The sequence below is a fragment of the Bufo gargarizans genome, chromosome 4, assembly GCF_014858855.1.
Source record: "Bufo gargarizans isolate SCDJY-AF-19 chromosome 4, ASM1485885v1, whole genome shotgun sequence".
Classification (NCBI taxonomy): Eukaryota; Metazoa; Chordata; class Amphibia; order Anura; family Bufonidae; genus Bufo; species Bufo gargarizans.
This window is the reverse complement of record NC_058083.1, coordinates 372,306,360-372,378,448: the sequence shown is the minus strand read 5'-3', so window position 1 is coordinate 372,378,448 and position 72,089 is coordinate 372,306,360.

Below are 72,089 nucleotides of genomic sequence, written 5' to 3'. Positions count from 1 at the left end.
ATGTGACAGGAATTTTCAGGTTGACCCCATGACTAAGTGACCCAAGTTTGGTGAGTTTCACTCCGAAGCTGTATGAGTGACAAACATTTGCATTTTTCCAATAAAACTCTATGGGAGAAAAAAAGAGGTTTTCGGGGGCCCGCCCCAGGGGCCCGGAGGGTGGGATCGGTTAACAAAGCACAAGCAAGATCCTCGGGTATGTGCCGACCAAGAGTGCAAAGTTCGGTATTGATACTCCTAAATCTGTGGGAGGAGTAGCAATTTGAACGTCTCATTGTAGTCAATGGGGAGAATTTGATTGGTTCTGTGTGGCCCTGCCCACTTTTTCGGGTCTCCGAAATGTTCTAACAAATTGCGCGTTGACCCCATGACTAAGTGACCCAAGTTTGGTGACTTTAGTTTCAAATCTGTGTGACTGGGAGAGATTTGAAAATTTTCCCTGTCAAAGTCAATGGGAAAAACATGGATTTTGGGGGCCCTGTCCCAGGGGCCCGGAGGGTGGGATCGGGTAACAAAGCACAAGCAAGGTACTCGGGTGGGTGCCGACCAAGTCTGCAAAGTTTGGAATTTGTACTCCTAAAAATGTGGGAGGAGTAGCAATTTGAAAGTCTCATTATAGTCAATGGGGAAATTTTGATTGGTTCTGTGTGGCCCCGCCCACTTTTTGGGGTCCCCGAAATGTGCCCAAAATTTTCGGGTTGACTCCATGACTAAGTGACCCAAGTTTGGTGACTTTAGCGTCAAAGCCTGGCGAGTGGGAGCGATTTGAAAATTTACCCTGTCAAAGTCTATGGGAAAAAAGGGGGCTTCCGGGGCCCGCCACGGGGGCCCCGGGGGTGGGATCGCTCCACAAAGTAATAGCAATCCGATCGGGAACAATCTGCACGTTTTGGTAATTTTTTGTCTATGTAGTGTAAAAACTGTGGGAGGAGTTAGGGTGGCAAATTTGGCTATAATAATAAGAATATATATGTGAGATAATAGTATGTGGTCTTGCTATGCAAGAACACATAAGAATATATATGTGAGATAACATTATGTGGTCTTGCTATGCAAGAACACATAATTAATCGAATTGCGATTTCAACTTAGCACTGCTATATTCCATATTAGACTAGAATTAACGAATATGGAATATAGCAGTAAGTTGAAATCACAATTCGATTATTATAACTTGAATGAATCGAATTGCGATTTCAACTTATACAGTCTACCATGTTTGGTTTGTTATCGCGATAATACGTCATTTAAATAATCGTGTTTGTGCGTCCATTCGCGCGTGCGTGCCTGTTTTTGTCTTTGGATCGCAAGGGGAGTGGAGAGAGACTGATTAGAGACAGAGATTTTGAAAAGTTTATTCGAAAATGGCAAAGAGCAATTTCAATCAAGAAGAGCTCTGGAAGCTTTGATCACTGTAAGTAATTCTACCGAAAAAAGTATGTCACTGTTAAAGGGGCGGCCACAGTTCAAGTCACTGTTAAAGGGGCGGTCACTATTCAAGTCACTGTTAAAGGGGCGGCCACAGTTCAAGTCGCTGTTAAAGGGGCGGTCACTATTCAAGTCACTGTTAAAGGGGCGGCCACAGTTCTAGTCACTGTTAAAGGGGAGGCCACTGGAATTTATTTCTTATATTTGCCTTGAATATAAATGTTTTTTTTTTTTTTTACTTTCATATAGTTTCATAGGGAACTATATAAATATCTACTCTTTTACCGTTTTGATATTACATTATATTTTTGATGGTTGACATGACTATAATTACTAATAATTGTATTTTACAACTTTGGGATTACATCCTTTCATTGTTATCTTGCAGACTATGTTGGAGAAGGGGCACAACGACCTAAAATGCCGTTTAGAGAAGCTGGCCATAGTACGTAGAGAGGCACGCCGGCTGTGGCATTTGCATAGAAAAATTCACTCAAAAAATGCAATGTTAAAAAAATGGTCCTACCTAAAGCGCCGCAGGATGGATCTCCTCAAAGAGGTCAGAGACAAAAATTGTCCAGGTACGATGCTAACATTAATTTTCTATCACCCATCTATTGTTATTTATGTGTTCAGGTATGCAAATAAGTATTTATATCCCTTTACAACTGATAACTTAGTTCAGTGGTGTCGAACCGATGGGACGGGTGCTAGAGGCGGCACTCAGATCCCTTTCTGTGGGCCGTATACCCTTGAAAAGGTCTAAGGCGTACTAATCGTCTTTAGACATTTCCTACCATGCAGCTTCGCAGGCACACTATTAACAGCACAGTCAGCATATTGAATGTAGGCAGGCTGTTACAACAAAATGATAATTGTGTGGAAGACAGACTATACTGGTATTCTGGTACAATGGCAACGTTGGAAATTTGCAATAAATAATTTAGTTGGGTTTCTCTTCTGCCTAAAAGTTCTCCAGCACGAATTTGCTAAATGCTGGGACACGTAGCTGATTATCCCTTTACAATATATACATACACTCACAGCGAGATACAGATATATAATGTAAACCCTTATCCAATGTCAAAACAGTTGACTTGGTCCACCTCATTTCAATAACCCTGCAACGGTACCTTGCGAACCAATACCCCCGCTACCTCATCCTAGCTATTAAAATACTCAACTGTAAACCATCTGAAAGACTTCATTCATAGTTACATCTAACATCAAATCATGTGAAATCAAACATAGGGGTAATCATTATCCCATCCAGGTCCCACAATAGATTAATTTGTGTACCGTTAGCTTTTTTTTTTTGCTTTGCTTGTTTATCTTGTTATTTTATAAAAATTTGTTCATTACAGGGGTGCCTCTTCCAAAAGTGCGCGCTAAGCGCTCTAACAAGAAGGTGGTGGTGGAAGAGAAGGCGATGACGGAGGATTAGGAGGATGAGGAGCAGGAAGAGGAGCAGGCAGGACCATCAGGGCATCAGGCCCATAGCCCACCTGAGGCAGTTGAGGTCCAGGAGGATGAGGAGGAGGAAGAAGACGAGGTGGTGACCACCTCCCCGCCAGGAGGGTAAATATATTCTGTTGATGTTTTAATTTAAAAATGTCCCCACACACATACAGGTGTCAGTTTAGTCTTCACCACAGGCAGATTTTATTCAAGAAAACAATTATAAACAAGTTCAAGTTCAACATCTAATTGTTATTCAGACTTCAGATATTACATAACCTAAAGTCCCCTACTTTGTGTTCGCTCCAAGCAGTGTAACAAAAATATTAGTATATCACCAGTCTTTAGGGTCTGTCAGAGACCATACTCATTTCTCTGCAGGTTCAGTTTTCACATCTCCTGTCCACACTTGAAAAGAACAGCTCAGCTGCAAACTTTATTAAAAAGGCTTGATGGAGTACAGGAGTGACCTGTGCCACTATATCTGATTGGGCACTCAGTCCAAAAACCAGGACCCTAATTAATTCCAAGTAAAGTTTTTTTTTTTTTTTTACAGCTAGCTGATGTTACTGGTGTACTGATTTCCGTAAAGTATCTGAATGAGGCATACTGTTTAATATTGGATGTAACGAGCATCCAAAATATAAAATTTTTCTTAGACTAAAAAATAAAGTGCACAAAACAATATTAATATAATATAGTAATAGTAATATAAAACATGAACACTATAAAGTAATTAATCTACATTAAAAGCATCAACTTAACTACTAAGTCCATAACCCTAAAGTCTAAAGAACTATTATTAATCCTAACTAAACCAATATATAATGGATTAACATAGTAACATAGTACATAAGGCCGAAAAAAGACATCTGTCCATCCAGTTCGGCCTGTTATCCTGCAAGTTGATCCAGAGTAAGGCAAAAAAAAAAAAACTGTGAGGGAGAAGCCAATTTTCACCACTTTAGGGGAATAAAAAATGATTTCCCAACTCCAATCAGGCAATCAAAATAACTCCCTGGTTCAACGACCCCTCTCTAGTAGCTATATCCTGTAATATTATTACACTCCAGAAATACATCCAGGCCCTTCTTGAATTCCTTTATTGTACTCACCATCACCACCTCCTCAGGCAGAGAGTTCCATAGTCTCACTGCTCTTACCGTAAAGAATCCTCTTCTATGTTTGTCTACAAACCTTCTTTCCGCCAGATGCAGAGGATGTCCCCTCGTCACAGTCACAGTCCTGGGAATAAACAGATGATGGGATAGATTTCTGTACTGACCCCTGATCTATTTATACATAGTAATTAGATCTCCCCTCAGTCGTGTTTTTTCTAAAGTGAATTACCCTAATTTTGATAATCTTTCAGGGTACTGTAGTTGCCCGATTCCAGTTATTACTTTAGTTGCCCTCCTTTGGACCCTCTCCAGCTCTGCCATGTCTGCCTTATTTACAGGAGCCAAGAACTGTACACAGTACTCCATGTGTGGTCTGACTAGCGATTTGTAAAGTGGTAGGACTATGTTCTTATCACGGGCATCTATGCCCCTTTTGATGCAACCCATTATCTTATTGGCCTTGGCAGCAGCTGCCGGACACTGTTTTTTGCAGCTTAGTTTGGTGTTTATTAAAATTCCTAGATCCTTTTCCATATCGGTGTTACCAAGTGTTTTACCATTTAGTACTGTATGTACAGATGACTTGCATTATTCCTTCCCATGTGCATAACTTTACATTTGTCAGTGTTAAACCTCATCTGCCACTTATCTGCCCAAGCCTGCAATCTATCCAGATCCCTCTGTAGTAGTATACTGTCCTCTGCAGTGTAAATTACTTCACACAGTTTAGTGTCATCTGCAAAATTTATATTTTACTATGCAAGCCTTCTACAAGATCATTAATAAATATATTGAAGAGAATAGGGCCCAATACTGACCCCTGAGGTACTCCACTAGTGACAGTGACCCAATCTGAGTATGCACCGTTAATAACTAAATTATATGACAATGGACTGTTGCAATGTTGGGTGACGTGAAGCATGATTCTCTGCTATGACATGAAGACTGATTCTCTGCTGACATGAAGCCTGAATCTCAGTTATGGGACCTCTCTCCTCTGCCTGGGTGTCGGGGCCTAAATGTATGACAATGGACTGTTCCAGTGTTGGGTGACGTGAAGCATGATTCTCTGCTATGACATAAAGACTGATTCTCTGCTATGACATGAAGACTGATTCTCTGCTGACATGAAGCCTGCATCTCTGTTATGGGACCTCTCTCCTCTGCCTGGGTGCCAAGGCCTAAATGTATGACAATGGACTGTTCCAGTGGTGGGTGACGTGAAGCCTGATTCTCTGCTATGACATGAAGACTGATTCTCTGCTGACATGAAGCCTGAATCTCTGTTATGGGACCTATCTCCTCTGCCTGGGTGCCAGGGCCTAAATAACTGACAATGGAATGTTCCAGTGTTGGGTGATGTGAAGCATGATTCTCTGCTATGACATGAAGACTGATTCTCTGCTATGACATGAAGACTGATTCTCTACTGACATGAAGCCTGAATCTCTGTTATAGGACCTCTCTCCTCTGCCTGGGTGCCGGGGCCTAAATATCTGACAATGGACTGTTCCAGTGTTGGGTGACGTAAAGCCTTATTCTCTGCTATGACATGAAGACTGATTCTCTGCTGACATGAAGCCTGAATCTCTGTTATGGGACCTCTCTCCTCTGCCTGGGGGTCGGGGCCTAAATTATATGACAATAGACTGTTCCAATGTTGGGTGACGTGGAGCATGATTCTCTGCTATGATATGAAGACTGATTCTCTGCTGAGTCGCTGACATAAAGCCTGAATCTCTGTTATGGGACCTCTCTCCTCTGTCTGGGTGCCAGGGCCTAAATATCTGACAATGGCCTATTCCAGTGGTGGGTGACGTGAAGCCTGATTCTCTGCTATGACATGAAGACTGATTCTCTGCTGACATGAAGCCTGAATCTCTGTTATGGGACCTCTCTCCTCTGCCTGGGTGTCGGGGCCTAAATATCTGACAATGGACTGTTCCAGTGTTGGGTGACGTGAAGCCTTATTCTCTGCTATGACATGAAGACTGATTCTCTGCTGACATGAAGCCTGAATCTCTGTTATGGGACCTCTCTCCTCTGCCTGGGTGCCGGGGCCTAAATTATATGCCAATGGACTATTCCAATGTTGAGTGACGTGAAACATGATTCTCTGCTATGAAATGAAGACTGATTCTCTGCTGAGTCGCTGACATGAAGCCTGAATCTCTGTTTTGGGACCTCTGCCTGTGTGCCGGGGCCTAAATATCTGACAATGGACTGTTCCAATGTTGGTTGACGTGAAGCATGTTTCTCTGCTATGACATGGAGACTGATTCTCTGCTGACATGAAGCCAGATTGTCTGTTACGGGACCTCTCTCCTCTGCCTGTGTGCTGGGCCTAAATATCTGACAATGGACTGTTGCAGTGGTGGCTGACGTGAAGCCTGATTCTCTGCTATGACATAAAGACTGATTCTCTGCTGACATGAAGCCTGAATCTCTGTTATGGGACCTCTCTCCTCTGCCTGGGTGCCGGGGCCTAAATTTTATGACAATGGACTGTTCCAATGTTGGGTGACGTGAAGCATGATTCTCTGCTATGACACGAAGACTGATTCTCTGCTGACATGAAGCCTTAATCTCTGTTATGGGACCTCTCTCCTCTGCCTGGGTGCCGGGGCCTAAATTTTATGACAATGGACTGTTCCAATGTTGGGTGACGTGAAGCATGATTCTCTGCTATGACATGAAGACTGATTCTCTGCTGACATGAAGCCTGAATCTCTGTTATGGGACCTCTCTCCTCTGCCTGGGTGTCGGGCCCTAAATATATGACAATGGATTGTTCCAGTGTTTGGTGACGTGAAGCCTGATTCTCTTCTATGACATGAAGACCGATTCTCTGCTGACATGAAGCCAGATTCTATGCTATGGGACCTCTCTCCAATATATATTGGTTAATTTTAATTTATTTTATTTTTATTTTTATTCATTTCCCTATCCACATTTGTTTGCAGGGGATTTAACTACATTCTGCTGCCTTTTGCAGCCCTCCAGCCCTTTCCTGGTTTTTTTTACATCCTTTTTAGTGCCAAAAAGTTTGGGTCCCCATTGACTTCAATGGGGTTCGTGACGAAGTTCAGATCGGGTTCGGATCCCGAACCCGAACATTTCCGGGAAGTTCGGCCGAACATCTCGAACCCGAACATCCAGGTATTCGTTCAACTCTAGTGGTTAATAATAATAGCAAATATTATCACATTGTGATTAAAAATTAGCACTGCTAGATTCAATATCAGTTAAGTTTGTTAATTCTAGACCCATTCCGTTAGAGACCCAGCAGCAGCCGCAAGTTGAAATCGCAATGCGATTAATATAACTCGCAGTAATCGCATGGCGATTTTAACTTAGTACTGCTATATTCCATATTAGTTAATTCTAGCCTAATATGGAATATTGAAGTGCTAAGTCGAAATCGCAATTAGATTAATTCAAATTATAATAATCGAATTGTGATTTCAACTTGGACCTGGTTTACTATGGTTGGCTTGGTAGAATTAGCGAATATCACGAATGTATTCGTCATATTCCACAAAACGAAGATAACGAAGTATTCTCCATCTTCGTTTTAGCTATCTATTCATCAACTTTGCTAATTCTAGCAATCATTTAGGAAAGTTTACTATAGAGACAGCTAAGTTTAATTCGCTATGCGATTATATTACTTTGCTTTTTTTTAAAAATAAATGGAATAATTATAATACCTGATAATTATTATAATTATTCTATTTATAATACAAAAAGCAAAGTAATATAATCGCATATCGAATTAAACTTAGCTGTCTCTATAGTAAACTTTCCAATATGATTGCTAGAATTAGCGAAGTTGATGAATAGGTAGCCAAAACGAAGATGGAGAATACTTAGTTATCTTCGTTTTGTGGAATATGACGAATGCATTCGTCATCTTTGCTAATTCTACCAAACCATCCATAGTAAACCAGGTCCAAGTTGAAATCGCAATTTGATTATTATAACTTGAATTAATCTAATTGCGATTTCAACATAATTCTCAAATCCGACAGTACATTCTAGTATATGGAGACTACAGAAGCGGAAGTGTCACGGACGGTGTACAGGAAACAAGACAAAGCAACATGCATATATGACTCACTGGATCCAAAGCTAAGGAACCAAAAGGGAGACCCCTGCACAAGGCCTAGCACTTTCCCTGGCTGCTCAGCCTATGCAAAGATCCCAAAGGTGGATGGTTGCATATCCACGTACCTCGACTATATAACCCCTGAACACCCTACAATAGTGAGGGGACACGACCACCGGCTCCCTACACCAGACACGGAGGGAATCAGGGTCACCTGGGATCCAGCAAACAGAAAATAACAGATAAATGTACAGCACTTAACTTTGTAGCAGACTGGGAAACAGGATCAGCATGCACACACACTCCAGGAAGAAGTATAAGCCGCCCAGTAAAGCATTATGGGGAGGAATTTAAAGGGAAGCAATCAGTCCAACTACATGACTGCTGAGAGAGGCTAACGAGATGAGGAACTGAATACCACAACAAAGAAAACTCAAGGAGGAGGTTCTGAAAGGCCTTTGTCAGAGCTTCTCAGCTGTCTGGTTGTGACAGGAAGTCGGCAGAAGCGGCAATGGGCACTGACTGGAGCAGCCAGGAAGCCAGGAATCCTAAGGACAGGTAAGAACAACTTTAGGGAAGAAGGAAAAAAATATAACAATAAGAAAAAACACGAATATTTGATTTCGCAAATATATAGAACTATATTCGCAATTCGAATATTCGCGCTCAACATTAGTAGTTACAATGGTTTGCGCTGACAACAGCATCAAAAGTAGATAGGCCAGACATCCGAATGGATCATCGCCGTCACAGGAACGTGCGATCGGCCCCAGGTTAACTAGAGTCACCAAAGCGGCCACAGGCCCTCGCCCATAAAGTTTTAGATGGTCAGATCAGCAGGCCCTTGATCCATATGTTTTTGAGGGTGAACAGCAGGCCATCAATCATAATTTTTCAAGGGTGTTTGTGATGCCCTCCTTTATGTGTAATAAAGGGTGTATTGGAGTGCCGCTTCCTTGTAATTTTTGGCAGCCCTTTCACTTAGTGCATAGACTTTATGAGAGTAGGAGCCCCACTACATAAACAATTGTACTACAATGTGAATGAGGCCCTTCTTTATGTGATATACAGGTTGTAATTTTTGGCAGCACTTGCACTTTATATACAAGTAAATATACAGGAAAGAATGTTTCCTAACAGTTTTTCCTCTAAAATTGATTTTTTATTCCATTTTGTGCGTATTATTGTCAGTCTGTAAAAGTGGCGTACTATTCGGATAACACTGTTCCCAGCAGCGACCTGCGAGTCCAAGATACATCCAGACATCCTCCCCATGCTGTTACAGAACCATTTAGATGGTGTTTCCATGAATTTCTGGCATTTTCCTATGAACCAGGCACTCTTCCCTCTTCAGAGCAGGGGGTAACTGGTTTAATGCTCGTGTTCTCCCATTGACTTCCACTATCCTCGGTTACTCGGCCTAGTAACCGAACATCCCGATGTGTTTGGCTCGAGCCCCTGAGCACCCGAGCACTATGGTGCTCGATCAACACTAATTACCAAATAAAATAACACGTCAGATGTGCAAAAACATTGGCTTTGCAGGAAGGTGAAAACTGGCCTGGAATAAAGGGGGTTGCAGCACTAATTTAATGTTTTAGTTGCAGCAGTGATTTGGACATATACTGCAAAGGCTGCAGCTAATCATTGACCTCATCACACTCATGCTGTACATCACTTAGACCAGTGATTGGTTACGACTAGAGATGAGCAAATCCAATCCATCAGCAGCAACTAAAGTCTAGATGAGACTGATGATGCATCGGGGGAGATCGCGCCACTGGGGGGCGTGGCCGGGGGCGTGGCCAAGAGTGGCGTCCCGGCTGGAGCCAACATGGAGCACTTGCTCACAAGAACTGTCAAGGACATGAAAAAAAAGTGCTGATAAGACTAAGTTAAGTGAAAAAAAGCTGGCTAAGCTAGCAAAACACCAGAGGTACAAGGTTTTCAGGGCTGTGGACGCCGCTGCATCCTCTCTGTCCTCCTCTGAAGAGGGGGGGAGAGGGGTGATAGTGGCGGAGGCCATGGTCCACCACAATATAAATGATGCCAATGAAGCCAAGGAAGTGGCGACAAGGGCCACTGAGGCTGAGGCAAAGAATAAGAATGTGAATGCTAATGTTAATATTAATAAGAATGTTATGGTCCCTGCTGGCCCAGCGGAGTGCTTGGGGGTGGGAGAGGAGATGGAGGTGACCACTGAAAAAGTGGTTACCCAAAAAAGTGGTTACAGTGGGAGTGTTAGGTTAGGGGTCGCTCCGGATCCTGATGGGGGGGTGGATGCGGGGGGTTGTCCTGCTGCTGGGAGGGTGGCGGGGTCCCCCCGTGTGGCCCCCTCTGAGGGGTCCGGCGTGTCAGTTGTGACAGGTAGGGGGGGGAGCCGGTTCTGCTGCCCCTCCTACGTCCGTGGCGCCTGGCAGAAGTTATGCCAGTGTGGCTGCGGCTGTGGGGGGGGGGAGGGGCTGACTTCTTTGGCTTCCTCGCTCTCAGGGTCTGGTAATGGTGACTTGCAGCGGCGACTGCTGGAGGCCCTCAAAAAGGGGGAGAGCTCCTTTTCCGTAGAGGGAGAGAAGGTGGAATGTTCATTCTGGTTCAACAGACATGGCGTTCGGACCTTCCGAGAACAGAACGGGGGCGAGACCGCCTGGTCTTCACCCACAACCGGCCCTGGAGCCAGACGGAATGTGGTCTGTCTCAAGTGGAGTAGCGATGAAGCTTGCCCTACTAGAAAGAGGGTAGTGAAGCTCCTGCTTGGGATGGGTTTCAAGGCAACCGACCTCTTTGCCTTGATCCATCCTTTTGGCTCCAAGGAGTTTGACATCAGCTTTGTCCGGCCGGAGGGGCTTGAGCTCTTCTGGTCCGGATATGAGCTGGTGAAGAACATGCCGGACTGGCGTGGTTTCGTTGCAAAAGCGATAACCCGCCAGAGTGAGGTTAAGAGAGTGACCGTGCTGACCCGTAACGAGTTGCTCTCTTGTATTGAAGGCTGGGAAGGTACGGAGAGGTCCAGGGAATACCAGCTAAAAACCTGGACGAGTTTGGCATTTGGTCGGGTGCCTGGACGTTTAATATCAAGCTTAAGTGTCTGGGTAGTACAGTTTCCCACATTCCATCATCTGCCTTTATCGGCCGAGACAGGATCTTGGTTTTCTACAGGGGGCAGCCTAAGCTCTGTCACAAGTGCGGCAGCCCCACACACTTCAGCGCCAGCTGCCAAGTGCAGAAGTGCGCGTTGTGTGGGGGGACAGGTCATCTTGCTGCATCTTGTGAGGAGATTAGATGCAACCTGTGTGGGGAGCTTGTGCACCCCTTCAGTCGCTGTCCTCTCTCTGAGGCCAATGCGGCCCGAGCTCATGCAGGAGCGGGCCGGGAGGTCCCTTAGGCTGAGGCGGGTACTGCCAAAGGCAGTGGAGTTAAGGGGTCAGTGAGCAACCGGAACAACCCGTCCCGGCAGAGGCGGAGAGAGAGGCATCAGGCGGAGAGGGAGGGGGAGGAACCCCGTCCTGGGGTGATGCCCGCTCCTTCCCAAACGACTGCCCCTCCTGAATCCGAGACCCTAGGGGGCAGCGAGCTGGAGGAGGAGATTGAGAGACTGGATTGGGCCGAAGAGACTCTGTCCTCGCACTACGAAAGTTCTGCAGAGGGTAGTGGGGCAGAGTCCCAAAGTAGACGGAAACGGCGTACTAAAAAAAGATCTAGCCCGACCAAAGTTGCCAGGGAAGGTGTAACCGGCTCCCCTCTGGACCTCTCCAACCGATACCTCATCTTGGATGAGACCTCTGCCTCCTCTGCTGAGGAGGAGGTTGAAGGTGAGGGGCCGGGGGCGAAGGAGGGAGGGCCTTCAGGGGGCCCCGCGCCCCCCTCTGGTGGGGATGCAAGGACCTCAGGAGGGGTGGCAAAACCGGGCCCTGAGACTGAGAAAGCCAGGAGTGGTGCGCAGAGGGAGGTGGTGGTGGCAGAGATGGATACCACTATCTCCCTCAAGAGAGGGCGTGCTGCTCTAGAAGGCAGCCCCGGGAGTGGGGAGAAGGATGGGAAGAAGGCCGTCTAATTTAACTACTCTTTATGGCGGTACCCGCTCTGCTGACTCTGGCGACCATTAATGTCGCCAGCATTAAGTCGGATGCGGCTCGTTTCACAGCCTTCGATTTTCTCAGCCGTGTTGAAGCTGACATTTTGTTTTTGCAAGAGACCAGGCTGCCAGATTTGGCAGCGATTTATAAAGCCAAGAGGGAGTGGAGACCAGGGCCCTCCTACTGGTCTCTTGCGGCTGAGCCGTATAGCGGAGTGGCGGTCCTTTTTACCGCACCGGTAGAATGCCGACGAGTAATTGAATTAGAAATGGGGAGGTGTTTGATCTTGGATGTCCTCATGAAGGGACAGGAACTGCGCCTGATAAATATCTACGGGCCCCAGTCCAGGTGGGACAGGAAATGTCTCTTTATGAGGATTAAGCCTTTCCTTTTTACAAGCCGGCAGGTGGTTTTTGGTGGGGACTTTAATACTGTCACAAGGCCCCAAGACAGGGGAGGCACCAGAAACCGGCTGACTTATGATAGTATTTTTCTGAATAGAGTAGCTAGTGAGGCTCGTCTGGAGGATGTCCACATTAGGCATACCCCAGGCCACGGGGGTTTCACTTTCTATAGAGGTAGTCAGGTAAGGTCTAGAATAGATAGGTTTTATTTGAAGGAGGAGGCTACCTTTTCGCCCTTAAGGGTTGTGGAGGTGGAATTCTCCGATCACTGTTTGATTATGTTTTCTCTGAATATTTCAGAATCCCCCCAAATGGGAAGAGGTTATTGGAAGCTGAATTCGGGTGTCTTGGAGGAAGCAGAGGTGAGACAATCCTTTGAGGACTTCCTTCAGAGTCAGGTACCTTTACTGGATCTCTGTGATACTAAGTCAGAGTGGTGGGAGATATTCAAAGATCGGGCTGCAAAGTTCTTCCGCCGGCTCTCGAGCCTCAGGTCCCTGGACAGGTACCGCCTGTATCAGGGTCTGAGGGGGAAACTCAAGCATCTGGTCTCGACTGGTGGTAGCCGCGAGGATCTCTCCAGGGTGAAATCTTTGCTCAAGAGGTTCCAGTATGATAGGCACACATCTTTAGTTTTTGAGAGGGACTTTGGGAGATACCGCTCGCCCGACCCCTACAGAAATTGTAAGATGTCAGTGAAGAGTAAGTTAATAACAGGACTGGTCGATAGTACGGGATCTCTGAGCAGGTCCAGATCAGGGATCCTGGAAGTCGTTAGATCCTTTTACTCGTGCCTCTTGGGGAGGAGGGATCTGGATCGGGACAGGATGTCGGCTTTCCTGGCTGGGGTCACCCCTGAGTCAGGAGCTCACCTCTCTTTTGACGGTTTGGTAGAAGAGATCAGGAAGGAGGAAGTTATCCTGGCGGTGGAAGGGTTAGCTCTGAAGAAGTCGCCAGGCCCGGATGGCTTAACATCTGAGTTTTATAAGACCTTTAAGGACTCTTTATGTCCCCTCTTGACTGAGGTAATTAATGAGTGTTTATCCTCGGGCACGCTGCCTCGGTCAATGAGGAGGTCAGCTCTGATCCTTCTATCAAAGGGTAAAGATCTGAGCCGTATTGAGAACTGGCGTCCCATAGCACTTCTTAATATGGACAGAAAGATTCTGGCCAAGATACTTTTTAATAGGCTGGTCAAATTTTCACCCCAACTCCTTTCGGTGGCCCAGCATTGCTCGGTTCCAGGCCGCAGCACTTTTAGCGCTGTACTCGGTGTCCGAGAGGCAGTGGAGCAGAGTAGAGCAGGCTACTGGAGGGGGTACATGCTGTCCTTAGATCAAGCAAAGGCGTTTGATCGGGTGAACCATGAGTACCTCTGGTCGGTCCTTCTGAAGTATGGCCTGCCGGGGGGGTTTGTCGATTGGTTAAAGATCTTGTATGCAGGGGCAGAGAGTTTCCCGCTTGTGAACGGTTGGTCTGGCTGCTCTTTTGAGGTTGGGTCTGGCGTCCGCCAGGGTTGTCCTTTGAGCCCGCTTTTATACGTGTTCGCGATTGATCCCTTTCTTAAGCGGATCGATCGTGGACCGTTGGCGGGAGTCGGGATGGATCGGAAGGCGCCGGAAGCCACTCTGAGGGTAGTAGCGTATGCTGACGATGTCACCATTTTCGTATCCTCGAGAGGGGAGGCGGAGTACGTGATGTCTGAAGTGGATCGCTACTCGGAGGCATCCGGGTCCATGATCAATCGGGATAAGTGTGAGATTCTCTGGCTGGGAGGGGGTGATCCAGTTTTTGATCTCCCAGACACCCTCCCAGGGCCAAAGTCATCAGCCAAAGTCCTAGGCATCCATTTTGGCCATGGGGACTATCCCACTCAAAATTGGGATGACAGGCTTAGGATCGCCGCTCAGAAGGTCGACCAGTGGAAGGGTTGGTCTTTGACCCTCAGGGAAAGGGTAAACCTGATCAAGGCGTACTTACTCCCTTTGCTTATCTATTTGGGTAGCGTGTGTATCCTGCCAGAGCCTCTCTGGACTCGGGTTTATAGTCTGTTCTTCCAGCTCTTATGGGGGAATAGACTGAACCTGATCAAGAGAGAAGTGACTTACCGCACGAGGAGACTAGGGGGGTTATCTATGGTCAACCCCGTGGTGTTTCTTGTAAACACCTTTGTTAAAGTGAATCTGGCGAACCTCTGGATGGAGAGGGCTTCTCCGTGGGTAGTCTCCTGCCGGGGGTGGTTTCGGCCTTTCTTCCAGGAATGGGAGACAGGAGGGCAAGTGAAGGACTTGAGTACGCCTCACGGATATCTTTCGACTTACCTCACCCCGATTCTGAAGGTGATCCGCCTGTGGGGTTTGGAGGTGAGGGAGATCAGGACTCTGTCAAGGAGGTCCCTTGACGAGAGGGTCTTGTTGTCCCACTTCCAGAAGCCCCTGGCCCTCAGGGATTGCCCAAGCCGAGATCTAGACAAGGGGTTACAGTTGCTAAATTCTGCAAGGATCCCCTTGAAGTTTTGGGACTTGGCTTGGCGCTGCTTACACGGGATGCTGTATGTGAGGGACAACTTGAAATACAGGAACTCTGATGAAAGGGGTTGTCCCCGGGAGGCATTCCTGCTTCAGTGTCCCTTTAATACAGAGGTTTACCAACGGGTGGGAGCTTCCATTGGCTGGCCTAGGCTAGCCAGCCTCTCCTACGCGGAGTGGGCTTATGGAGTGCTCAGAGACATTGGTAGAAGGGACCTGTGCACATGTTTTTTAGTCAGTATAGTGGTTAGGTTCTACACGTGGAATGCACGGTGCTTAGTTTCAACGCCGGAGAAATTCCTCCCAGTGGACGTGGTATGTAGGAACATTCTGAGTGACCTGGTGAAGGTGCGTTCTTTGGAGTATGAGAGACTGGGTACCAGTAGGGCCTCTCTCCTCTGGAGAGGCTTTGCTTTTAGCGTACCCTAGCCTAGTCATACGTTTCCTGGTGGTGGGCTGATGCTTTCACCGTAGATTTTTGTTTTGTGGGATGTTGAGCTTTGAAGAAAGGCTTACAGAGACCGAGCTTGGGCCTTCGGGTAGTTCTGTATATTAAAATATTTTGCAGTGTGTGTTAAATAGTTATGTTGTTTATGTTGTTTATTAGGATAGAATGAGTTGGGGCTAGTTAGGTTGGGTGGGTGAGGGAAGGGGTCTTTTATTTGTGCTTTTAAGTGTTTTATGTGTGTATTGAAGTGGGAGGCCTGCATCTAGCCCTGGACTATGCGGACATGGGTGGACATGGGGCGAGGGGCTAGATGTGGGTGGTGGAGGTAGGGCTGGCCTCGGACTATGTGGACACGAGGAGGAGGTGAGGCGGAGGTCAGCCTTGGGTGAAGGGTGATGGAGTAGGTAGTGGGGGTTAGGGCTAGATTAGCGAGGTGAGGTTTGTTTTGCTTTATGTGTTATAATAATAAAAAGGTAATATAAAAAAAAATATATAAAAAAATTTGTTTGTTTTGTACTATTATCATTATTATTATTGTTATTATTGTTTTATTTGTCTTATTTGCGTTTTTGTTTTATTGACGAGTAGTCAAGTTTTTCTTTTTTTGGGTTTTACAGCTGAACCGGCTAAGTAAGTTTCATTTCTTTTTTAGCATTTGTATATAGTTTGTATATAGTTTTTATAGGGTATTGGTATGAATGTGAGTATGAGTGAGGCTGGGCCAGCTGAGACGCTGTTCTGCTTTGTTTTTTCTTGTCTGTTAAGTTTTGTATTTTTCTAATAAAAAAGAGTTCCCATAACAGAGATTCAGGCTTCATGTCAGCAGAGAATCAGTCTTCATGTCATAGCAGAGAATCAGGCTTCACGTCACCCAACACTGTAACAGTCCATTGTCAGATATTTAGGCCCTGGCACCCAGGCAGAGGGAGAGGTCCCATAATAGAGATTCAGGCTTCATGTCAGCAGAGAATCAGTCTTCATGTCATAGCAGAGAATCATGATTCACGTTACCCACCACTGTAACAGTCCATTGTCAGATATTTAGGCCCCGGAACCCAGGCAGAGGAGAGAGGTCCCATAACAGAGATTCAGGCTTCATAACATAGCAGAGAATCATGCCTCACGTCACCCACCACTGTAACAGTCCATTGTCAGATATTTAGGCCCTGGCACCCAGGCAGAGGAGAGAGGTCCCATAACAGAGAATCTGGCTTCTTGTCAGCAGAGAATCAGTCTTCATGTCATAGCAGAGAATCAGGCTTCACGTCACCCAACATTGGAACAGGCCACTGTCAGATATTGTTAGGCCCCGGCACCCAGACAGAGGAGAGGTTCATTCAACTTTGGGTTGCCCCGCAATATAATGGTAAAATGAAAATAAAAATAGGATTGAATGAGGAAGTGCCCTGGAGTACAATAATATATGGTTAAGGGGACGTAGTTAATGTCTAATCTGCACAAGGGATGGACAGGTCCTGTGGGATCCATGCCTGGTTCATTTTTATGAACGTCAGCTTGTCCACATTGGCTGTAGACAGGTGGCTTCATCTGTCTGTAATGACGCCCCCTGCCATGCTGAATACACGTTCAGACAAAACGCTGGCCGCCGAGCAGGCCAGCATCTCCAAGGCATAAAAGGCTAGCTCTGGCCACGTGGGCAATTTAGAGACCCAGAAGTTGAATGGGGCCGAACCATCAGTCATAACAGCAACGGAGTGGGGCGCAGCCATAGGGCAGGGCGAACTGACTTAGGGGGAAGACTGCAGGCTAGGAGAGGGTTAAGGTTGCCTGGTGTGGTATGTTAAGGGGTTGTTATGAGCTGGGTGGGAGGAGTTGGGGTTTTCGGCGGGAGGATATAAGATTGGGAGGAGGAGCTTAGGCTCAGTTGCAGCCTTCACCAGCGTGATTTTCCCACCCTCCCACCCCTTTGATTTTTTTTTTGTTGTTTTATTGGTTGGAGATTGGTGGTAGTAGGAAGACTGCTGGAAATAGGATCCTGGGGAGCAATTTAATGGTTAAGATGTGCAGGACATGTTGGAGCCTGCATCTCAGATGGTTTGTTAATGCCGAGGATGGGGCCCCTGTTTGGGCCACAAGGCCTACAGGGGGGGATACTAGTATACTTCAAGGAGTTGGTGCCTTTGGGTCGGTGAGTGCGGCCAAGGGTAAGTTTTGAAGTGCAAGGTGAGGCGGTGAAGGAGGATATGGCTCGTTTGGGTTGCCCTCCAGGATCCTTGTTACTGTGCAGTAGTTGATAAGGTTGATCGATGTGTAAAATGCCTGCTGTTATTATTGTTATTGTTATTATTATTATTGATGTTATATGGTGTACGATGTGGTTTTGTTATGCGTGGAATAATAAAGTTTGGCCATCATGGTCATTTCACCAAGCAAGTAAGTGTTGGTGTGGTTATTTAAAGGTGGTAACAGGGTGGGTTTTGTAGCCGGAGGAGATTCTTCCATCCTATTAAGTCAGTACGTGGAGGAGCGTGCACACGTACTGTTCCACCATGTTAGTGAAATGTTGCCTACTGCTAACACGTTCCATATCAGGTGGTGGTGCAGTTAGCTGTGGCGTGTTGACAAAACTTTTCCACATCTCTGCAATGCTAACCCGGCCCTCAGAGGAGCTGGCCGTGACACAGCTGCGTTGGCGACCTCTTGCTCCTCCTCTGCCTTCGCCTTGGGCTTCCACTTGTTCCCCTGTGACATTTGGGAATGCTCTCAGTAGCGCGTCTACCAACGTGCACTTGTACTCGCGCATCTTCCTATCACGCTCCAGTGCAGGAAGTAAGGTGGGCACATTGTCTATGTACCGTGGATCCAGCAGGGTGGCAACCCAGTAGTCCGCACACGTTAAAATGTGGGCAACTCTGCTGTCGTTGCGCAGGCACTGCAGCATGTAGTTGCTCATGTGTACCAGGCTGCCCAGAGGTAAGGACAAGCTGTACTCTGTGGGAGGAGTATCGTCATCGTCACCCCGCTGTGACCATGCTTCATCCTCATCCTCCTCCACCTCCTCCTCATCCTCGTCCACCTCGTCCTCCAGTAGTGGGCCCTGGCTGGCCACATTTGTACCTGGCCTCTGCTGTTGCAAAAAACCTCCCTCTGAGTCACTTTAAAGAGACTGGACTGAAAGGGCTAAAAATTACCCCTCTTCCTCCTCCTCCTCCTCCTCCTCCTCCTTCTCCTCCTCCTCCTCCTCCTGGGCCACCTCCTTTTCCATCATCGCCCTAAGTGTTTTCTCAAGGAGACATAGAAGTGGTATTGTAACGCTGATAACGGCGTCATCGCCACTGGCCATGTTGGTGAAGTACTCGAAACAGCGCAACAGGGCACACAGGTCTCGCATGGAGGCCAAGTCATTGGTGGTGAAGTGGTGCTGTTCCGCAGTGCGACTGACCCGTGCGTGCTGCAGCTTAAACTCCACTATGGCCTGCTGCTGCTCGCACAGTCTGTCCAGCATGTGCAAGGTGGAGTTCCACCTGGTGGGCACGTCGCATATGAGGCGGTGAGCGGGAAGGCCGAAGTTACGCTGTAGCGCAGACAGGTGAGAAGCGGCAGGATGTGAACGCCGGAAGCGTGAACAGACGGCCCGCACCTTATGCAGCAGCTCTGACATGTTGGGGTAGTTGTGAATGAACTTCTGCACCACCAAATTAAGCACATGCGCCAGGCAAGGGATGTGCGTCAAACCGGCTAGTCCCAGAGCTGCAACAAGATTTCACCCATTATCGCACACCACCAGGCCGGGCTTGAGGCTCATCGTCAGTCTGTTGTTCTATATCCCGCCACAACTTCTGTGCGGTGTGGGGCCTGTCCCCCAAACATATGAGTTTCAGAATGGCCTGCTGACGTTTTCCACAGGCTGTGCTGAAGTTGGTGGTGAAGGTGTGTGGCTGACTGGATGAGCAGGTGGAAGAAGAGGAGGAGGATGCCAAGTAGGAGGATGAGGCAACAGGAGGCAAAGAATGTTGCCCTGCGATCCTTGGCGGCAGAAGGACATGCGCCAAACAGCTCTCCGCCTGGGGCCCAGCCGCCACTACATTTACCCAGTGTGCAGTTAGGGAGATATAGCGTCCCTGGCCGTGCTTACTGGTCCACGTATCTGTGGTTAGGTGGACCTTGCCACAGATGGCGTTGCGCAGTGCACACTTGATTTTATTGGATACTTGGTTGTGCAGGAAAGGCACGGCTCTCTTGGAGAAGTAGTGCCGGCTGGGAACAACATACTGTGGGACAGCAAGCGACATAAGCGGTTTGAAGCTGTCTGTGTCCTCCAGCCTAAATGACAGCATTTCATAGGCCAGTAGTTTAGAAATGCTGGCATTCAGGGCCAGAAATCGAGGGTGGCTAGGTGGGAATTTATGCTTTCTCTCAAATGTTTGTGAGATGGAGAGCTGACCGCTGCCGTGTGACATGGTTGAGATGCTTGGTGACGGAGGTGGTGGTGTTGGTGGTACATCCTCTGTTTGCTGGGTGGCAGGTGCCAACGTTCCTTCAGAGGCGGAGGAAGAGGCCGAGGCGGCAGCAGCAGAAGCGGCCGAGGCGGCAGCAGCAGAAGAGGTAGCAGGGGGAGCCTGAGTGACTTCCTTGTTTTTAAGGTGTTTACTCCACTGCAGTTTATGCTTTGCATGCAGGTGCCTGGTCCTGCAGGTTGTGCTAAGGTTCAGAACGTTAATGCCTCGCTTCAGGCTCTGATGGCACAGCGTGCAAACCACTCGGGTCTTGATGTAAGCACATTGTTTGAAAAAGTGCCATGCCAGGGAACTCCTTGAAGCTGCCTTTGGGGTGCTTGGTCCCAGATGGCGGCGGTCAGTAGCAGGCGGAGTCTCTTGGAGGCGGGTGTTCTGCTTTTGCCCACTGCTCCCTCTTTTGCTACGCTGTTGGCTCGGTCTCACCACTGCCTCTTCCTCCGAACTGTGAAAGTCAGTGGCACGACCTTCAGTCCATGTGGGGTCTAGAACGTCATCATCCCCTGCATCGTCTACCACCCAGTCTTGATCCCTGACCTCCTGTTCAGTCTGCACACTGCAGAAAGACGCAGCAGTTGGCACCTGTGTTTCGTCATCATCAGAGACATGCTGAGGTGGTATTCCCATGTCCTCATCATCAGGAAACATAAGTGGTTGTGCGTCAGTGCATTCTATGTCTTCCACCGCTGGGGAAGGGCTAGGTGGATGCCCTTGGGAAACCCTGCCAGCGGAGTCTTCAAACAGCATAAGAGACTGCTGCATAACTTGAGGCTCAGACAGTTTCCCTGGTATGCATGGGGGTGATGTGACAGACTGATGGGGTTGGTTTTCAGGCGCCATCTGTGCACTTTCTGCAGAAGACTGGGTGGGAGATAATGTGAACGTGCTGGATCCACTGTCGGCCACCCAATTGACTAATACCTGTACCTGCTCAGGCCTTACCATCCTTAGAACGGCATTGGGCCCCACCAAATATCGCTGTAAATTCTGGCAGCTACTGGGACCTGAGGTAGTTGGTACACTAGGACGTGTGGCTGTGGCAGAACAGCCACGTCCTCTCCCAGCACCAGAGGGTCCACAAACACCACCACGACCATGTCCGCATCCCTTACTAGATGTTTTCCTCATTGTTACCGTTCACCACAATAAGAAAAATATTATTTGGCCCAATGTATTGAATTCAAATTCAGGCCATTTTTTACAGACACCTAACACTATCTGGCTATCTATTTAGGTACCGTATTACACTAATAAAGGCACAGCAGTAACGACAAATTTAGCTGAATATAAATTTGAGGCCTATTATTTAGGCGCTGGGTGACAGGTATACGTTTGCAGACAGAATTAGACTTGGAATTGCACAGTAGCGTGTGAAGTTATTGAGAATAACCCTATCAGCACCTTGAATCTAATATACCCTTTTAGGGATAGATTTAAAGTAGGCCTGATACAGCAGAAACCACTAATTTAGAGAGTTGCTAAGTTGGGAATTGTATTTCAACCCAGAACAAAAACTGTGCTTTGACGGACCCAAAATAACTTGACCAGCCTCAGTAATAACCACAGATTTAGATGAATATAAATTTGAGGCCTATTATTTAGGCGCTGGGTGACAGGTATACGTTTACAGACAGAATTAAACTTGGAATTGCACAGTAGCGTGTGTGTGAAGTTATTGAGAATGACCCTATCAGCACCTTGAATCTAATATACCCTTTTAGGGATAGATTTAAAGTACGCCTGATACAGCAGAAACCACTAATTTAGAGAATTGCTAAGTTGGGAATTGTATTTCAACCCAGAACAAAAACTGTGCTTTGACGGACCCAAAATAACTTGACCAGCCTCAGCAATAACCACAGATTTAGATGAATATAAATTTGAGGCCCCTTATTTAGGCGCTGGGTGACAGGTATACGTTTACAGACAGAATTAGACTTGGAATTGCACAGTAGCGTGTGTGTGAAGTTATTGATTATGACCCTATCAGCACCTTGAATCTAATATACCCTTTTAATGAATAGATTTAAAGTAGCCCTGATACAGCAGAAACCACTAATTTAGGAAATTGCTAAGTTGGGAATTGTATTTCAACCCTGAACAAAAATATATTCTTTGCCAGACAGCAGACAGTATTACAATTGGCTGGCCACAGCTGAAACACCAGATTTAGGGTACTGCTATGTTGGCAATTGTATTTCACCCCTCAATAAAATAGCAAGCACAGCCAAGCCGCTAATGTAGGATATAGCCAAAAAATAACCACACTATTGATGGTTAAATGCACTTGGTGACAGCTTGCCCCTGATGTAGGATATAGCCAAAAATTAACCACACTATTGATGGTTAAATGCACTTGGTGACAGCTTGCCCCTTATGTAGGATATAGCTAAAAAATTACCACACTATTGATGGTTAAATGCATTTGGTGACCGCTTGCCCCTGATGTAGGATATAGCCAAAAAATAACCACACTATTGATGGTTAAATGCACTTGGTGACAGCTTGCCCCTGATGTAGGATATAGCCAAAAAATAACCACACTATTGATGGTTAAGTGCATTTGGTGACAGCTTGCCCCTGATGTAGGATATAGCCACAAAAAAAAAACCACACTATTGATGGTTAAATGTACTTGGTGGCAGCTTGTGCTGGCGCAACCACAAGACACAAAATGGCTGCCGATCACCCCATAAAAAAGTGACTGAAAAACGCTCTGGGCAGCCTAAAAACAGTGAGCAATTGAATAGCAGCAGTTCAATGATCCACAGCTGTAGATCGATCACTGATTTAAGTGTTTTGGAAGAGTTAATCACTGCCTAATCTCGCCCTAACAGTCGCAGCTGCAACCTCTCCCTACACTGTTCAGAGCAGAGTGACGTGCGGCGCTACGTGACTCCAGCTTAAATAGAGGCTGGGTCACATGCTGCACTGGCTAATCACAGCCATGTCAATAGTAGGCATGGCTGTGATGGCCTCTTGGGGCAAGTAGTATGACGCTTGTTGATTGGCTGCTTTGCAGCCTTTCAAAAAGCGCCAAGAAAGCGACAAACACCGAACCCGAACCCAGACTTTTACGAAAATGTTACTATACAGTTCGGGTTTGCTCATCCCTAACAGTAACATAATCAAGCTGCTTGAATAGATCAATTAATAGAAATAGAACAACACTGTGTTTGTAGATACAGTAACAAAACCAAGCTGTGTGCAGTTGCATATCGGAAACTTAAAGTGGCTCGGCAAAAAAAAGAAAAGAAAAGTGGCCCCATGTTGTAGTCAGGTCTAAATTGACAAAACAAGTAGTCAGGGCCTGAAATACCATAGTGTAGCGCAGAATACTGCCCCATCAGAACCAAATACCACAAAGCAGCACAAAATACTGCCGCCCCAATCACAGTATTCAACTACATCACTGTCATGAGGACGGTAATACAGTTGAGTTCAGGAGGGCACCTGTGGCCATTGAGCATCAGATCATTATTTACCTGGCCTGGGGTCATCAAGAGGGCTTGAGCGGCCCTCTGGGCATCGGCCCACCGGGAAATTTCTCTGTAGGCTCTATGGCCAATCCGCCCCTGGCTGTGTGCATAGATACAGTAACAAAATCAATCTGCATGCATAGATACAGTAACAGAAACAAAACACTGTTATTTGCATATTTGCATAACTGATCTAAGTAATGTAAATGAGCAGTGCACTTTGCAAATAGTATATGTTGTCTACAGGGTCAGTACAACAGCAGGCTCTCACCTGTAATGTTTTAGAGGGTCAGCTCAGCTGCAGGCCCGCACCTAAAATCTTTTACTTGGTCAGCTCACCTGCAGGCCCACAACTCAATGTGAATGATGCCCTCCTTTATGTGATATACCGGTTGTATCGGAATGCCTTTTCATTGTAATTTTTGGCAGGACTTGCACTTTATATACAAGTAAATATACAGGAAAGAATGTTTTCAATACATTTAACCTATAAAATCGATTTTTTTACTTTGGTTTTGTGCGTAAAATCTTAATTAGATTGTGTGCCTGGTAATCAGTTTAACCCCTTAGGGACACAGCCTTATTTCACCTCTATGCTGACACTCTGCTGTAACCCCTTAGATGCCGCGACAGCGGCTTCCATGGGGTTAAAGAGGGAGGGGGCTCACTCTCTCAACCGCCTGATAGTTGCTTTGCAAAGCGTCCGTTGTTGCCACCTATAGGACATCTGATAGTATTTTACATTGCAAAGTATAGTACAGCCATCAGCCCCACACAATCTTGAAGATCCAAGAGGGAGTTGATAAAAAAAAGTTAAAATAATAAAAGTAAAAAATAAATAAAATGTAAATTAAAAAAAAAAATTGCCTTTTCCTATAAAAAAATACAATTAATACACATATTAGGTATCACTGCGTCCGCAACGACTGTCTCTATAAATGTATCACATGATAGACCCTGTCCGATGAACACCATAAAAAATAAAAACTGTGTAAAAAAAGCTATTTTTGTCACCTTACATCACAAAAAGTGCAACACCAAGCGATCAAAACGGTATATATCAAACAAAATGGTACCAATAAAACCGTTACCTCATCCCACAAAAAATGAGACCCTACATAAGAAAAAAGCTAAAAAATAAGAAACTATAGAACATTGAAACACTAAAACATATATTTTTTTATTTCAAATATGCTATTATTGTATTAAAGTGAAATAAAAAAAAAAGTGTACCTACCATTAGGTATTGTCGCATCCGTAATAACCTGCTCGATAAAAATATCACATGACCTAACCCCTGACCCATTACCTAAAATATCACATAACCTAAAAAAAAATAAGTGCCAAAAAAGCCATTTTGTCACCATACATCACAAAAAGTACATCGAGCGATCAAAAAGGCTTATGACTAGAGTTGAGCGAACACCTGGATGTTCGGGTTCGAGAAGTTCGGCCGAACATCCCGGAAATGTTCGGGTTCGGGATCCGAACCCGATCCGAACTTCGTCCCGAACCCGAACCCCATTGAAGTCAATGGGGACCCGAACTTTTCGGCACTAAAAAGGCTGTAAAACAGCCCAGGAAAGAGCTAGAGGGCTGCAAAAGGCAGCAACATGTAGGTAAATCCCCTGCAAACAAATGTGGATAGGGAAATGAATTAAATTAAAAATTAAATAAATAAAAATTAACCAAAATCAATTGGAGAGAGGTTCCATAGCAGAGAATCTGGCTTCCCGTCACCCACCACTGGAACAGTCCATTCTCAGATATTTAGGCCCCGGCACCCAGGCAGAGGAGAGAGGTCCCGTAACAGAGAATCTGTCTTCATGTCAGCAGAGAATTAGTCTGCATGTCATAGCAGAGAATGAGGCTTCACGTCAGCCACCACTGCAACAGTTCATTGGCATATATTTAGGCCCAGCACCCAGGCAGAGGAGGGAGGTCCCGTAACAGAGAATCTGTCTTCATGTCAGCAGAGAATTAGTCTGCATGTCATAGCAGAGAATGAGGCTTCACGTCAGCCACCACTGCAACAGTCCATTGTCATAAATTTAGGCCCAGCACCCAGGCAGAGGAGAGAGGTCCCGTAACAGACAATCTGGCTTCATGTCAGCAGAGAATTAGTCTGCATGTCATAGCAGAGAATGAGGCTTCACGTCAGCCACCACTGCAACAGTCCATTGGCATATATTTAGGCCTAGCACACAGGCAGAGGAGAGAGGTCCCGTAACAGACAATCTGGCTTCATGTCAGCAGAGAATCAGTCTGCATGTCATAGCAGAGAATCAGGCTTCACGTCACCCACCACTGCAACAGTCCATTGGCATATATTTAGGCCTAGCACACAGGCAGAGCAGAGAGGTCCCGTAACAGACAATCTGGCTTCATGACAGCAGAGAATCAGTCTGCATGTCATAGCAGAGAATGAGGCTTCACGTCACCCACCACTGCAACAGTCCATTGGCATATATTTAGGCCTAGCACACAGGCAGAGCAGAGAGGTCCCGTAACAGACAATCTGGCTTCATGACAGCAGAGAATCAGTCTGCATGTCATAGCAGAGAATGAGGCTTCACGTCACCCACCACTGCAACAGTCCATTGGCATATATTTAGGCCCAGCACCCAGGCAGAGGAGGGAGGTCCCGTAACAGAGAATCTGTCTTCATGTCAGCAGAGAATTAGTCTGCATGTCATAGCAGAGAATGAGGCTTCACGTCAGCCACCACTGCAACAGTCCATTGGCATATATTTAGGCCCAGCACACACACAGGCAGAGGAGAGAGGTCCCGTAACAGAGGATCTGGCTTCATGTCAGCAGAGAATCAGTCTGCATGTCATAGCAGAGAATCAGGCTTCACGTCAGCCACCACTGCAACAGTCCATTGTCATAAATTTAGGCCCAGCACCCAGGCAGAGGAGGGAGGTCCCGTAACAGACAATCTGGCTTCATGTCAGCAGAGAATTAGTCTGCATGTCATAGCAGAGAATCAGGCTTCATGTCAGCCACCACTGCAACAGTCCATTGGCATATATTTAGGCCTAGCACACAGGCAGAGGAGAGGTTCATTCAACTTTGGGTAGCATCGCAATATAATGGTAAAATGAAAATAAAAATAGGATTGAATGAGGAAGTGCCCTGGAGTCCAATAATATATGGTTATGGGGAGGTAGTTAATGTCTAATCTGGACAAGGGACGGACAGGTCCTGTGGGATCCATGCCTGGTTCATTTTTATGAACGTCAGCTTGTCCACATTGGCTGTAGACAGGCGGCTGCGTTTGTCTGTAATGACGCCCCCTGCCGTGCTGAATACACGTTCAGACAAAACGCTGGCTGCCGGGCAGGCCAGCACCTCCAAGGCATAAAAGGCTAGCTCTGGCCACGTGGACAATTTAGAGACCCAGAAGTTGAATGGGGCCGAACCATCAGTCAGTACGTGGAGGGGTGTGCACACGTACTGTTCCACCATGTTAGTGAAATGTTGCCTCCTGCTAACACGTTGCGTATCAGGTGGTGGTGCAGTTAGCTGTGGCGTGTTGACAAAAGTTTTCCACATCTCTGCCATGCTAACCCTGCCCTCAGAGGAGCTGGCCGTGACACAGCTGCCTTGGCGACCTCTTGCTCCTCCTCTGCCTTGGCCTTGGGCTTCCACTTGTTCCCCTGTGACATTTGGGAATGCTCTCAGTAGCGCGTCTACCAACGTGCGCTTGTACTCGCGCATCTTCCTATCACGCTCCAGTGCAGGAAGTAAGGTGGGCACATTGTCTTTGTAGCGTGGATCCAGCAGGGTGGCAACCCAGTAGTCCGCACAGGTTAAAATGTGGGCAACTCTGCTGTCGTTGCGCAGGCACTGCAGCATGTAGTCGCTCATGTGTGCCAGGCTGCCCAGGGGTAAGGACAAGCTGTCCTCTGTGGGAGGCGTATCGTCATCGTCCTGCCTTTCCCCCCAGCCACGCACCAGTGATGGACCCGAGCTGCGTTGGGTGCCACCCCGCTGTGACCATGCTTCATCCTCATCCTCCTCCTGTCACGAGGGTGTCAAGAGCCACGTCTGACTCCGTTATACCCGGGGTCAGGAAGTCGCAGCGGGTGGCTGCGCGCTCTATGTCTAAAGATCACAGTGTTTCTTAGTGTTTGTTTTCTGTGTTTGCCTTGCTATCCTTTTTGTCTCACTCAGGGATCCGTAGCTTCTCCTCCTCAGCTGTTTCTTGTCTGCCACTCCCAACCTCCTTATATTCTCCTCTCACACTTCTCTTGTTGCCAGTTATAGAGCTTCCTGCCTGGACATCTATGCTGACCCACTGGAGCTGAGAATCTGGTTGTTGTTCCAGAGTGCTACCCTCCGGATCCCTGTTGGGCTTTTGTTGTCTCCTGTTGTTGCCCACCTGGGATTATATGTTTAGTTTGTATTGTCTGTCCTCCCCTTGGTGTTTTCCTCTAGAGCTAGTGGTGCGGACTAGTGTTCCCACCGCCCTGTTCACTATCTAGGGCTCATCCTAGGGAAAGCCAGGGTTTTAGGCACGTGATCGGCGTACGGGTGAGGAACCCGTCTAGGGACGACAGGGCAGCCAGGTGCCAGACGCAAGGTGAGTCAGGGGTCACCACCTTCCCTCTCACTAGGGCAGAGCCTCCCTCTTTTCCTCCCTCCGTGTTACGTATGTGACAGTTACGCCGATCGTGATATTATAACTGGCCCTTATTTTTTGAGAAAAAAAAAAAAAAAAAATATATTTAATTTTTTTTTTCTCTACTTAGAATCCAATATGGATCCTATTGCTGCTTTGGCAAAACAGCTTCAAGGCCTGTCTTTGGAGGTGGCAGGATTGAAGGCGTCTGTCCTCCAACAGCAGCAGCAAATGCAGCAGACCGTAAGCCCAGCGGTTGCTATGGGTAACCAGGTTGTTACAGAACCCAAGGTTGTTCTTCCTGACAGATTCTCTGGGGGAAGGGACAAATTTGTGTTGTTCCGTGAGGCCTGCAAATTATATTTTAAGCTGCGCCCTTACTCCTCAGGTAATGAAGAACAGCGGGTGGGGATTGTTATTTCCCTGCTTCAGGGGGACCCGCAATCCTGGGCGTTCTCGTTACCCCCTGGTTCCCAGGCTCTCCGGTCAGTGGAGGGATTTTTTGGGGCTTTGGGTCTCATATATGATGACCCTGACCGTGTCGCCCTGGCTGAGTCGAAGTTACGGAGACTCCTACAGGGAGATCGGCCAGCAGAGGAATATTGCTCAGAGTTCCGCAGGTGGGCTACGGATACTCAGTGGAACGACCCGGCTCTCAGGAGTCAGTTCTGCTCTGGGTTATCTGAAAGGGTTAAGGATGCGCTGGCGCTGTATGAGACCCCCCTCTCCCTTGATGCTGTTATGTCCCTCTCTATCAGGATAGATAGACGTCTTAGGGAGAGAGCGAAAATTCCTGAGCAATCGGTAACCTCTCCCAAGCAGCAGTTAGTCTGTACGGACTTGGATGAGTCTATGCAGCTAGGAGGAACTTCTCGTCAGGTCCGTCCTCCTGAGGTTCGCCGTAGGTGGGGGGCTTGTTTTTTCTGTGGGGGGAAGGGTCATTTCATTAATGTCTGTCCCTCCTTTTCCCAAAAACAAAAAAACGTCGGAAAACTACTAACCCCAGGCTGTGCGGAGGATGTCAGCCGGGGGGTATACGTTTCCTCCATACGAACATCTCAATTTGTGTTGCCAGCGGTTATTGTTTTTGGTGATAAGACGGAGACTATTTCTTTTTTTCTAGACAGTGGTGCAGGGGTAAATTTGATAGATGCCCATTTTGCCCGCACTATGGGTTTGTCTCTCTGTACGCTGCAGAGACCCATTCCCATATTCGCTATTGACTCTGCTCCTCTGTCTCAGAGAAACCTCACTCACGTTGTCCATAACTTACATCTTCGGGTAGGGGACCACCATAAGGAGCGTCTTTCATGTTACGTTCTGGAGGGCCTTCCCTCTCCTGTGGTATTGGGTCTTCCCTGGTTGGTAGCGCACAATCCAGTGGTGGATTGGCAGGCCAGGGAGATATTGGAGTGGAGTGAGCATTGCAGAGAGAATTGCTTAAATAACAATTGCTTAATCGCCTCCATAGCTTCCCTACCTACATTTATTTCGGACTTTGAGGACGTTTTTTCTGAAAAGGGTTGTCAGAAGCTACCACCTCACCGTCCTTATGATTGCCCGGTTAACCTGATTCCCGGTGCAAAATTACCCAAGTCCAGGTTGTATAATCTTTCGGGTCCCGAGAGACAAGCCATGAAAGATTATATCTCCGAGAGTCTGGCCAAGGGACACATCAGACCCTCTTCTTCACCCGTGGCTGCAGGGTTTTTCTTTGTTAAAAAGAAAGATGGGGGCCTGCGTCCTTGCCTAGATTTCCGTGAGCTAAACCGGATAACCGTCCGAGACCCATACCCTCTTCCTCTCATTCCTGACCTTTTTAATCAGATTGCGGGTGCTAGGTGGTTCTCCAAACTTGATCTTAGGGGGGCCTACAATCTGATTTGTATCAAGGAAGGGGATGAGTGGAAGACAGCTTTTAACACCCCTGAGGGGCATTACGAAAATTTAGTCATGCCTTTCGGTCTGACCAATGCCCCTGCTGTCTTCCAACATTTCGTTAATGATATTTTTAGTCATCTCATCGGCAGGTTTGTAGTCATATACCTAGATGATATCTTAATTTATTCGGCTGATCTGAAAACACATGAAGTACATGTCAGGCAAGTACTGCAGGTCCTACGGACGAATAAATTATACGCGAAAATTGAAAAATGTGTCTTCGCCGTTCAGGAAATACAATTCCTGGGATATCTATTATCTGCTTCAGGTTTCCGTATGGATCCTGGGAAGGTCCAGGCAATTTTAGATTGGGATCTTCCTGAGAACCTTAAAGCTCTACAACGGTTTTTGGGTTTCGCAAATTTCTACAGAAAGTTTATTAAAAATTATTCAGTGATCGTTAAACCCCTTACTGACATGACTAGGAAGGGGACTGATTTTTCTAAATGGTCTGACGCCGCTAAAATTGCATTTTCTTCTCTAAAAGAGAGATTTACCTCGGCACCTGTTCTAATTCAACCTGATGTCTCCCAGCCTTTTATTGTTGAAGTTGATGCGTCGGAGGTGGGAGTGGGGGCTGTATTGTCTCAGGGTCCGTCTCCTGGCAAATGGCGTCCTTGCGCTTTCTTTTCCAAAAAATTATCTGCAGCAGAAAAGAACTATGATATTGGAAATAGGGAACTGTTGGCGATTAAACTGGCGTTTGAAGAGTGGCGTCACTTCTTAGAGGGAGCTATCCACCCCGTCACGGTAATTACGGATCACAAAAACCTTCTGTACCTAGAATCGGCTAAGCGTCTCACCCCTAGACAAGCTAGGTGGTCGCTATTCTTTACCAGATTTAACTTTGTAATCACCTATCGTCCTGGGGCAAAAAATACCAAGGCAGACGCATTGTCTCGTAGTTTCCCTGGAGGGGGTAATGTTAGTGATCCGGTACCTATTTTACAAAGAGGAGTGGTTGTCTCGGCTGTACACTCTGTTCTAGAGGGAAAGGTGTTAGAGGCCCAGGGGGACGCCCCGGCCTCTTGCCCCTCAGAGAAATTGTTTGTACCGTTAAACCTGCGTCTTGAGTTATTGAAGGAACATCATAATTCGGCACTTGCTGGGCACCCAGGTAGTAAAGCAACCTTGGAGCTATTGTCTCGTCGTTTTTGGTGGCCAAGGTTGCGTCAGGATGTAATAGATTTCGTGTCTACTTGTTCTACTTGTGCACGCGCGAAAGTCTCTCATACACGTCCAGCAGGGTCTTTATTGCCACTTTTCATCCCCAATAGGCCATGGACACATCTATCAATGGATTTCATCACTGACTTACCTTTGTCTGCGGGTAAAACAGTTATCTTGGTAGTAGTAGACAGGTTTAGCAAAATGGTACACTTTATTGCGCTACCCGCACTTCCTAATGCTAAGACTCTTGCTCAGGTGTTTATCAGTGAAATCGTGAAGCTTCACGGGGTCCCTTCCGATGTGGTTTCGGATCGGGGAACCCAGTTTATTTCTAAGTTTTGGAAAGCTTTTTGTACCCGTTTAGGGGTACACTTATCCTTTTCCTCAGCTTTCCATCCTCAGTCGAATGGACAGACTGAGCGTACCAACCAAAACCTAGAAACATATTTAAGGTGTTTTGCGTCTGAAAACCAAGAGGTGTGGTCATCATATTTACCGTTAGCCGAGTTTGCCATAAATAATCGCCGTCAGGAATCCACTGGCAAGTCACCATTTCTTGGTGCATACGGTTTTCATCCCCAATTTTGTACTTTCAAAGAGGGGGGGTCTTCTGGGGTTCCCGAAGAGGAACGGTTTTCTTCATCTCTTTCATCGGTATGGCAGAAGGTGCAAGCTAACTTGAAAAATATGAGTGGTAAATACAAATGCATGGCCGATAAGAAACGGTCGCCAGGTCCGGACCTAGGAGTGAATGACTATGTGTGGTTGTCTACTAGGAATATTAAGTTGAAGGTTCCCTCTTGGAAACTGGGTCCTAGGTTCATTGGTCCTTATAAAATTGTAGCCGTCATTAACCCTGTGGCTTTTCGCCTGGAGCTACCTCAGACTTTTAAGATCCATAACGTCTTCCATAAGTCGTTGCTCAAGAAGTATGTTCCACCTCTAGAACCATCACCGCTGCCACCTCCTCCTGTTGTTGTGGATGGTAATCTGGAGTTTCAAATATCCAGAATTGTTGATTCTCGTCGGGTCCGCCGCTCTCTTCAGTATCTGGTGCATTGGAGGGGTTACGGTCCCGAGGAAAGAATGTGGGTTCCAGCGTCAGAGGTAAACGCCAACAGGTTGATTCAGGCTTTCCATGTCTCCCATCCGGAGAGACCTGGTCCTGAGTGTCCGGAGGCCCCTCGTGAAAGGGGGGGTACTGTCACGAGGGTGTCAAGAGCCACGTCTGACTCCGTTATACCCGGGGTCAGGAAGTCGCAGCGGGTGGCTGCGCGCTCTATGTCTAAAGATCACAGTGTTTCTTAGTGTTTGTTTTCTGTGTTTGCCTTGCTATCCTTTTTGTCTCACTCAGGGATCCGTAGCTTCTCCTCCTCAGCTGTTTCTTGTCTGCCACTCCCAACCTCCTTATATTCTCCTCTCACACTTCTCTTGTTGCCAGTTATAGAGCTTCCTGCCTGGACATCTATGCTGACCCACTGGAGCTGAGAATCTGGTTGTTGTTCCAGAGTGCTACCCTCCGGATCCCTGTTGGGCTTTTGTTGTCTCCTGTTGTTGCCCACCTGGGATTATATGTTTAGTTTGTATTGTCTGTCCTCCCCTTGGTGTTTTCCTCTAGAGCTAGTGGTGCGGACTAGTGTTCCCACCGCCCTGTTCACTATCTAGGGCTCATCCTAGGGAAAGCCAGGGTTTTAGGCACGTGATCGGCGTACGGGTGAGGAACCCGTCTAGGGACGACAGGGCAGCCAGGTGCCAGACGCAAGGTGAGTCAGGGGTCACCACCTTCCCTCTCACTAGGGCAGAGCCTCCCTCTTTTCCTCCCTCCGTGTTACGTATGTGACAGTTACGCCGATCGTGATACCTCCACCTCCTCCTCATCCTCGTCCTCCTCGTCCTCCAGTAGTGGGCCCTGGCTGGCCACATTTGTACCTGGCCTCTGCTGTTGCCAAAAACCTCCCTCTGAGTCACTTCGAAGAGACTGGCCTGAAAGTGCTAAAAATGACCCCTCTTCCTCCTCCTCCTCCTCCTCCTCCTGGGCCACCTCCTCTTCCATCATCGCCCTAAGTGTTTTCTCAAGGAGACATAGAAGTGGTATTGTAACGCTGATAACGGTGTCATCGCCACTGGCCATGTTGGTGGAGTACTCGAAACAGCGCAACAGGGCACACAGGTCTCGCATGGAGGCCCAGTCATTGGTGGTGAAGTGGTGCTGTTCTGTAGTGCGACTGACCCGTGCGTGCTGCAGCTGAAACTCCACTATGGCCTGCTGCTGCTCGCACAGTCTGTCCAGCATGTGCAAGGTGGAGTTCCACCTGGTGGGCACGTCGCATATGAGGCGGTGAGCGGGAAGGCCGAAGTTACGCTGTAGCGCAGACAGGCGAGCAGCGGCAGGATGTGAACGCCGGAAGCGCGAACAGACGGCCCGCACTTTATGCAGCAGCTCTGACATGTCGGGGTAGTTGTGAATGAACTTCTGCACCACCAAATTCAGCACATGCGCCAAGCAAGGGATGTGCGTCAAATTGGCTAGTCCCAGAGCTGCAACGAGATTTCGCCCATTATCACACACCACCAGGCCGGGCTTGAGGCTCACCGGCAGCAACCACTCGTCGGTCTGTTGTTCAATACCCCGCCACAACTCCTGTGCGGTGTGGGGCCTGTCCCCCAAACATATGAGTTTCAGAATGGCCTGCTGACGTTTACCCCGGGCTGTGCTGAAGTTGGTGGTGAAGGTGTGTGGCTGACTGGATGAGCAGGTGGAAGAAGAGGAGGAGGAAGCCGAGAAGGAGGAGGTGGCAACAGGAGGCAAAGAATGTTGCCCTGCGATCCTTGGCGGCGGAAGGACGTGCGCCAAACAGCTCTCCGCCTGGGGCCCAGCTGCCACTACATTTACCCAGTGTGCAGTTAGGGAGATATAGCGTCCCTGGCCGTGCTTACTGGTCCACGTATCTGTGGTTAGGTGGACCTTGCTACAGATGGCGTTGCGCAGTGCACACTTGATTTTATCGGATACTTGGTTGTGCAGGGAAGGCACGGCTCTCTTGGAGAAGTAGTGCCGGCTGGGAACAACATACTGTGGGACAGCAAGCGACATGAGCTGTTTGAAGCTGTCTGTGTCCACCAGCCTAAATGACAGCATTTCATAGGCCAGTAGTTTAGAAATGCTGGCATTCAGGGCCAGGGATCGAGGGTGGCTAGGTGGGAATTTACGCTTTCTATCAAATGTTTGTGAGATGGAGAGCTGAACGCTGGCGTGTGACATGGTTGAGACGCTTGGTGACGGAGGTGGTGGTGGTGGTGTTGGTGGTACATCCCCTGTTTGCTGGGCGGCAGGTGCCAACGTTCCTCCAGAGGCGGAGGAAGAGGCCGAGGCGGCAGCAGCACAATAGGCCGAGGCGGCAGCAGCAGAAGAGGTAGCAGGGGGAGCCTGAGTGACTTCCTTGGTTTTAAGGTGTTTACTCCACTGCAGTTCATGCTTTGCATGCAGGTGCCTGGTCATGCAGGTTGTGCTCAGGTTCAGAACGTTAATGCCTCGCTTCAGGCTCTGATGGCACAGCGTGCAAACCACTCGGGTCTTGTCGTCAGCACATTGTTTGAAGAAGTGCCATGCCAGGGAACTCCTTGAAGCTGCCTTTGGGGTGCTCGGTCCCAGATGGCGGCGGTCAGTAGCAGGCGGAGTCTCTTGGCGGCGGGTGTTCTGCTTTTGCCCACTGCTCCCTCTTTTGCTACGCTGTTGGCTCGGTCTCACCACTGCCTCTTCCTCCGAACTGTGAAAGTCAGTGGCACGACCTTCATTCCATGTGGGGTCTAGGACCTCATCGTCCCCTGCATCGTCTTCCACCCAGTCTTGATCCCTGACCTCCTGTTCAGTCTGCACACTGCAGAAAGACGCAGCAGTTGGCACCTGTGTTTCGTCATCATCAGAGACATGCTGAGGTGGTATTCCCATGTCCTCATCATCAGGAAACATAAGTGGTTGTGCGTCAGTGCATTCTATGTCTTTCACCGCTGGGGAAGGGCTAGGTGGATGCCCTTGGGAAACCCTGCCAGCGGAGTCTTCAAACAGCATAAGAGACTGCTGCATAACTTGAGGCTGAGACAGTTTCCCTGGTATGCATGGGGGTGATGTGACAGACTGATGGGGTTGGTTTTCAGGCGCCATCTGTGCGCTTTCTGCAGAAGACTGGGTGGGAGATAATGTGAACGTGCTGGATCCACTGTCGGCCACCCAATTGACTAATGCCTGTACCTGCTCAGGCCTTACCATCCTTAGAACGGCATTGGGCCCCACCATATATCGCTGTAAATTCTGGCGGCTACTGGGACCTGAGGTAGTTGGTACACTAGGACGTGTGGATGTGGCAGAACGGCCACGTCCTCTCCCAGCACCAGAGGGTCCACTAACACCACCACGACCATGTCCACGTCCGCGTCCCTTACTAGATGTTTTTCTCATTGTTATGGTTCACCACAACAACAAATATATTATTTGGCCCAATGTATTGTATTCAAATTCAGCGGGATATAAATTTGAGGCCTAGTATTTAGGCGCTGGGTGACCGGTATGGATTTAGTGACAGAATTAGACTTGGAAATGCACAGAAGCGTGTGTGTGAAGTTATTCTGAATGACCCTATGTGCACCTTGAATATTATATACCCTTTTTGGGATAGATTTCAAATAGCTCTGATATAGCAGGAACCACTAAATTATGAAATTGCTAAATTGGGAATTGTATTTCAACCCAGAACAAAAAATGTGCTTTGACGGACACTAAATATCTTGCCCAGCAACAACAGTACAGCGGTAACGAGAGATTTAGCAGGATATAAATTTGAGGCCTAGTATTTAGGCGCTGGGTGACAGGTATGGGTTTAGTGACAGAATTAGACTTGGAAATACACAGTAGCGGGTGTGTGTGAAGTTATTCTGAATGACCCAATGTGCACCTTGAATATTATATACCCTTTTAGGGATAGATTTCAAATAGCTCTGATATAGCAGAAACCACTAAATTATGAAATTGCTAAATTGGGAATTGTACTTCAACCCAGAACAAAAAATGTGCTTTGACGGACACTAAATAACTTTCCCAGCTACAACAGGACAGCGGTAACGAGAGATTTAGCGGGATATAAATTTGAGGCCTAGTATTTAGGCGCTGGGTGACAGGTATGGGTTTAGTGACAGAATTAGACTTGGAAATACACAGTAGCGGGTGTGTGTGAAGTTATTCTGAATGACCCTATGTGCACCTTCAATATGATCTACCCTTTTAGGGATAGATTTCAAATAGCTCTGATATAGCAGAAACCACTAAATTATGAAATTGCTAAATTGGGAATTGTATTTCAACCCAGAAGAAAAAATGTGCTTTGACGGACACTAAATAACTTTCCCAGCTACAACAGGACAGCGGTAACGAGAGATTTAGCAGGATATAAATTTGAGGCCTAGTATTTAGGCGCTGGGTGACAGGTATGGGTTTAGTGACAGAATTAGACTTGAAAATACACAGTAGCGGGTGTGTGTGAAGTTATTCTGAATGACCCAATGTGCACCTTGAATATTATATACCCTTTTAGGGATAGATTTCAAATAGCTCTGATATAGCAGAAACCACTAAATTATGAAATTGCTAAATTGGGAATTGTACTTCAACCCAGAACAAAAAATGTGCTTTGACGGACACTAAATAACTTTCCCAGCTACAACAGGACAGCGGTAACGAGAGATTTAGCGGGATATAAATTTGAGGCCTAGTATTTAGGCGCTGGGTGACCGGTATGGATTTAGTGACAGAATTAGACTGGGATATGGCCAAAAAATAACCACACTATTGCTGGTTAAATGCACTTGGTGACGGGCGCAGCTTGCCCCTGATGTAGTATATGGCCAAAAAATGAACAGACTATTGCTGGTTAAATGCACTTGGTGTCACAGCTTGACCAACCACACTACTGAGGGTTAAATGCACTTGGTGACGGGCGCAGCTTGCCCCTGATGTAGTATATGGCCAAAAAATAAACAGACTATTGCTGGTTAAATGCACTTGGTGTGACAGCTTCACCCTGATGTAGGCTTTAGCCAAAAAACAACCACACCATTGAGGGTTAAATGCACTTGGTGACAGGCGCAGCTTGCCCCTGATTTTGTATATGGCCAAAAAATAAACAGACTATTGCTGGTTAAATGCACTTGGTGTGACAGCTTCACCCTGATGTAGGCTTTAGCCAAAAAACAACCACACCATTGAGGGTTAAATGCACTTGGTGACAGGCGCAGCTTGCCCCTGATTTAGTATATGGCCAAAAAATGAACAGACTATTGCTGGTTAAATGCACTTGGTGTGACAGCTTCACCCTGATGTAGGCTTTAGCCAAAAAACAACCACACCATTGAGGGTTAAATGCACTTGGTGACAGGCGCAGCTTGCCCCTGATTTTGTATATGGCCAAAAAATGAACAGACTATTGCTGGTTAAATGCACTTGGTGTGACAGCTTCACCCTGATGTAGGCTTTAGCCAAAAAACAACCACACCATTGAGGGTTAAATGCACTTGGTCGCAGCTTGTGCTGGCGCACCACAAGACACAAAATGGCCGCCGATCACCCCAGAAAAATGTGACTGACAAACGGTCTGGGCAGCCTAAAAACAGTGAGCAATTGAGGATCAGCAGCTCAATGATCCACAGCTGCAGATCGATCAGTTAATCAAGTCCTTTGGAGGAGTTAATCTGCCTAATCTCGCCCTACTGTCGCAGCCGCAACCTCTCCCTACGCTAATCAGAGCAGAGTGACGGGCGGCGCTATGTGACTCCAGCTTAAATAGAGGCTGGGTCACATGGTGCTCTGGCCAATCACAGCCATGCCAATAGTAGGCATGGCTGTGATGGCCTCTTGGGGCAAGTAGTATGACGCTTGTTGATTGGCTGCTTTGCAGCCTTTCAAAAAGCGCCAAGAAAGCGTCACAAAAGCGCCAAGAAAGCGACGAACACCGAACCCGAACCCGGACTTTTACGAAAATGTCCGGGTTCGGGTCCGTGTCACGGACACCCCAAAATTCGGTACGAACCCGAACTATACAGTTCGAGTTCGCTCATCCCTACTTATGACCTCCAAAATAGTATCAATCAAACTGTCACCTCATCACACAAAAAATGATACCCTATTTAAGCCAATCGCCCAAAAAATAAAAAAGCTATGGCTCACAGACTATGGAGACACTAAAACATCATTTTTTTGGTTTCATAAATGCTATTATTGTGTAAAACTTAAATAAGAAAAAGTTGACATATTAGGTATTGCCACGTCCATAACGATCTGCTCCATAAAACTGTCACATGACCTAACCCCTCAGATAAACGCTGTAAAAATAAATAAATACAAACTGTTCCAAAACAGGTCACCTTGCCCTATAAAGTGCAATAATGAATGATCAAAAAATCCTATATACCTAAAAATGGTACCAATAAAAAACTCAACTCTTTCTGCAAAAAACGAGCCACTGCACAAGACGATCGGCAGAAAAAATAAATAAAATGGCATTCAGAAAATGGGCACACAAAAAAATAATTTTATTTTAAAAAAATGCTTTATTATGTAAAACTGAAACAAACAAAGAAAGTAAACATATTCGATATCACTGCATCCGTAACAACCTGCTCTATAAAAATAGCGCATGATCTACCCTGTCAGATGAATCTTGTAAAAAAAAAAAAAAAAAAATGATACCAAAACGGTTACCTGGCCTCACAAAGAACATAATATAGAGCAATTAAAAATCATATGTACCCCAAAATAGTACCAATAAAACTGGCACCTTATCCCCTCGTTTCCAAAATAGGGTCACTTTTTGGGAGTTTCTACTGTATGGGTGCAGCAGGGGGGCTTTAAATGGGACATGGCATCTAAAACCAGTCCAGCAAAATCTGCCTTCCAAAAACCATACGGCGCTCCTTTTCTTCTGCGCCCAGCCGGGCGCCCTTGCATCAGTTTATGACCACTTGTTTGGTGTGTCTGTAAACCGCGGAATCAGGGTAATACATATTGAGTTTTGTTTGGCTGTTAACCCTCAATGTGTTGAAGAAAATGTAATAAATTGGAAAATCTGGCAAAAAAGTGAAATTTAGAAATTTCATCTCCATTTTCCTTTAATTCTTGTGGAGCACCTAAAGGGTTAACAAAATACGTAAACTCAGTTTTGAGTAACTTGAGGGGTGTAGTTTCTACAATGGGGTCATTTATGGGGGGTTTCCACTGTGTAAGCCCCACAAAGTGACTTCAGACCTGAACTGGTTCTTTAAAGTGGGTTTTGGAAATTTTCTTAAAAATTTTAAGAATTGCGTCCAAAGTTTCTAAGCCTTCTAACATCCTAAAAAAATAAAATGACATTTCCAAAATGATGCCAACATAAAGCATACATATGGGGAATGTTAAGTAATAAATATTTTATTAGGTATGACTTTCGGTTTTAGAAGCAGAGAAATAGAAATTTTGAAAATTGTGTATTTTTAAAATTTTTGGGTAAATTTGGAATTTTTTCATAAATAAAGGTTAAATATATTGACTCAAATCTATAACTATCATGAAGTACAATGTGTGACGAGAAAACAATCTCAGAATGGCTTGAATAAATAAAAGTGTTCCAAAGCTTTTACCACATAAAGTGACGCATGTCAGATTAGTAAATTTTGACCTGGACACTGGTGCATCAATGACCCTTGGTCATGAAAGGGTTAAGTACTTGTCTAAATGCTTAAGAGTTAGAGAAAGGTATGGTTTAGGTTACAGGTCCTAAACAGCCAGATACTGAAGCCATGGCCTCAATATTAAGAGTGGTACATGACAAAAAAAAATAAAAAATATTTATCGGAAATTTCTGTCCTAAGCCCATTAGAACAACATTAAAAAGCAAGTACTGTACTTTGTTCAGTGGGTTTGTTTGCCAATTAACCACCACTTGACTATGACTCATCTGTTCTGTTCAGAGCTACCTGGCACTATGTTGACAGCAGAGAAATAGCTTATGCACACAAATGTCTTTTTTTTCCATGTCCATTCCCGTTTTTTTTGTTTTTTTTACCATTCACTTCAACTGGGCTGCAAAAATCAGAAACGACTCTATGTGCAATCCGTGTTCATATGTCCGAATGGCCGTTTCACAAAAAGATTTAACTGTCCTATTATTGCCCGCTGTAAGCATGCAGTGGGTGACATCATAGATGGTAGGTATGTGTCACTGAGGCTGCTACACTCAGTGATGTAAATCCCGGAGGTAAGTAGTGACCAGTGATGGTAGATCTCTGAGTTGGTGGTAGCTGGAATTTGGGTCCGGGATTTAGGAGTGACTGAAGAGCTTGGGTGGGAAGGTCACTCCCATACTCCATCTCGGGTGTTACCAACACACACACAGGTGTGATGGTGATTTTAAAAAGGACACTCTGCCAGAGAGCAGTGTGTGTGGATGGTGGTCTGAGAGGAAGACTACTGAACCCAAACCTCTTGGCAGTGAGGATTTGCTGGGAGAAAAACTGCAGCTGGTGAGAAGCCTGTATCACTGTGTTGTTATTTCATTTGGACTGTTCTGTTATTTGAAGAAAGCAAGCCTGTACTGTGCTGTGTGCCTAATAAACCCTGAAAAGAGACTGTTTGAGTGGTCCCGTCTCACATATGGTGGAGGATGCGGGCAATTGGTTGCTAGGAGCAACGACATGAAAACCTGTCAGTGGTGAATGTCGTGGGTTAAGGCAGCAACAGGTTTGCAACAAGAATCTGTTGAAATGGAGGAGCTCCTCAAGCAGATGGTGCAGAGCAATCTGCAGCAGCGGCAGGCACTGGAGCAGCAGCAAAGAGCCCATGCAGAGGCTTTACAGGCTCAACGGCAGGCTAATGCGCAGCAACACGAGACTAACCGTCTATTGACTGAGCAAATTGCGGCCCTCAGAGACGCTGTGACAGCACCACAAGTGGTGCATATGGCTGGGCAAGCTTCAGGTGGTGTGCGGAAAACTGTGCAGTCTGCTTTACAGAGAATGACAAATGAGGACGACGTGGAGGCTTATTTAACTGTCTTTGAACGTATTGCAGACAGAGAGAAACTGCCTGTAGATCAGTGGGCTGAGGTGCTGGCTCCATATTTGACTGGGGAGCCGCAGAAAGCATACTATGACCTGACCTTACAGGATTCGAGAGACTACCGCAAGTTAAAAGCGGAAATACTGGCTCGCATGGGAGTCAGTCCTGCACTCCAGGCCCAGCGGGTACAACAGTGGATCTTTTGCCAGGACAAACCACCGAGGTCACAGATGTTTGATCTGTTCCACTTGGTACGGAAGTGGTTGCAACCAGAGTCATCGTCCCCAGAGCAGATGGTGGAAAAAGTGGTAATGGATCGTTACCTGCACTCTCTTCCCGCGCCAGTACAACGCTGGGTTGCCCAGGGAGATCCCCAGAATGCTGACCAGCTGATAAACCTGGTTGAGAGGTACACTGCAGCGGAGAACCTCCTTGCAGGAGCTGAGAAAATAAAAATAATTCCCGGCAACCCCAAGGTTTATGCGGAACCCAGTAGGAGGGGGTTTAAACCCAGGGGAGAGCGGGGACAAGTGCCCGTGGAAACGAAAAAAGAATCACCAGAAACTGGTTCTAGACCTCCACCCCGCCGTCTTGTTTGTTGGAGGTGTCATAACCTGGGGCACATTGCAGCTCACTGTCCCATGACAAATGAACGTATGGATTGTGACATGGCACGACGGTGCTCCCTGTTTGCCCATCCCGCCTGCAGTGCCATCCAGTACCAGGCAACCGGGCCTCATATGTGCCAGGTGACTGTCAATGCTAGCCCTGTGACTGCACTACTAGACTCAGGAAGCCTGGTTACACTTGTTAGAGAAAATCTTGTTCCCATATTGCCGGCACCTGGACAGGGCATGGGGGTGATGTGTGTGCATGGGGATGTTAAGAACTATCCAGTTGCTCAGGTCACCATAGCCACTGAATGTGGGACTGTATTGCATACGGTGGGCATGGTGAAGAACTTATTGCATGCCATGATAATAGGGCGGGATCTTCCGTTGTTTTGGGAACTGTGGGGTAAAATGTCACCCAAACAAGTAAAATTTGCACCTGCTTATGATGTGTCTCATGTTGAGGAAATCACAAACCAGGCTATGCCTAGTGAACCAGCTGAGGTAGTTGAGGGATTTCCGCTATCTGTCTTGGTGGGAGACGAGAGTGAGACCGTAGAATCCGAGCAGACCATACCCGTTCTGGATATCCCGCAAGGGAATTTTGGGACGGCCCAGGCGCAAGACCCCACTCTAAAAGGGGCTTTAGCAAATGTGACTGTTCTAAATGGTGTTCCCCAAGAGCCGGGTGCTGACCACAGGTATCCGTATTTTGAAATGCACAATGACCTCTTATATCGGGTTACCAAAGCTCACAATGAGGTGATAGAACAGTTAGTGGTTCCCGGGCCCTATAGAAAAATGGTCCTAGAAATGGCTCATACTCATGTGTTAGGGGGTCACCTAAGTACAGATAAAACCCGCGAACGAATATTTCAGAGGTTCTATTGGCCGGGGTGTTATAAAGAAATAGACGAATACTGCAAATCCTGCCCTACATGCCAATTAAAGGCCCAGCGGTCTCATTTTAAAAGTCCGTTGGTGCCACTTCCTATTATTGAGATACCATTTGAAAGGATCGCCATGGACTTAGTGGGACCGTTAGACAAATCAGCTAGGGGACACCAGTATATTCTAGTAGTGCTGGATTATGCTACCCGGTATCCAGAGGCCGTGCCGTTACGAAACTCCTCCGCTAAAACTATTGCTCGGGAGTTGTTTCATATATGCACGAGAGTGGGACTCCCCAAAGAAATCTTGACTGACCAAGGGACCCCATTTATGTCCAGGGTCATGCTCGAGCTGTGTAAACTACTGAAAATTAAACAGTTAAAAACTTCAGTGTACCATCCCCAAACTGATGGCCTCGTAGAAAGGTTCAATAAAACCTTGAAAGCCATGTTAAAAAAGGCCATTGAGAAAGATGGCAAGGATTGGGATTGTTTGTTGCCATATCTGTTTTCAATCCGGGAAGTTCCTCAAGCTTCTACAGGGTTCTCACCTTTTGAGTTGCTTTATGGTAGACACCCTTGGGGTTTGCTTGATGTAGCTAAGGAGACATGGGAGACTGAAGTTACTCCATACAGGAGTGTCATTGATCATGTGGTACAAATGCAAGAGAGAATTGCCAAGGTGATGCCCATAGTGAAGGAACATCTCCAAAGGGCCCAAGAAGCTCAGAGAAGTGTGTACAACCGTTCTGCCAGAATTAGAGAGTTCAAGCCAGGGGATCGGGTATTAATTCTCGTACCTACGGTTGAGAGCAAGTTATTGGCTAGATGGCAGGGACCTTTTGAGGTGATAGAAAAAGTTGGGGAAGTAAATTATAGAGTCCATCAGCCAGGGAAAAGGAAACCAGTGCAGGTCTATCATGTAAACTTAATGAAACCTTGGAGAGAACGAGAGTCCTTGTCAGCTACGCTCTTATCTCCCACTGTTTCCGGTCCTGAGTTTGGAAAGGTGACAATTGCTAGTTCCTTATCACGTCCCCAAAGACAGGAAACTAAAGAGTTGTTGCAACGTAATACGGACATATTCTCTAGCTTACCAGGTTGCATTAATGTGGTGGAACATGATGTCATCACTGAACCCCACATAAGGGTTAAAGTAAAACCGTATCGCATCCCAGAAGCCCGTAGACAAGCAGTTTCAGAGGAGGTTCAGAGAATGTTACAATTAGGGGTAATTGAAAGGTCCAAAAGTGAATGGTCTAGCCCAATTGTGTTGGTCCCAAAACCAAATGGAAGCTGGCGCTTTTGTAATGACTTTCGGAAACTTAATGAAGTTTCCAAGATGGATGCTTACCCTATGCCTAGGGTGGATGAACTAGTTGAAAGGTTTGGTCCCGCCAGGTATATAACCACGTTAGACCTCACCAAAGGGTATTGGCAAATACCATTAGCAAAAGAGGCCCGAGAGAAAACAGCCTTTTCTACGTCAGAGGGATGTTTCCACTATGTGAGGATGCCATTTGGGTTGAAAGGGGCCCCTGCTACATTTCAAAGGGCAATGGATGACATTTTGCTTCCCCACAGGGAATATGCAGCAGCCTACTTAGATGACATTGTTATCTACAGCCTGGATTGGAAAAGCCATTTAAGTAAAGTCCAGGCCGTTCTAGACTCACTCAGAGAAGCAGGGTTTACAGCCAACCCAGAGAAGTGTGCAATAGGTATGGAGCAGGCCAAATACTTGGGTTATGTTGTGGGAAGAGGCATGATTAAACCCCAGGCCAACAAGGTAGAAGCCATACAGAGTTGGCCCCGGCCTCTTACAAAAAAACAAGTGCAGGCCTTCTTAGGGATAGTCGGGTATTACCGGCGATTTGTCCCCAACTTTGCCAGTATTGCTGCTCCTTTGTCTGACCTCACGAAAGGGAAAAAGTCAGTTATGGTTCAGTGGTCCCCGGAGGCAGAAAAGGCGTTTGTAGAACTAAAGTCCGTTCTTTGTAGGCAACCAGTGCTAATAGCGCCAGATTTCTCCAAGGAATTTATAGTACAGACAGATGCATCAGAGGTGGGACTAGGGGCTGTTATGTCCCAGGAGGTTAACAGAGAAGAGCATCCTGTCATGTATCTAAGTAGGAAACTGAACCCCTGTGAGAGGAATTACTCGATTGTGGAACGGGAATGTCTGGCAATAAAATGGGCCCTAGAGTCCCTAAGGTATTACCTGCTAGGCAGAAAGTTCAGACTCGTCTCAGACCATGCCCCACTGAAGTGGATGAGTCAAAACAAGGGAAATAATGCTAGGGTAACAAGGTGGTTCCTGGCATTACAGGATTTTGACTATGTGGTGGAACACAGGCCAGGCAAATTGCACATCAATGCAGATGCCCTGTCAAGAGTCCATTGTTTGGTTATGGAAGGTGCCAAGCCCCCGGCTTTAGGCAGAGGGGGGGGATATGTAAGCATGCAGTGGGTGACATCATAGATGGTAGGTATGTGTCACTGAGGCTGCTACACTCAGTGATGTAAATCCCGGAGGTAAGTAGTGACCAGTGATGGTAGATCTCTGAGTTGGTGGTAGCTGGAATTTGGGTCCGGGATTTAGGAGTGACTGAAGAGCTTGGGTGGGAAGGTCACTCCCATACTCCATCTCGGGTGTTACCAACACACACACACACACAGGTGTGATGGTGATTTTAAAAAGGACACTCTGCCAGAGAGCAGTGTGTGTGGATGGTGGTCTGAGAGGAAGACTACTGAACCCAAACCTCTTGGCAGTGAGGATTTGCTGGGAGAAAAACTGCAGCTGGTGAGAAGCCTGTATCACTGTGTGTTGTTATTTCATTTGGACTGTTCTGTTATTTGAAGAAAGCAAGCCTGTACTGTGCTGTGTGCCTAATAAACCCTGAAAAGAGACTGTTTGAGTGGTCCCGTCTCACACCGCATTTCGGACAAGGGGCCAGTCCTTCTATTCTGCAAAACACGGAATGCACACTGCGGCTATATGTGTTTTGCGGTTCTGCAATTTTCGGACCATAAAACACCCAATGGTCATATGCAAGAGCCAAAAGGCTAATAAAGACCTTCACAGCAGTCAGGCTTCTAAAATTATATTTAGGTGGTAAGCATCTCTGACTACATACATACAGTGCCTTGCAAAAGTATTCACCCCCTTGACTTTTTTCGTGTTTTGGTGCCTTACAACCTGGAATTAACATGGATTGTTTGAGGATTTTCATCATTTAATTTACAGAACATGCCCACAACTTTGAAGATGTATTTTTTTTTATTGTGAAGCAAACAACGAATAGGACAAAATAACAGAAAAGGTAATTGTGCATAATTATTCACCCGCCTAAAGTCAATACTTTGTAGAGCCACCTTTTGCGGCAATCACAGCTCCAAGTTGCTTTGGATAAGTCTCTATGAGCTTGCCACATCTTACCACTAGGATTTTTGCCCATTCCTCCTTGCAAAACTGTCTGACTACAGATTTTCTATTGGATTGAGATCTGGGTTTTGACTAGGCCATTCCAACACATTTACATGTTTCCCCTTAAACCACTCAAGTGTTGCTTTTGCAGTGTGTTTGGGGTCATTGTCCTGCTGGAAGGGGAACCTCCATCCTAGCCTCAAATCACGCAGAGTGGTATAGGTTTTGCTCAAGAATATCCATGTATTTAGCACCATCCATCTTTTCCTCAACTCTGAACAGTTTCCTAGTCCCGGCTGCTAAAAAACATCCCCACAGCATGATGCTGCCACCACCATGTTTCACTGCGGGGATGGTGTTCTTTGTATGATGTGATGTGTTGGGTTTGCGCCAGACATAGCATTTTCTTTGATGGCCGAAAAGTTACATTTTAGTCTCATCAGACGAGAGCACCTTCCTCCATACATTTTGGGAGTCTCTCACATGCCTTTTTGCAAACTCACAATTTGCCTTTTTGTTTTTTGCTGAAAGTAATGGCTTTCTGCTGGCCACTCTACAATAAAGCCCAACTCTATGGAGCGTACGGCTTATTGTCGTCATATGTACAGATACTCCAGTCTCTTCTGTGGAACTGTGCAGCCCTTCTGGGGTTGCCTTAGGTCTCTGTGCTGCCTCTCTAATTAATGCTCTCCTTGCCTGCTCCGTGAGTTTTGGCAAGTCTGCTGTTGTGCCATGTTCTTACCATTTGGTTATGATAGATTTGATGATGTTCCTGGGGATCATCAAAGATTTGGATATTTTTTTATAACCTAACCCTGACTTGAACTTCTCAACAACATTGTCACTTACTTGTTTGGAGAGGTCTTTATGGCACTGTTTGGTTAGTGATGCCTCTTGCTTAGGTGTTGCAGCCTCTGGGGCCTTTCAAAAAAGGTATGTATATGTAATGACAGATCATGTGACACAGAGTGCACACGGATGGACATCATTTCACCAATTATGTGACTTCTGAATGTAATTGGTTGCACTAGAGCTTTTTATAAGCTTCCTAACAAAGGGGGTGAATACATACGCACATGCCAATTTTTTGTTTTCTATTTCTAAACAATAGTTTTATTTATATATTTTTCTCATTTCACTTCAACAACTTAGACCAGGCATCCTCAAACTGCGGCCCTCCATCTGTTGAAAAACTACAACTCCCAGCATGCCCGAACAGCTCAGCCTACAGCAGGGCATTGTGGGAGTTGTAGTTTTACAACAGCTAGAGGGACGCAGTTTGAGGATGCCTGACTTAGACTATTGTGTTCTGATCCATCACATAAAATTTAGATTAACAAAACATTGAACTTAAGGCTGTAATGTAACAAAATGCGAAAAAAGTCAAGGGTGGTGAATACCTTTTCAAAGCACTTTATATTTAAGCTCTTAGGGACACATGTACGCCCTGTGTATTTCAGGGCGGTGATCGGAACAGAGTGCCTGCTGAAATCCTGTGACCCCTCGCCCCGTATCGGCAATCACTGCAAACCGCAGGTCAATTCAGGGGTGTAGTTTCTAAAATGGGGTCACTTTTTGGAGTTTCTACTCTAGGTATGCATCAGGAGGGCTTCAAATTGGACATGGCAGCTTAAAATTATCAAAGTGAAATCTGCTTTCCAAAAAAAATATGGCGTTCCTTTCCTTCTGTGCAATGCCGTGTGCCTATGCAGCAGTTTACGACCAGCTATAGGGTGTTTCTGTAAACTACAGAATCAGGGCCATAAATATTGAGCTTTGTTTGGCTGTTAACCCTTGCTTTGTAACTGGAAAAAAAATATTAAATGGAAAATCTGCCTAAAAAGTGATTTTTTTTATTTTATCTCTATTTTCCATTAATTCTTGTGGAACACCTAAAGGTTTAACAAAGTTAGTAAAATCAGTTTTGTATACCGTGAGGGGTGTAGTTTATAAAATGGGGTCACGTTTTTTGAGTTTCTACTCTAGGGGTGCATCAGGGGGGCTTCAAATGGGACATGGTGTCAAAAAAACAGTCCAGCATTATCTGCCTTCCAAAAACCGTATGGCATTCCATTCCTTCTGCAACCTGCTGTGTGCCAGTACAGCAGTTTACGACCACATATGCAGTGTTTCTGTAAACTACAGAATCAGGGCCATAAATATTGAGTTTTATTTGGTTGTTAACCCTTGCTTTGCAACTGGAAAAAATGTATTCAAATGGAAAATCTGCCAAAAAAGGGACATTTTGAAATGTTATCTCTATTTTCCATTAATTCTTGTGGAACACCTGAAGGGTTAACAACATTTGTAAAATCTGTTTTGAATACCTTGAGTGGTGTAGTATGTAAAATGGGGTCATTTTTGGGTGGATTCTATTATGTAAGCCTCACAAAGTGACTTCAGATCTGAACTGGTCCTGAAAAAGTGGGTTTTAGAAATTTTCAGAAAAATTTTAGGATTTGCTTCTAAACTTCTAAGCTTTTGAACGTTCCCAAAAAATAAAATGGCATTCAAAAATTTTTATAAATAAAAAATTATATTTTTTTAACTTAATTTTACCATTGTCATGAAGTACAATATGTGACGAGAAAACAATCTTAGAATGGCCTGGATAAGTAAAAGCATTTTAAAGTTATCACCACATAAAGTGACATGTTTGCTAAAAATGGTCTGGTCCTTAAGGTGAAAAATGGCAGGGTCCTTAAGGGGTAAAAGTTAGAGACAAATATGAGTGAAACATAAATTATTTACAAAATAATATGCAATAATAGTAATAAACAATGAAAACTAGTATTTGTACAACATAAAAAAAAAACAATACATCCAAATAAGAAAATGAGAGCACTGACTGCATCTCCTCTATCACTTACATATGTCTGTCTGCAGTCACAAAGATCACATCACTTATTTTTAACATAAAAGTATGTATTAAGTATAATTTATAATTGCTAATTTAAGTTAGTTTTTGTGTGTCCTCTACATCGCAAATGCTAAATTAAAAAAAGAACCTCCATGCTATCTATTAGTAACGGGGTTAAACTTAAGTAAAATAAGTCCCTGTCAGCTGAATGACTCTAAGGGATATAGAAAATTAATTTGCAGAGTTGCTATGCAAATTTTACAATTAAACCTTAACTTATTTTCCTTTGGGACTGAAATGGATTAGTGAGAAATAGAAGCTTTGATGGGATTAAGCAATGGAAAAAAAACAAAAACAGTTAAGCACATTTTATAGCAGAATGGCCTTTAGCACAAGCCCCAGTCTGCCCTCCCAAGAAAGCACTACTGAAATCAATGGGAATTAGTTCATATAGTTTCAAGACAATTTTTTCAGATCACTAAAAACAAGAAGGCATCTTCAAAGCCATTTTGCTACTTCTGTGTGCAATAAAATAATGAATAAAAAAGAGCCTTGAGTATGTTGATCTGACTTGTTGTCTAAAGTGCTTTGCAGCATTAGGTATAGCTTTCAGCTCTTGACAGTCTATCTCTTGGGTATATTCCCAAAAATTCAGAGCACAATATCTGTATTGCTTTTAGGAAAGGCACTGATACTGTTTCAAAGAGATAATTGTAGTTTTGCCAATGCATACAGAAACATCCATATTAATGTGTTACTATTAGAGTTGAGCGAACACCTGGATGTTCGGGTTCGAGAAGTTCGGCCGAACATCCCGGAAATGTTCGGGTTCGGGATCCGAACCCGATCCGAACTTCGTCCCGAACCCGAACCCCATTGAAGTCAATGGGGACCCGAACTTTTCGGCACTAAAAAGGCTGTAAAACAGCCCAGGAAAGAGCTAGAGGGCTGCAAAAGGCAGCAACATGTAGGTAAATCCCCTGCAAACAAATGTGGATAGGGAAATGAATTAAAATAAAAATTAAATAAATAAAAATTAACCAAAATCAATTGGAGAGAGGTTCCATAGCAGAGAATCTGGCTTCCCGTCACCCACCACTGGAACAGTCCATTCTCAGATATTTAGGCCCCGGCACCCAGGCAGAGGAGAGAGGTCCCGTAACAGAGAATCTGTCTTCATGTCAGCAGAGAATTAGTCTGCATGTCATAGCAGAGAATGAGGCTTCACGTCAGCCACCACTGCAACAGTCCATTGGCATATATTTAGGCCCAGCACACACACAGGCAGAGGAGAGAGGTCCCGTAACAGAGAATCTGGCTTCATGTCAGCAGAGAATCAGTCTGCATGTCATAGCAGAGAATCAGGCTTCACGTCAGCCACCACTGCAACAGTCCATTGTCATAAATTTAGGCCCAGCACCCAGGCAGAGGAGAGAGGTCCCGTAACAGAGAATCTGGCTTCATGTCAGCAGAGAATCAGTCTTCATATCATAGCAGAGAATCAGGCTTCACGTCACCCACCACTGTAAGAGTCAATTTTCATAAATTTAGGCCCAGAACCCAGGCAGAGGAGAAAGGTCCCGTAACAGACAATCTGGCTTCATGTCAGCAGAGAATCAGTCTTCATATCATAGCAGAGAATCAGGCTTCACGTCACCCACCACTGTAAGAGTCAATTTTCATAAATTTAGGCCCAGAACCCAGGCAGAGGAGAAAGGTCCCGTAACAGACAATCTGGCTTCATGTCAGCAGAGAATCAGTCTTCATATCATAGCAGAGAATCAGGCTTCACGTCACCCACCACTGTAAGAGTCAATTTTCATAAATTTAGGCCCAGAACCCAGGCAGAGGAGAAAGGTCCCGTAACAGACAATCTGGCTTCATGTCAGCAGAGAATCAGTCTTCATATCATAGCAGAGAATCAGGCTTCACGTCACCCACCACTGTAAGAGTCAATTTTCATAAATTTAGGCCCAGAACCCAGGCAGAGGAGAAAGGTCCCGTAACAGACAATCTGGCTTCATGTCAGCAGAGAATCAGTCTTCATATCATAGCAGAGAATCAGGCTTCACGTCACCCACCACTGTAAGAGTCAATTTTCATAAATTTAGGCCCAGAACCCAGGCAGAGGAGAAAGGTCCCGTAACAGACAATCTGGCTTCATGTCAGCAGAGAATCAGTCTTCATATCATAGCAGAGAATCAGGCTTCACGTCACCCACCACTGTAAGAGTCAATTTTCATAAATTTAGGCCCAGAACCCAGGTAGAGGAGAAAGGTCCCGTAACAGACAATCTGGCTTCATGACAGCAGAGAATCAGTCTGCATGTCATAGCAGAGAATCAGGCTTCACGTCAGCCACCACTGCAACAGTCCATTGTCATAAATTTAGGCCCAGCACCCAGGCAGAGGAGAGAGGTCCCGTAACAGAGGATCTGGCTTCATGTCAGCAGAGAATCAGTCTGCATGTCATAGCAGAGAATGAGGCTTCACGTCAGCCACCACTGCAACAGTCCATTGGCATATATTTAGGCCCAGCACACACACAGGCAGAGGAGAGAGGTCCCGTAACAGACAATCTGGCTTCATGTCAGCAGAGAATTAGTCTGCATGTCATAGCAGAGAATGAGGCTTCACGTCACCCACCACTGCAACAGTCCATTGGCATATATTCAGGCCCAGCACCCAGGCAGAGGAGAGAGGTCCCGTAACAGAGGATCTGGCTTCATGTCAGCAGAGAATCAGTCTGCATGTCATAGCAGAGAATGAGGCTTCACGTCAGCCACCACTGCAACAGTCCATTGTCATAAATTTAGGCCCAGCACCCAGGCAGAGGAGAGAGGTCCCGTAAAAGAGGATCTGGCTTCATGTCAGCAGAGAATCAGTCTGCATGTCATAGCAGAGAATCAGGCTTCACGTCAGCCACCACTGCAACAGTCCATTGTCATAAATTTAGGCCCAGCACCCAGGCAGAGGAGAGAGGTCCCGTAAAAGAGGATCTGGCTTCATGTCAGCAGAGAATCAGTCTGCATGTCATAGCAGAGAATCAGGCTTCACGTCAGCCACCACTGCAACAGTCCATTGTCATAAATTTAGGCCCAGCACCCAGGCAGAGGAGAGAGGTCCCGTATCAGAGGATCTGGCTTCATGTCAGCAGAGAATCAGTCTGCATGTCATAGCAGAGAATCAGGCTTCACGTCAGCCACCACTGCAACAGTCCATTGTCATAAATTTAGGCCCAGCACCCAGGCAGAGGAGAGAGGTCCCGTAACAGACAATCTGGCTTCATGTCAGCAGAGAATTAGTCTGCATGTCATAGCAGAGAATCAGGCTTCATGTCAGCCACCACTGCAACAGTCCATTGGCATATATTTAGGCCTAGCACACAGGCAGAGGAGAGGTTCATTCAACTTTGGGTAGCATCGCAATATAATGGTAAAATGAAAATAAAAATAGGATTGAATGAGGAAGTGCCCTGGAGTCCAATAATATATGGTTATGGGGAGGTAGTTAATGTCTAATCTGGACAAGGGACGGACAGGTCCTGTGGGATCCATGCCTGGTTCATTTTTATGAACGTCAGCTTGTCCACATTGGCTGTAGACAGGCGGCTGCGTTTGTCTGTAATGACGCCCCCTGCCGTGCTGAATACACGTTCAGACAAAACGCTGGCTGCCGGGCAGGCCAGCACCTCCAAGGCATAAAAGGCTAGCTCTGGCCACGTGGACAATTTAGAGACCCAGAAGTTGAATGGGGCCGAACCATCAGTCAGTACGTGGAGGGGTGTGCACACGTACTGTTCCACCATGTTAGTGAAATGTTGCCTCCTGCTAACACGTTGCGTATCAGGTGGTGGTGCAGTTAGCTGTGGCGTGTTGACAAAAGTTTTCCACATCTCTGCCATGCTAACCCTGCCCTCAGAGGAGCTGGCCGTGACACAGCTGCCTTGGCGACCTCTTGCTCCTCCTCTGCCTTGGCCTTCCACTTGTTCCCCTGTGACATTTGGGAATGCTCTCAGTAGCGCGTCTACCAACGTGCGCTTGTACTCGCGCATCTTCCTATCACGCTCCAGTGCAGGAAGTAAGGTGGGCACATTGTCTTTGTAGCGTGGATCCAGCAGGGTGGCAACCCAGTAGTCCGCACAGGTTAAAATGTGGGCAACTCTGCTGTCGTTGCGCAGGCACTGCAGCATGTAGTCGCTCATGTGTGCCAGGCTGCCCAGGGGTAAGGACAAGCTGTCCTCTGTGGGAGGCGTATCGTCATCGTCCTGCCTTTCCCCCCAGCCACGCACCAGTGATGGACCCGAGCTGCGTTGGGTGCCACCCCGCTGTGACCATGCTTCATCCTCATCCTCCTCCACCTCCTCCTCATCCTCGTCCTCCTCGTCCTCCAGTAGTGGGCCCTGGCTGGCCACATTTGTACCTGGCCTCTGCTGTTGCAAAAAACCTCCCTCTGAGTCACTTCGAAGAGACTGGCCTGAAAGTGCTAAAAATGACCCCTCTTCCTCATCCTCCTCCTCCTCCTCCTCCTCCTGGGCCACCTCCTGTTCCATCATCGCCCTAAGTGTTTTCTCAAGGAGACATAGAAGTGGTATTGTAACGCTGATAACGGTGTCATCGCCACTGGCCATGTTGGTGGAGTACTCGAAACAGCGCAACAGGGCACACAGGTCTCGCATGGAGGCCCAGTCATTGGTGGTGAAGTGGTGCTGTTCTGTAGTGCGACTGACCCGTGCGTGCTGCAGCTGAAACTCCACTATGGCCTGCTGCTGCTCGCACAGTCTGTCCAGCATGTGCAAGGTGGAGTTCCACCTGGTGGGCACGTCGCATATGAGGCGGTGAGCGGGAAGGCCGAAGTTACGCTGTAGCGCAGACAGGCGAGCAGCGGCAGGATGTGAACGCCGGAAGCGCGAACAGACGGCCCGCACTTTATGCAGCAGCTCTGACATGTCGGGGTAGTTGTGAATGAACTTCTGCACCACCAAATTCAGCACATGCGCCAAGCAAGGGATGTGCGTCAAATTGGCTAGTCCCAGAGCTGCAACGAGATTTCGCCCATTATCACACACCACCAGGCCGGGCTTGAGGCTCACCGGCAGCAACCACTCGTCGGTCTGTTGTTCAATACCCCGCCACAACTCCTGTGCGGTGTGGGGCCTGTCCCCCAAACATATGAGTTTCAGAATGGCCTGCTGAAGTTTACCCCGGGCTGTGCTGAAGTTGGTGGTGAAGGTGTGTGGCTGACTGGATGAGCAGGTGGAAGAAGAGGAGGAGGAAGCCGAGAAGGAGGAGGTGGCAACAGGAGGCAAAGAATGTTGCCCTGCGATCCTTGGCGGCGGCAGGACGTGCGCCAAACAGCTCTCCGCCTGGGGCCCAGCTGCCACTACATTTACCCAGTGTGCAGTTAGGGAGATATAGCGTCCCTGGCCGTGCTTACTGGTCCACGTATCTGTGGTTAGGTGGACCTTGCTACAGATGGCGTTGCGCAGTGCACACTTGATTTTATCGGATACTTGGTTGTGCAGGGAAGGCACGGCTCTCTTGGAGAAGTAGTGCCGGCTGGGAACAACATACTGTGGGACAGCAAGCGACATGAGCTGTTTGAAGCTGTCTGTGTCCACCAGCCTAAATGACAGCATTTCATAGGCCAGTAGTTTAGAAATGCTGGCATTCAGGGCCAGGGATCGAGGGTGGCTAGGTGGGAATTTACGCTTTCTATCAAATGTTTGTGAGATGGAGAGCTGAACGCTGGCGTGTGACATGGTTGAGACGCTTGGTGACGGAGGTGGTGGTGGTGGTGTTGGTGGTACATCCCCTGTTTGCTGGGCGGCAGGTGCCAACGTTCCTCCAGAGGCGGAGGAAGAGGCCGAGGCGGCAGCAGCAGAATAGGCCGAGGCGGCAGCAGCAGAAGAGGTAGCAGGGGGAGCCTGAGTGACTTCCTTGGTTTTAAGGTGTTTACTCCACTGCAGTTCATGCTTTGCATGCAGGTGCCTGGTCATGCAGGTTGTGCTCAGGTTCAGAACGTTAATGCCTCGCTTCAGGCTCTGATGGCACAGCGTGCAAACCACTCTGGTCTTGTCGTCAGCACATTGTTTGAAGAAGTGCCATGCCAGGGAACTCCTTGAAGCTGCCTTTGGGGTGCTCGGTCCCAGATGGCGGCGGTCAGTAGCAGGCGGAGTCTCTTGGCGGCGGGTGTTCTGCTTTTGCCCACTGCTCCCTCTTTTGCTACGCTGTTGGCTCGGTCTCACCACTGCCTCTTCCTCCGAACTGTGAAAGTCAGTGGCACGACCTTCATTCCATGTGGGGTCTAGGACCTCATCGTCCCCTGCATCGTCTTCCACCCAGTCTTGATCCCTGACCTCCTGTTCAGTCTGCACACTGCAGAAAGACGCAGCAGTTGGCACCTGTGTTTCGTCATCATCAGAGACATACTGAGGTGGTATTCCCATGTCCTCATCATCAGGAAACATAAGTGGTTGTGCGTCAGTGCATTCTATGTCTTTCACCGCTGGGGAAGGGCTAGGTGGATGCCCTTGGGAAACCCTGCCAGCGGAGTCTTCAAACAGCATAAGAGACTGCTGCATAACTTGAGGCTGAGACAGTTTCCCTGGTATGCATGGGGGTGATGTGACAGACTGATGGGGTTGGTTTTCAGGCGCCATCTGTGCGCTTTCTGCAGAAGACTGGGTGGGAGATAATGTGAACGTGCTGGATCCACTGTCGGCCACCCAATTGACTAATGCCTGTACCTGCTCAGGCCTTACCATCCTTAGAACGGCATTGGGCCCCACCATATATCGCTGTAAATTCTGGCGGCTACTGGGACCTGAGGTAGTTGGTACACTAGGACGTGTGGATGTGGCAGAACGGCCACGTCCTCTCCCAGCACCAGAGGGTCCACTAACACCACCACGACCATGTCCACGTCCGCGTCCCTTACTAGATGTTTTTCTCATTGTTATGGTTCACCACAACAACAAATATATTATTTGGCCCAATGTATTGTATTCAAATTCAGCGGGATATAAATTTGAGGCCTAGTATTTAGGCGCTGGGTGACCGGTATGGATTTAGTGACAGAATTAGACTTGGAAATGCACAGAAGCGTGTGTGTGAAGTTATTCTGAATGACCCAATGTGCACCTTGAATATTATATACCCTTTTTGGGATAGATTTAAAATAGCTCTGATATAGCAGGAACCACTAAATTATGAAATTGCTAAATTGGGAATTGTACTTCAACCCAGAACAAAAAATGTGCTTTGACGGGCACTAAATAACTTTCCCAGCTACAACAGGACAGCGGTAACGAGAGATTTAGAGGGATTTAAATTTGAGGCCTAGTATTTAGGCGCTGGGTGACAGGTATGGGTTTAGTGACAGAATTAGACTTGGAAATACACAGTAGCGGGTGTGTGTGAAGTTATTCTGAATGACCCAATGTGCACCTTCAATATTATATACCCTTTTTGGGATAGATTTCAAATAGCTCTGATATAGCAGGAACCACTAAATTATGAAATTGCTAAATTGGGAATTGTACTTCAACCCAGAACAAAAAATGTGCTTTGACGGACACTAAATATCTTGCCCAGCAACAACAGTACAGCGGTAACGAGAGATTTAGCGGGATATAAATTTGAGGCCTAGTATTTAGGCGCTGGGTCACCGGTATGGATTTAGTGACAGAATTAGACTTGGAAATGCACAGAAGCGTGTGTGTGAAGTTATTCTGAATGACCCTATGTGCACCTTCAATATTATATACCCTTTTAGGGATAGATTTCAAATAGCTCTGATATAGCAGAAACCACTAAATTATGAAATTGCTAAATTGGGAATTGTACTTCAACCCAGAACAAAAAATGTGCTTTGACGGACACTAAATATCTTGCCCAGCAACAACAGTACAGCGGTGGGTAACGAGAGATTTAGAGGGATTTAAATTTGAGGCCTAGTATTTAGGCGCTGGGTCACCGGTATGGATTTAGTGACAGAATTAGACTTGGAAATGCACAGAAGCGTGTGTGTGAAGTTATTCTGAATGACCCTATGTGCACCTTCAATATTATATACCCTTTTAGGGATAGATTTCAAATAGCTCTGATATAGCAGAAACCACTAAATTATGAAATTGCTAAATTGGGAATTGTACTTCAACCCAGAACAAAAAATGTGCTTTGACGGACACTAAATATCTTGCCCAGCAACAACAGTACAGCGGTGGGTAACGAGAGATTTAGAGGGATTTAAATTTGAGGCCTAGTATTTAGGCGCTGGGTCACCGGTATGGATTTAGTGACAGAATTAGACTTGGAAATGCACAGAAGCGTGTGTGTGAAGTTATTCTGAATGACCCAATGTGCACCTTCAATATTATATACCCTTTTAGGGATAGATTTCAAATAGCTCTGATATAGCAGAAACCACTAAATTATGAAATTGCTAAATTGGGAATTGTACTTCAACCCAGAACAAAAAATGTGCTTTGACGGACACTAAATATCTTGCCCAGCAACAACAGTACAGCGGTAACGAGAGATTTAGAGGGATTTAAATTTGAGGCCTAGTATTTAGGCGCTGGGTGACAGGTATGGGTTTAGTGACAGAATTAGACTTGGAAATACACAGTAGCGGGTGTGTGTGAAGTTATTCTGAATGACCCAATGTGCACCTTCAATATTATATACCCTTTTTGGGATAGATTTCAAATAGCTCTGATATAGCAGGAACCACTAAATTATGAAATTGCTAAATTGGGAATTGTATTTCAACCCAGAACAAGAAATGTGCTTGAACGGACACTAAATAACTCGCCCAGCTACAGCACTAGGGACAGATTTAGCTGGATATAAATTTGAGGCCTAGTATTTAGGCGCTGGGTGACCGGTATGGATTTAGTGACAGAATTAGACTGGGATATGGCCAAAAAATAAACAGACTATTGCTGGTTAAATGCACTTGGTGTGACAGCTTCACCCTGATGTAGGCTTTAGCCAAAAAACAACCACACCATTGAGGGTTAAATGCACTTGGTGACAGGCGCAGCTTGCCCCTGATTTTGTATATGGCCAAAAAATGAACAGACTATTGCTGGTTAAATGCACTTGGTGTGACAGCTTCACCCTGATGTAGGCTTTAGCCAAAAAACAACCACACCATTGAGGGTTAAATGCACTTGGTGACAGGCGCAGCTTGCCCCTGATTTTGTATATGGCCAAAAAATGAACAGACTATTGCTGGTTAAATGCACTTGGTGTCACAGCTTCACCCTGATGTAGGCTTTAGCCAAAAAACAACCACACCATTGAGGGTTAAATGCACTTGGTCGCAGCTTGTGCTGGCGCACCACAAGACACAAAATGGCCGCCGATCACCCCAGAAAAATGAGACTGACAAACGGTCTGTGCAGCCTAAAAACAGTGAGCAATTGAGGATCAGCAGCTCAATGATCCACAGCTGCAGATCGATCAGTTAATCAAGTCCTTTGGAGGAGTTAATCTGCCTAATCTCGCCCTACTGTCGCAGCCGCAACCTCTCCCTACGCTAATCAGAGCAGAGTGACGGGCGGCGCTATGTGACTCCAGCTTAAATAGAGGCTGGGTCACATGGTGCTCTGGCCAATCACAGCCATGCCAATAGTAGGCATGGCTGTGATGGCCTCTTGGGGCAAGTAGTATGACGCTTGTTGATTGGCTGCTTTGCAGCCTTTCAAAAAGCGCCAAGAAAGCGTCACAAAAGCGCCAAGAAAGCGACGAACACCGAACCCGAACCCGGACTTTTACGAAAATGTCCGGGTTCGGGTCCGTGTCACGGACACCCCAAAATTCGGTACGAACCCGAACTATACAGTTCGAGTTCGCTCATCCCTAGTTACTATCAATTAGAGATGAGCGAATTTCTCCAAAATTCGATTCGGCAGGTTTGCCAAATTTTTTAAAAAGATTTGATTTGATTCAAAATTATTTGTGGCGAATCACATTAAAAAAACAGCTATTTCCTGGCTGCAGAGAGTCTGTATAGTGGTGTAGAACACTGTGCCTTGCAGTAGCATGCATAGGGAGTCTGCTATGGTAGTGAAACAATACTGTGAGTCAGTATAACACGCAGATAACAGGCGTCACTCTTACAATCACTGAACACAGATAATTTTTCCTTTCCTCTCATCCCTCAGAACAATAACCCCCCAAAAAGGATCCTGTCTGTTAAGCATCCGCCTTCACTCGGTCAGCATTTGGTCAGTAATTGCTAAAGCCCAAAAAAAAAAAAAAAACTGGTGTAGATCCAAAACAGAGATGACATGTGAATAGAATATTTGCATGTCTTCTGTGTTTTGCACCCACTCCTGCTGTTGGCTACCAAATCATAAGCCAATTGTGATGCAAAATAGGGACCTTGTCATAAAGGCATTACAGCTGCTACATAGACAGTATCTGTTGTGTGTCTCATTTTTCCTTCCTTCTGACAGATCAGAAAAAGAGTCAAATAAACAGTGATGTCATCCAGGCCAAAAAGGCAAAATAGTGGCCCAGTCATGGAGTGGGGAGGGTGGGAAAAGCATGAGATGTCCACAGAGTGGCCCAGTGATGGAGTGGTGAGGTAGAAGCAGCATGAGGAGACCACAAAGTGGTGAGGTGGCAGCACCATGAGGAGACCACAGAGTGGTGAGGTGGCATTAGCATGAGGATACCACAGAGTGGTGTGGTGGCACCAGTACAAGGAGACCACAGAGTGCCCAGTGACATAGTGGCGAGGTGGAAGCAGAATGAGGAGACAACATTGCGACCCAGTGATATAGTGGTGAGGTGGAAGCAGCGTGAGAAGATCACAAAGGGGCCCAATGACAAAATGTTCTGGTAGCAGCAGCACAAGGAGACCACAGAGTGGTGAGGTGGCAGCAGCATGAGGAGACCACAGAGTGGTGAGGTGGCAGCAGAATAAGGAGACTACAGAGTGGCCCAGTGACAAAATGGTGAGGTGGCAGCAGCATTAGGAGATCACAGATTGTCCCAATGACATACAGTAGTGTTAAGGTAGCAGCAGCATGAGGAGACCACATAGTGGTGAGGTGGCAGTAGCAAGGGGAGATTACAGAGTGGTGAGGTGGAAGCAGCATGGAGAGACCACAGAGTGGCCAAATGACATAGTGTTAAGGTGACAACAGCATGAGGAGACCAGAGAGTGGCCCAGTGACATAGTGTTGAGGTGGCAGCAACATGAGGAGACCAAAGAGTGTGAGGTGGCAGCAAAATAAGGAGACTACAGAGGGGTTCAGTGACATAGTGTTGAGGTTGCAGGAGCATGAGGAGACCACAGAGTGGCCCAGTAACATAGTGCTGAGGTGGCAGCAGCATGAGGAGACCACAGAGCGGCCCAGTGACATAGCGGTGAGGTGACAGCAGCATGAGAAGACCACATAGTGGTGAGGTGGCAGCAACATGGAGGAGAATACAGAGTGATGAGGTGGCAGCAGCATGAGGAGACCACAGCGTGGCCGAGTGACAAAGTAAGGAGGTGGGAAGCAATACCAGTACCAGCTGTAGATGGTGGCTGGCAATAGGAGCACCAGACAGCAGGTGTGTGGCATCTTCAGAATAGTAGCTGAAGCAGACAGAAGAAGCAAGTTTCTTTTGACAAAGTTTAGGTGTGGCACCATGGATGATTTAGTCTGATGCATCAGGCACTGGTGTGTGGAAATCCTGGCTTCTTCATGCCTGACTTATCTTCCCAATGGTCAGTTTCTCCACATTTTGGGTGTACAGACAAATTTTCCTTGGGTAACTATGGCTCCTACAGCACTAAACACCCTCTCTGATTCTGCACTGCTGGCCGGGCAGGAAAGCTTGTCCATGGCGAACTCGGCCAGTTGTGCCGACAAATCGACTTTGGCTGCCCAGTAGTCCAGGGGATCTTTGATGTGGGGTGGCAGGGTGCAGTCCAAGTATGCCACAACCTGCTGGTTCAGGTTCTGATCTATGTCTAGCTGCTGCTGGTGGTGAGTAGTTTATTCAGTAGGTGGGATGTAGTCACCATGTCTCCTGTACCCTGGCCAGCCAGATTTTGCAGCATCTGTTCCAGGACATGAACCAGTGGAATGACATTATCCATCCTGTAGTCCTGGCGATGACAAATAAAGGGCCCGAGCAAACGGCAGGTTTCATGCATGAGCTGCCACTGGCTGACATCAAAGTTACACAGTGGAGTACCTCTCTCCACCTGTATCATCAAGAAATTGTTTATGGCCTTTTTCTGTTCATATAATCGGTCCAACATACGGAGAGTGGAATTCCAAGGGGTGGAAACCTTGGATTTTAGCCTACCGTATGTTGAGGGATGCTGTTCTGCTGCTATAGCTCAAGGAGGATGTGCTTTGCAGTGTACGAGTGGGAAAAGTGCATGAAAAGTTTCCTGGCCATTTTCAGGATGTCTTGCAGATGGGGTGAAGACTTAAGGAACCGCTTTACAACCAGATTAAACACGTGCGCCATGCAGGGCGCATGGCTCAGCCCTCCTTGACGCACCGCCAACACTACGTTCTTACCATTGTCGGTCCCCATAGTTTCGATTTTGAGTTGTAGCGGAGAAAGCTAGGATTCTATTTCTTGATGAAGGATGCAGAGCAAAATAGGTGCAGAACAGCATCACATTGCCGTGCCCTGCACATGTGGTATGCTGGAGGAGCACAGTAAATTGTCCCTGCAGTGGAGGCTGAGGAGGCAGAGGCGGACATTGTCGCAGGACCAATAGTGTGAGAACGTGGAGGCGGAAGCAGCGTCACCTGGCCAAGTTGCTGGTGTGGCTTGGCAGGAACAACATTTACCCAGTGGGTAGAATTGAGCGAACACCTGGATGTTCGGGTTCGAGAAGTTCGGCCGAACTTCCCAGAAATGTTCGGGTTCGGGATCCGAACCCGATCCGAACTTCGTCCCGAACCCGAACCCCATTGAAGTCAATGGGGACCCAAACTTTTCGGCACTAAAAAGGCTGTAAAAAAACCCAGGAAAGAGCTAGAGGGCTGCAAAAGGCAGCAACATATAGGTAAATCCCCTGCAAACAAATGTAGATAGGGAAATGAATGAAAATAAAAATAAAATAAATAAAATTAACAAATATCAATTGGAGAGAGGTCCCATTGCAGAGAATCTGGCTTCACGTCACCCACCAATGTAACAGTCCATTGTCAGAAATTTAGTTCCAGGCACCCAGGCAGAGGAGAGAGGTTCCTTAACAGAGAATCTGGCTTCATGTTAGCAGAGAATCAGTCTTCATGTCATAGCAGAGAATCATGCTTCACGTAACCCAACACTGGAACAGTCCATTGTCAGATATTTAGGCCCCAACACCCAGGCAGAGGAGAGAGGTCCCGTAACAGAGATTCTGGCTTCATGTCAGCAGAGAATCAGTCTGCATGTCATAGCAGAGAATCAGGCTTCACGTCAGCCACCAGTGCAACAGTCCATTGGCATATATTTAGGCCCAGCACCGAGGCAGAGGAGAGAGGTCCCGTAACAGAGAATCTGTCTTCATGTCAGCAGAGAATCAGTCTGCATGTCATAGCAGAGAATCAGGCTTCACGTCAGCCACCAGTGCAACAGTCCATTGGCATATATTTAGGCCCAGCACCCAGGCAGAGGAGAGAGGTCCCCTAGCAGAGAATCTGTCTTCATGTCAGCAGAGAATTAGTCTGCATGTCATAGCTGAGAATCAGGCTTCACGTCAGCTACCAGTGCAACAGTCCATTGGCATATATTTAGGCCCAGCACCCAGGCAGAGAAGAGAGGTCCCGTAACAGAGGATCTGGCTTCATGTCAGCAGAGAATCAGTCTGCATGTCATAGCAGAGAATCAGGCTTCACGTCAGCCACCACTGCAACAGTCCATTGGCATATATTTAGGCCCAGCACACAGGCAGAGGAGAGAGGTCCCGTAACAGAGAATCTGTCTTCATGTCAGCAGAGAATTAGTCTGCATGTCATAGCAGAGAATCAGGCTTCACGTCAGCGCAACAGTCCATTGGCATATATTTAGGCCCAGCACACAGGCAGAGGAGAGAGGTCCCGTAACAGAGAATCTGTCTTCATGTCAGCAGAGAATTAGTCTACATGTCATAGCAGAGAATCAGGCTTCATGTCAGCTACCAGTGCAGCAGTCCATTGGCATATATTTAGGCCCAGCACCCAGGCAGAGGAGAGAGGTCCCCTAGCAGAGAATCTGTCTTCATGTCAGCAGAGAATTAGTCTGCATGTCATAGCAGAGAATCAGGCTTCACGTCAGCTACCAGTGCAACAGGCCATTAGCATATGTTTAGGCCCAGCACCCAGGCAGAGGAGAGAGGTCCCGTAACAGACAATCTGGCTTCATGTCAGCAGAGAATCAGTCTGCATGTCATAACAGAGAATCAGGCTTCACGTCAGCCACCACTGCAACAGTCCATTGCCAGATATTTAGGCACAGCACCCAGGCAGAGGAGAGAGGTCCCGTAACAGAGAATCTGTCTTCATGTCAGCAGAGAATTAGTCTTCATGTCATAGCAGAGAATCAGGCTTCACGTCAGCCACCAGTGCAACAGTTCATTGGCATATATTTAGGCCCAGCACACAGGCAGAGAAGAGAGGTCCCGTAACAGAGAATCTGTCTTCATGTCAGCAGAGAATTAGTCTGCATGTCATAGCAGAGAATCAGGCTTCACGTCAGCCACCAGTGCAACAGTCCATTGGCATATATTTAGGCCCAGCACCCAGGCAGAGGAGAGAGGTCCTGTAACAGAGAATCTGTCTTCATGTCAGCAGAGAATTAGTCTTCATGTCATAGCAGAGAATCAGGCTTCACGTCAGCCACCACTGCAACAGTCCATTGTCAGATATTTAGGCCCAGCACCCAGGCAGAGGAGAGAGGTCCCGTAACAGAGAATCTGTCTTCATGTCAGCAGAGATTTAGGCTACTTTCACACTAGCGTTCGTCGGTCCGCTCGTGAGCTCCGTTTGAAGGGGCTCACGAGCGGACCCGAACGCAGCTGTCCAGCCCTGATGCAGTCTGAATGGAGCGAATCCGCTCAGACTGCATCAGTCTGGCGGCGTTCAGCCTCCGCACGGACGGGCGGACAGCTAAACGCTGCTTGCAGCGTTCGGGTGTCCGCCTGGCAGTGCGGAGGCGTGCGGATCCGTCCAGACTTACAATGTAAGTCAATGGGGACGGATCCGTTTGAAGATGCCACAATATGGCTCAATCTTCAGGCGGATCCGTCCCCCATTGACTTTACATTGAAAGGCTGGACGGATCCGTACGAGGCTATTTTAACACTTAGCTGTTATATGCTAAAATAATGCAGACGGATCCGTTCTGAACGGAGCCTCCGTCTGCATTATTATGATCGGATCCGTTCAGAACGGATCCGATCGAACGCTAGTGTGAAAGTAGCTTTAAGTCTGCATGTCATAGCAGAGAATCAGGCTTCACGTCAGCCACCAGTGCAACAGTCCATTGGCATATATTTAGGCCCAGCACCCAGGCAGAGGAGAGAGGTCTCGTAACAGAGAATCTGGCTTCATGTCAGTAAAGAATCAGTCTGCATGTCATAGCAGAGAATAAGGCTACAAGTCAGCCACCAGTGCAACAGTCCATTGGCATATATTTAGGCCCAGCACACAGGCAGAGGAGAGAGGTCCCGTAACAGAGAATCTGTCTTCATGTCAGCAGAGAATTAGTCTGCATGTCATAGCAGAGAATCAGGCTTCACGTCAGCCACCAGTGCAACAGTCCATTGGCATATATTTAGGCCCAGCACCCAGGCAGAGGAGAGAGGTCCCGTAGCAGAATCTGTCTTCATGTCAGCAGAGAATTAGTCTGCATGTCATAGCAGAGAATCAGGCTTCACGTCAGCCACCAGTGCAACAGTCCATTGGCATATATTTAGGCCCAGCACCCAGGCAGAGGAGAGAGGTCCCGTAACAGTGGATCTGGCTTCATTTCAGCAGAGAATTAGTTTGCATGTCATAGCAGAAAATCAGGCTTCACGTCAGCCACCACTGCAACAGTCCATTGTCAGATATTTAGGCCCAGCACCCAGGCAGAGGAGAGAGGTCCCGTAACAGAGATTCTGTCTTCGTGTCAGCAGAGAATTAGTCTGCATGTCATAGCAGAGAATCAGGCTTCACGTCAGCCACCAGTGCAACAGTCCATTGGCATATATTTAGGCCCAGCACCCAGGCAGAGGAGAGAGGTCCCGTAACAGAGAATCTGTCTTCATGTCAGCAGAGAATTAGTCTGCATGTCATAGCAGAGAATCAGGCTTCACGTCAGCTACCAGTGCAACAGTCCATTGGCATATATTTAGGCCCAGCACCCAGGCAGAGGAGAGAGGTCCCGTAACAGAGAATCTGGTGTCATGTCAGCAGAGAATCAGTCTGCATGTCATAGCAGAGAATCAGGCTTCACGTCAGCCACCACTGCAACAGTCCATTGGCATATCTTTAGGCCCAGCACACAGGCAGAGGAGAGAGGTCCCGTAACAGAGAATCTGGCTTCATGTCAGCAGAGAATTAGTCTGCATGTCATAGCAGAAAATCAGGCTTCACATCAGCCACCACTGCAACAGTCCATTGTCAGATATTTAGGCCCAGCACCCAGGCAGAGGAGAGAGGTCCCGTAACAGAGGATCTGGCTTCATGTCAGCAGAGAATCAGTCTGCATGTCATAGCAGAGAATCATGCTTCACGTCAGCCACCACTGCAACAGTCCATTGGCATATAATTAGGCCCAGCACACAGGCAGAGGAGAGAGGTCCCGTAACAGAGAATCTGGCTTCATGTCAGCATAGAATTAGTCTGCATGTCATAGCAGAGAATCAAGCTTCATGTCACCCAACATTGGAACAGTCCATTGGCATATATTTAGGCCCCAACACCCAGACAGAGGAGAGGTTCATTCCACTTTGGGTAGCCTCGCAATATAATGGTAAAATGAAAATAAAAATAGGATTGAATGAGGAAGTGCCCTGGAGTACAATAATATATGGTTAAGGGGAGGTAGTTAATGTCTAATCTGGAGAAGGGACGGACAGGTCCTGTGGAAAACATGCCTGGTTCATTTTTATGAACGTCAGCTTGTCCACATTGGCTGTAGACAGGCGGCTGCGTTTGTCTGTAATGACGCCCCCTGCCGTGCTGAATACACGTTCAGACAAAACGCTGGCCGCCTGGCAGGCCAGCACCTCCAAGGCATAAAAGGCTAGCTCTGGCCACGTGGACAATTTAGAGACCCAGAAGTTGAATGGGGCCGAACCATCAGTCAGTACGTGGAGGGGTGTGCACACGTACTGTTCCACCATGTTAGTGAAATGTTGCCTCCTGCTAACACGTTGCGTATCAGGTGGTGGTGCAGTTAGCTGTGGCGTGTTGACAAAACCTTTCCACATCTCTGCCATGCTAACCCTGCCCTCAGAGGAGCTGGCCGTGACACAGCTGCCTTGGCGACCTCTTGCTCCTCCTCTGCCTTGGCCTTGGGCTTCCACTTGTTCCCCTGTGACATTTGGGAATGCTCTCAGTAGCGCGTCTACCAACGTACGCTTGTACTCGCGCATCTTCCTATCGCGCTCCAGTGCAGGAAGTAAGGTGGGCACATTGTTTTTGTAGCGTGGATCCAGCAGGGTGGCAACCCAGTAGTCCGCACACGTTAAAATGTGGGCAACTCTGCTGTCGTTGCGCAGGCACTGCAGCATGTAGTCGCTCATGTGTGCCAGGCTGCCCAGAGGTAAGGACAAGCTGTCCTCTGTGGGAGGCGTATCGTCATTGTCCTGCCTTTCCCCCCAGCCACGCACCAGTGATGGGCCCGAGCTGCATTGGGTGCCACCCCGCTGTGACCATGGTTCATCCTCATCCTCCTCCACCTCCTCCTCGTCCTCCTCGTCCTCCAGTAGTGGGCCCTGGCTGGCCACATTTGTACCTGGCCTCTGCTGTTGCAAAAAACCTCCCTCTGAGTCACTTCTAAGAGACTGGCCTGAAAGTGCTAAAAATGACCCCTCTTCCTCCTCCTCCTCCTCCTGGGCCACCTCCTCTTCCATCATCGCCCTAAGTGTTTTCTCAAGGAGACATAGAAGTGGTATTGTAACGCTGATAACGGCGTCATCGCCACTGGCCATGTTGGTGGAGTACTCGAAACAGCGCAACAGGGCACACAGGTCTCGCATGGAGGCCCAGTCATTGGTGGTGAAGTGGTGCTGTTCCGCAGTGCAACTGACTCGTGCGTGCTGCAGCTGAAACTCCACTATGGCCTGCTGCTGCTCGCACAGTCTGTCCAGCATGTGCAAGGTGGAGTTCCACCTGGTGGGCACATCTCATATGAGGCGGTGAGCGGGAAGTCCGAAGTTACGCTGTAGCGCAGACAGGCGAGCAGCGGCAGGATGTGAACGCCTGAAGCGCGAACAGACGGCCCGCACTTTATGCAGCAGCTCTGACATGTCGGGGTAGTTGTGAATGAACTTCTGCACCACCAAATTCAGCACATGCGCCAGGCAAGGGATGTGCGTCAAACCGGCTAGTCCCAGAGCTGCAACTAGATTTCGCCCATTATCGCACACCACCAGGCCGGGCTTGAGGCTCACCAGCAGCAACCACTCGTTGGTCTGTTGTTCTATACCCCGCCACAACTCCTGTGCGGTGTGGGGCCTGTCCCCTAAACATATGAGTTTCAGAATGGCCTGCTGACGTTTACCCCGGACTGTGCTGAAGTTGGTGGTGAAGGTGTGTGGCTGACTGGATGAGCAGGTGGAAGAAGAGGAGGAGGAAGCCGAGAATGAGGAGGTGGAAACAGGAGGCAAAGAATGTTGCCCTGCGATCCTTGGCGGCGGAAGGACGTGCGCCAAACAGCTCTCCGCCTGGGACCCAGCTGCCACTACATTTACCCAGTGTGCAGTTAGGAAGATATAGCATCCCTGGCCGTGCTTACTGGTCCACATATCTGTGGTTAGCTTTCTCTCAAATGCTTGTGAGATGGAGAGCTGAACGCTGCCGTGTGACATGGTTGAGACGCTTGGTGACAGAGGTGGTGGTGGTGTTGGTGGTACATCCCCTGTTTGCTGGGCGGCAGGTGCCAACGTTCCTCCAGAGGTGGAGGAAGAGGCCGAGGCGGCAGCTGCAGAAGAGGCCAAGGCGGCAGCAGCAGAAGAGGCCGAGGCGGCAGCAGCAGAAGAGGCCGAGGCGGCAGCAGCAGAAGAGGTAGCAGGGGGAGCCTGAGCGACTTCCTTGTTTTTAAGGTGTTTACTCCACTGCAGTTCATGCTTTGCATGCAGGTGCCTGGTCATGCAGGTTGTGCTAAGGTTCAGAACGTTAATGCCTCGCTTCAGGCTCTGATGGCACAGCGTGCAAACCACTCTGGTCTTGTCGTAAGCACATTGTTTGAAGAAGTGCCATGCCAGGGAACTCCTTGAAGCTGCCTTTGGGGTGCTCGGTCCAAGATGGCGGCGGTCAGTAGCAGGCGGTGTCTCTTGGCGGCGGGTATTCTGCTTTTGCCCACTGCTCCCTCTTTTGCTACGCTGTTGGCTCGGTCTCACCACTGCCTCTTCCTCCGAACTGTGAAAGTCAGTGGCACGACCTTCATTCCATGTGGGGTCTAGGACCTCATCGTCCCCTGCATCGTCTTCCACCCAGTCTTGATCCCTGACCTCCTGTTCAGTCTGCACACTGCAGAAAGACGCAGCAGTTGGCACCTGTGTTTCGTCATCATCAGAGACATGCTGAGGTGGTATTCCCATGTCCTCATCATCAGGAAACATAAGTGGTTGTGCGTCAGTGCATTCTATGTCTTTCACCGCTGGGGAAGGGCTAGGTGGATGCCCTTGGGAAACCCTGCCAGCGGAGTCTTCAAACAGCATAAGAGACTGCTGCATAACTTGAGGCTAAGACAGTTTCCCTGGTATGCATGGGGGTGATGTGACAGACTGATGGGCTTGGTTTTTAGGCGCCATCTGTGCGCTTTCTGCAGAAGACTGGGTGGGAGATAATGTGAACGTGCTGGAGGCCACCAAATTGACTAATGCCTGTACCTGCTCAGGCCTTACCATCCTTAGAACGGCATTGGGCCCCACCATATATCGCTGTAAATTCTGGCGGCTACTGGGACCTGAGGTAGTTGGTACACTAGGACGTGTGGATGTGGCAGAACGGCCACATCCTCTCCCAGCACCAGAGGGTCCACTAACACCACCACGACCATGTCCACGTCCGCGTCCCTTACTAGATGTTTTCCTCATTGTTATCGTTCACCACAACAACAAAAATATTATTTGGCCCAATGTATTGTATTCAAATTCAGCTGAATATAAATTTGAGGCCTAGTATTTAGGCGCTGGGTGACAGGTATGGGTTTACTGACAGAATTAGACTTGGAAATGCACAGTTGCGGGTGTGTGATGTTATTCTGAATGACCCTATGTGCACCTTGAATATGATATACCCTTTTAGGGATAGATTTCAAATAGCTCTGATACAGCAGAAACCACTAAATTATGAAATTGCTGAATTAGGAATTGTATTTCTTTTTCTTTTTAAAATCTTTTTTATTGATTTTATAAACATGAAATAATAAGTGTACAAACAAGGAATGCAGAATCATACTTGTACAAAGCACATATATTGACATCTTATTACAAAGTTTAATACAACCGCAAATGTGAGAACTGGCTAAGAGCGGTATCAATAATCTCAGTCCAAGAGGCACCATTATAAGATGTGCCATAAAAGCATTAGGGAGAGATCCATATCATTGGATTCACCTACAGCAGAACTCCAGGACTTCTATGCCTTCAATCTACACAACCGCGCGAAAACCAAATGAGAACAGATGAACTCAAGCTTAGTTTGAAGGGGAGAAAGTGCCGTAAATAGTTGGACATACAAATTGCTGTTGATTGCATTCCGGAATTCCAACATAAAAAACCGTACATACAATAACAACCCGCTTAAAGGAACGGTATGAAATTAACAAGAAAAGGGGGGGGGGAAGGGGAGGGGGAATAAGTGAATGGCAGCTGGTGAAGAAGAGTGTGGAGGAAGGGGGGGGGGTAGGAGTGTGAACTAGACTGTACGAAAAATTTTGGGCCAGCAAATCCAAGGGAAGTATACCAAGCATTAATATTTAGGGTATTCTTTTATGACGAAAAGTTTTTCCTTTAAGGTCAACCGACTTGCAGGGGTATTGAGATAAAGGTGACCTATACCCTCTAAAAATTGTAGGAAAGAAATGTAAGAAAGAAATGTAAGAAAGAAATGTAAGAAAGAGATGAGATGAGACCCGATGAGCACTGCTGCTCAAGGAGATGGGGGTGTCAGCTCTCCAAACTGGTGAGGAGAAATTATGTTTTTCCTAGACATCCATGGAGACCATATTTTAATATATTTATGACGGGATCTGAGTTCCCAGTGTGAGAGTTCCTCCAATCTGGCTATTGCTTCTATTTTACCTCTCCATTGCGATATTGAAGGGGGAACTTCTGATTTCCAATTAGATGCTATCAATAATCTAGCTGCTGCCAGCATTATCTTCAAGAGATATGTTTTTGAGACTGAGATGGAACTAGGTACCAACGACAACAGAGCTATTTCTGGGCAACAGGAAAGCACCTCCCCCTTCAAATCCAAGATTTCCCCTACCAGCCTAAAAACCAAATCCCAAAAGGCTTTTATTTTAGGGCATGTCCACCATATATGTAGAAAGGAACCCTTTTCAGACAAACATCTCCAGCATCCGTTGGATGTGTCTCCATACATCTGACTCAGTCTTACTGGGGTTAGATACCACCTTGTGAGAATTTTGTATGCGTTCTCTTGTATGGTTACACATCTTGAGATGTTTTTCGGAGCACTTAAAATAGTCTGTAACTCTCTGTCAGAGAATTTCTTGCCTAGGTCATTTTCCCAATCCCTAATGAAATATAAAGCAGGAGGTACCTCTACGAGTAGCAGATTCCTCATCACCTGGGAGGTAATCTTTGATGGGTATTGCGTTTGTGAGGCCAATTTTTCAAACCAATTTAGTGAGGGACTGTTTTGGTTCTTTTTAAGAATAGGGCCGAATATAGTTTTCAAACATAAAAATTGCATCTGGTTGAGGTTAGGTAAGTTAAACTTACTCCTTAGGGTGGGGAGGTCAAGGAAGGCGCCTTCCTCATCTAGTAGCTCCTGTATTGATTGATCAGAGTTTCGTAAGTGAGGAGGTAAGGTAGTGGCACTGTCTTTATAAATGTTGATGCAATCCCCTATGTTGATAATTGATGATGGGTATTTAAGACAGGTATCTTTTATATGTTTGTTCTTCCAAAGTGCTAACGTTACCGACGCCAGTGGCCCACCTAAGTTTGTGCGAGGGGGCTTCTCATAATCTGATAATAATAAAGGTCTAATGGGACAGCCCACCAGATCATTTTCCAGCGGGATCCATAATTTATGATGTGGTTTCCTGATCAGATCAATGACTCTGTTAAGGTGCACCGCTCTGTGGTATCTTTTAATAGATGGTAGTCCTATTCCACCTTTTGTGAAGGGAAGGAGCAAAATTTTGTTGGAAATTCTGGGCTTTGCATTCCCCCAGATATAGGAGGAGCACAGTTTTCTAAAAGATACATAAAAGCTGTTTGGCAGTTTTACTGGGAGGGCTTGTAATAAGTAGGTGAATTTAGGGACTATTAGGGAATTAAATATATTACGTCTGCCTATCCATGAGATAAAGGAGGGCGACCAGGAGTTTAGTATTGCTGGGATGGATTTTAAAAGGGGAGGGAAGTTGGCTTCGTATAAACTATTGAGGTCCGGTGTTATATTTATTCCTAGGAATTTTATATGTGAGTTAGTCCATTCGAATGGGGAATTTTTTTTGAGTGACTGTAGGAGTTTGGGGGGAAGGTTTATGTTCATCGCTTCAGATTTGGCTAGATTTATTTTAAAATTTGAGATGAAGCCGAAGGTTTTAAAA